A 72,089-nucleotide genomic window follows, 5' to 3' on the forward strand; every position below is an offset into this window, starting at 1 on the left:
TTAGCTCCAACAAGAGGAGAAGAGGAGAAGAAATAGGCAAAATGAAAAGAAACAAGAAGAAGAAGAAGAAGAAGAAGAGAAGAAGGATAAGGAGGAGGAGGAGGAGAAGGCCAAGGACCTTCTTGTCCTTCTCCTCCTCCTCCTTCTCCTTGATTTCTTCTTCTTCTCCTCCTCCTCCTCTTTCTTCTCCTCTTTCATATTATCCTTGCTTTAATTAACCCATTTAGCTCCAAAATGCCATAATAAGCTAAAAATGGCATAAGAACCTTGGTTAGCTCATGAATATTATATTCTTAGCTTGTTTTCCGCTAAAAATGACATAATTAGCTGAAAAACATCATATTTTGTTCTTCTTCTGACTTTCTTATTCACATTTTTGCAGATTGGATATACTACATGCATGGAAGCTGGCATTCATGGAGTTGAACAATGTCGATGGATGAACTTTATATGTATATTATCTTGTTTTTATTTGAGTTGATGAACAATGTCGAACTATATGTATATGTATATATGGATAAACAGTGCAATACTTTGTATGTTGGTTCTTCCGATATATGGGGATGTACATTGATTTATATGTATATCATATATGTGTGGTGAATTATATATATGTGTTGGCAAGTATATGTGTGGTGAACTATATATCATATATGTGTGGTGAATTATATAAATGTGTTGCCAAATATATATATATATATATATGTGCTGTGAAATAATATAAAACAAAAAAAACAGGTACTATATGGGCTCTTTGCCGTCTGCCAGCTGATGGCAAAGACTTGTGCCATCAGCTTGCAGATGGCAAAGTTGCCACATGGCACCCAGATGTGCATCCTGGGGTGTGTATATAGGATCTTTGCCGTCAGCCTCCAGGGTGGGCAGACGGCAAAGAAGAGGGCGCAGAGGGGGGGGAGGAGGCAGACGGCAAAGAGTGGAGGGGTGGAGAGGCAGACGGCAAAGAGTGGAGGGGGGAGAGGCAGACGACAAAGAGTGGAGGGGGGAGGGGAGGAGTAGGCAGACGACAAAGATGGAGGGGAAGGAATACGACAAAGAGTGGAGGGGGGGAGGAGGAGGCAGACGGCAAAGATAAAGGGGGAGGCAGACGGCAAAGATAAAGGAAGAGGCAGACGGCAAAGCCTCCGTTAACCCCTAACGGAGGCAACGCCTGTCGGCTGCCGTCTCGAGCACTTTGCCGACTGCTCCTAAGGAAAGCTGACGACAAAGAGCTTTGTCGTCCGCTTTGGGGGGGGGGCAGACGGCAAAGAAGGTCCTATGCCGTCGTAGGCTGACGCAGAAATTTTGCCGGCCGTGAGAATCTTTGTCGTCTGCTGTTTTGTCTTTGCCGTCCAGGATTTTGTCTTTGCCGTCTGTGATGGCAGACGGCAAAGAAGCTGATTCCTGTAGTGCCACCCAAAAATTATTATCTCTGTTTTCAAAGCTTGAGCTCTGGCACCTCTGCAAATCAATGCTTCCCTCTGCGAAGGGCCTGTCTATTTATTTTCTTGTTGAGTCATCCTCTTCTTATATAAGCACCAATTAGAGAGCACCTCTGTCATTTCTATGCCTTGCTTTTGATTGATATTGAGTATGACTATGACTGGATCTTCGTTGCTATGAATTACAATGTTTAGTCAGCCCTTGATATTTGAAAGTGCTCTGCATTTATGTTTTGCGGTCTCAGAAAGAGCTAGCGAGGTACCACCTATTCATATTGCTTCATGCTTGTTTTATTGAATTGTTGGTATCTGAAACTCATTATTATTTGCTCGCTAGCTGTTTATGCCATTGATATTAGTTTACCGTGAGACCTTTGTGTCACTTGCTTATGTGGTTAACTTGTGATCTTGCTGAAATTCTGGTTATGAGTTAGACATAGTTGCAACAACAAGATCAAACAGAGTTTGTCAAAGTTTTTCTTTCTCTTTCAGTTTGTCAACTGAGTTGCTTGAGGACAAGCAAGGTTTTAAGCTTGGGGGAGTTGATACGTCTCCATCGTATCTACTTTTCCAAACTCTTTTGCCCTTGTTTTGGACTCTAATTTGCATGATTTGAATGGAACTAACCCGGACTAACGTTGTTTTCAGCAGAATTGTCATGGTGTTGTTTTTGTGCAGAAATGAAAGTTCTCGGAACGTCTTGAAAATTTACGGAGAATATTTCTAGAAAATATGAAAAATACCTGCGCAAAGATTGTTGGAAATATGCCCTAGAGGCAATAATAAATTAGTTATTATTATATTTCTTAGTTCATGATAATGGTTTATTATCCATGCTATAATTCTATTGATTGGAAACACAATACTTGTGTGGATACGTAGACAAAACACTGTCCCTAGTAAGCCTCTAGTTGACTAGCTCGTTGATCAAAGATGGTCAAGGTTTCCTGGCCATAGGCAAGTGTTGTCACTTGATAACGGGATCACATCATTAGGAGAATCATGTGATGGACTAGACCCAAACTAATAGACGTAGCATGTTGATCGTGTCATTTTGTTGCTACTGTTTTCTGCGTGTCAAGTATTTGTTCCTATGACCATGAGATAATATAACTCACGAACACCGGAGGAATGCTTTGTGTGTATCAAACGTCGCAACGTAACTGGGTGACTATAAAGATGCTCTACAGGTATCTCCGAAGGTGTTCGTTGAGTTAGTATGGATCGAGACTGCGATTTGTCACTCCGTGTGACGGAGAGGTATCTCGGGGCCCACTCGGTAATACAACATCACACACAAGCCTTGCAAGCAATGTGACTTAGTGTAAGTTACGGGATCTTGTATTACGAAACGAGTAAAGAGACTTGCCGGTAAACGAGATTGAAATAGGTATGCGGATACTGACGATCGAATCTCGGGCAAGTAACATACCGAAGGACAAAGGGAATGACATACGGGATTATATGAATCCTTGGCACTGAGGTTCAAACGATAAGATCTTCGTAGAATATGTAGGATCCAATATGGGCATCCAGGTCCCGCTATTGGATATTGACCGAGGAGTCTCTCGGCTCAAGTCTACATAGTTCTCGAACCCGCAGGGTCTGCACACTTAAGGTTCGACGTTATTTTATGCGTATTTGAGTTATATGGTTGGTTACCGAATGTTGTTCGGAGTCCCGGATGAGATCACGGACGTCACGAGGGTTTCCGGAATGGTCCGGAAACGAAGATTGATATATAGGATGACCTCATTTGATTACCGGAAGATTTTCGGAGTTACCGGGAATGTACCGGGAATGACGAATGTTTCCCATGCGACGTTCCCCAACAAAGATCCACCAGAGGGGACGGGCTAGTGGGCCACAAGCCCTGTGGCCGCGGCCTCCCCCTGGCCGCGGCGACCAGGCTTGTGGGGCCCACGTGGCTCTGCCGCCCCCAATTCCAGCGCTATTTATTCCATTTCGTCCCGGAAAAAATCAAGAGAGAAGATTTCATCGCGTTTTACGATCCAGAGGCGCCGCCACATCCCGTTCTTGCCCTGGAGGGCAGATCTGGAGTCCGTTTTGGGCTCCAGATCAAGGAGATCGTGGCCATCGTCATCATCAACCTTCTTCCCTCTCCAATTCCATGAAGCTCTTCATCGTTCGTGAGTAATCTATTCGTAGGCTCGCTGGGTGGTGATGAGTAGGATGAGATCTATCATGTAATCGAGTTAGTTTTGACGGGGATTGATCCCTAGTATCCACTATGTTCTGAGATTGATGTTGCTACTACTTTGCCATGCTTAATGCTTGTCACTAGGGCCCGAGTGCCATGATTTCAGATCTGAAATTATTATGTTGTCACCAATATATGTGTGTTTTAGATCCGATCTTGCAAGTTGTAGTTACCTACTATGTGTTATGAACCGGCAACCCCGGAGTGACAATAACCGGAACCACTCCCGGTGATGACCATAGTTTGAGGAGTTCATGTGTTCACCAAGTGCTAATGCGTTGGTCCGGTTCTTTATTAAAAGGAGAACCTTAATGTGTTATCCCGTAGTATCCCTTTGGACCCCGCTGCCACGGGAGGGATGGACAATAGATGTCATGCAAGTTCTTTTCCCTAAGCACGTATGACTACACACGGAATGCATGCCTACATCACATCGACGAACGGGAGCTAGCCACATATCTCTTTGTGTTATAACTGTTGCATGATGAATGTCATCCAGCAAATCACCGATCCATTGCCTACGAGTTTGTCCCACTGCCACTGTTACTTGCTTTGTCCTGCTGCTGCTGCCACTACTGTTGCTTCTTGCTACTGCTGTTAGTCGCTACTGCTGCTACTTGCTACTGCTGTCACTACTGTTGTTCCTTGCCACTACTGTTACTCATTACACTGCTGCTACCTGCTACAATACTTTTCTGGCGCCATTGATACTTCAGTTAGGAATAGTCTGCCTTGTCAACAGATCGTTTCTGGCACCGTTGCTATCATACTACCTTTGCTGCTTATATCCTGCTTGCAGATACTAATCTTTCAGGTGTGGTTGAGCTGACACCTCAACTGCTAATACTGAAGAATATCCTTTCACTCCCATCGTGTCGAACCAACAAATTTGGGTTGAATACTCTACCCTCGAAAACTGCCGCGATCCCACACGCTGGTGGGCCATTGCAAGACAATTGCTAATTGTTGAGCAACTGGAAGCAGTTCTTTTCTGGTGTCATTGCCGGGGACTGCCAGCACCGCACACAAACTCCATGTCTTTGGTGTGACAATCTTGGTGCCACTTATGTGTTAGCAAATCCTGTTTTTCATGTTAGGACTAAGCATATAGAGATCGACTATCATTTTGTGAGAGAGAGAGTTGCAAGCAAATAATCGGCGATCAAGTCACCGATGGGTTTACAAAGGCTTTTCTACAAAGTTATTTGAAGTGTTTAAACGTAATCTCAACTTAGGAAAGTTTTGATTATGGGAGGGTGTTGAAACACATCTTATCTCTAGAGTCTTATCTCTAGATAGTTATACCCGAAGGCTTGCCTTGCAAGACAAGGTTGTATTCAGGAGGTAGTTTAAACTAGTTGTTATCTTGTTTATCTCGATCTCCCTCCTGTAGTATCTCCAACGGTCTCAAGTAGATCGATCTGTGTAACCTACCGAGAGTTGGCTCTCCTGATCAATATATAACATCGTCGCTCCCATGTATGGGGGTAGAGACGATTCATATACTTTTCACATACCCAACACCATTGTTCCACCCAATGTTGAACAGTACGGTCTGATCTCACTCTGTGCATTTTAAAATTGAACAAAAAAAAACGAAACCAAACGAATTTTATATTTTTTTTATGGTTTATGACTTTCGGCATGAAATTTCCTGACTGTTTTGAAGTTCCACTTTTGTTTTTTGCATATACCTAAAACCCGAATGTTTAACCGAATTAACCAAGATATATCAGTGACGTACTAGAGCTACGGAAAGACCACAACATATATGAGATTCCAATGGATACGTAAAGTGAGAAGTAAGGCCGAAATATATAAAAGAGATGGAGCAACACAGAAGCTATATCAAAAGGAGATTCCGAGCTTAATTAATCGCCAAAGAGCATCGAATCAAAGAGCGGCCAAAGTGCCAATGGCAAGACCGTATTGTATTGTACACACTTGGAAACACATGCATGATTCTCATACTGTCTAAAGCAAAGCTATTTCCTATCTTGCATATGCATGTTGCGTTGGAATAAGCCGCGGCGGCGAGCTAGCGCGTCTCGTGCGTGTGTGGGCGCGCACCGGGTAAGTCTGGTGCGTCGGGTCCGCGGAAGTGGCATGCGTGTGTGCGTGCGTCGTGTGCGCGGGCCGCCAGGGTAGGGTGGCGCCGTGTGCGTGCGTGTCTGTTACAGACTAGGTCTAGGGGAGCGTAGCGACCGGGAGGGTTCGGTGCGTCGCGGGAGTTGCGGGCGCGCGCGGAGGACGCGGCCAGAGCGTGCTAGGTCGTGGGCGCGAGCAGGCAGGAGTGCGGAGAGCATGTCCGTCGTGTGCCTGGGTATAAAATCCTAGTGTTGGACATTGTAACAGGTGGGGGTGGAGTACGAGCTCGCCGGAATACACAGGTAGCCGTTCGGGAGGCAAGATGTTCGTGCACCGGGAAAACTTGTGTGTTGTCTCTTCCTCTCTGCCTTCTTGTCTCCGGTGATCGCCGGCGGTAGGGGGTTCCATTTTTGCACTAACATCTCGTATCAGAGCGAGGTCACATCACGCGCCGGCGGCCATGTCGATAGTCCCGTACGGGGGCGGCGGGGCGGCGGTGCGTCGGGTTCGATGCATCTCCTGCCGCTGGTACCAACGGGCTACACCTCCTGGTCAATCAAGGTGGAGGCTATCCTTGATGTCGGGGGGCTGTGTGGCGTGGTGCAGCAGGCGGATGGAGCAGCAGTGGACACCAGGAAGTGCAAGACGGCGCGGGCGATGTTGCTCACGGCACTGCCGGAAGACTTGCTGATGCAGTTTGCGGCGAACGCGAGGGAGGTATGGGACTCTCTCAAGGTGCGGTTAGTCGGAGCCGATCGCGTGCGGGTGGAGCGGCTGGCCATGCTCCGAGGCGACTTCGAGCGGCTGCGCATGGACGACGGCGAGTCCCTGGACGCATTTGCGGGGAAGATCAGCGGGATGGCGGCGCGTTACGCGGGGCTCGGATCGACCCTGGACGACGCCGCGATGGTAAACAAATTGCTCAACGCCGTGCCGGATCGCATGTACGTGGCGGTGGCCGGAATCGAGCAATTCTGCGATGTCTCGCCCATGGTGTTTGAGGACGCCCTTGGTCGCTTGAAAGCCTTCGACGAGCGGCTGCGTCGGCGCGGGCAGGACGGTGCCGACCATGGCGTGGAGCAGCTAATGCTCACCGCGGAGCGGTGGCGTGCGCGGGAGCGCCGGCGAGGCAGTGTGCGGGACGACGACGACGACGGCAAGAGCGTGGCGTCAAGCGTCCGGTAGAACCGACGCGGGCGCTGCTACCACTACGACGAGCGGGGTCATTTCAAGAAGGATTCTCATCGGAGGAAGGGGCCGACGGCGGAGGAATATGCGTTGATGGGAGACGTCGACGTCGAGAACGCCGCGCTACTCTAAGCCACGGCTTAGGGGGTGAGTGTTGCGTTGGAATAAGCCGCGGCGGCGAGCTAGCGCGCTTCGTGCGTGTGTGGGCGCCCACCAGGTGCGTCTGGTGCGTCGGGTCCGCGGCAGTGGCGTGCGTGTGTGCGTGCACAGTGTGCGCGGGCCGTCAGGGTAGGGTGGCGCCGTGTGCGTGCGTGTCTGTTAGATACTACGTCTAGGGGAGCGTAGCGATCGGGAGGGTTCGGTGCGTCGTGGGCGTTGCAGGCGCGCGCGGAGGACGCCGCCAGAGCGTGCTAGGTCATGGGCGCGAGCAGGCAGGAGCGCGGAGAGCATGTCCTTCGTGTGCGTGGTATAAAATCCTAGTGTTGGACATTGTAACAAGTGGGGGTGAGTACGAGCTCGCCGGAATACACAAATAGCCGTTCGGGCGACAAGGTGTTCGTGCACCGGGAAATCTTGTGTGTTGTCTCTTCCTCTCTCCTTTCTTGTCTCCGATGATCTGTAGCAGGGGGTTCCATTTTTACACTAACAATGCACAGGACGCCACCTGATCCAGGCTAGGTAGGCAAAGGAGGAGACACATGCGCTAACCAGCCCTACAAGCCGTACGTCAGGAATCTGGAATTCCTTTTAAAGATGCTCACATCACATCACAGATACTATGTAACTTCAAATGCAAAGTTGATTTACACCAGCTAGGAGGGACAACATAAATGAAAAAACATGCTGTAAATGTATAGTGGGTGGTTCAAATCCGATCGTGAAATAGACATGTACTCCCCTTGCTTCGAAGCAATCGTTCTTGCTCATAGGTGAAACTTGTCTAATATAAGTTCGTTCTTGCTCCTAGAGAATTAATATGAGCCGGAGAGATCGAGCACCGACGTTTATACAGCACTGAATCAGCTACTACATTAGATGTGTATATGAGACAAAAGAGTGTATATTGTACAAGAGCTTTCCTTTTCAGCAAAGAACAAAGGAATAAAGAACCTGCCTAATAACAAAGTACGTAGTGGAAGACATGAAAGAGGGAAAATGACATGATTTATTAATTACGTCTGGCATGGTAAGGCTGCATCAGCAAATGTCTCCATGACCACTTAGTAGCACGCATGCTTGTACTCCAGCAGTCCGGATTGACGTCTCCAGCAGTCCGATTGCTACCCTTGTGTGAGGTAATTTCCTTTACTCCTAAATCTAATCTTGTTAGCACAACAACCAATCTATTTTTTTTTGTTTGAGCTGCTAGTACAGCAATTTAGTATGAGCTGATTGTTCTCGTATTGGTGGTTGATTATTAATTTAAATACGTATGATTGCAGTATACTAGTATCATACGTAGCACTGTACATATTATTTTTTGCATGCATATTTAATTATTTATCAACAAATTCAATATGTGTTGACGTTGGATTTGGCATGTGTGTTAAGCAGATCATGGGCACCGGAAACTGCTCTGATGAAGCAATCCGTGACTTCTCTAATCACATAGATGGGCAATTGGTGCGAGTGAATGCTCTTCTGGTGGCGAGCACCATCGTGATAGGAGTTATGGTCGGGATCGGTGCCTATGGTCAGCGCTTCCGTCACCATCCCCTGACCGGCTTCCTCTTCGTTGGTGCCAACACCTTGTTCCTGCCCATCCTCTCGTATGTTAACTCTACCATTGGTAATCAAGATGTCATCGCCATTTTCTCTGGTCCACACATCATATCAGGGAGTTGTCACACACAGGACCACATCATCTCTGTCTTCGTATGGGCTAGTCTTATTCAGATTGCTGGCCTCAACACCACTGCAATAGTTGCTGGTGATGATAAGGAAGGTCGCAACATCACCCCTCCTGCCACAGTACTGCTTGTTCAAGCAATATGGACTTCCTACCTTGCCGTTAATTTGCTAGGAAAGGATTTTTATTCACCGAGACAATGGTCGCTAAAGAATGTGGAGCCCGGAGAGGTATTGGTCCTTCTTCCATCCTTTGCTCTTATCGTTGCTAAACTCCTCAAATATTATGCATGGTACAGTGCAAGAAGTTCGTTAGCATTTGGGCGCAATCCACATCTCATTGTTGTATACATGGAGCAGCTAAAAGATGAAAAGCAGCATGTCGGGCCAGCAACTGAGCATTCCCTTCCTCCACTCATAGTTGCAGGAGAGGACATAAGATTGATAAATTATAAAAGGGTGCCTTGTGGTTGTTGGAAATATGCCCTAGAGGCAATAATAAATTAGTTATTATTATATTTCTTAGTTCATGATAATCGTTTATTATCCATGCTATAATTGTATTGATTGGAAACACAATACTTGTGTGGATACATAGACAAAACACTGTCCCTAGTAAGCCTCTAGTTGACTAGCTCGTTGATCAAAGATGGTCAAGGTTTCCTGGCCATAGGCAAGTGTTGTCACTTGATAACGGGATCACATCATTAGGAGAATCATGTGATGGACTAGAGCCAAACTAATAGACGTAGCATGTTGATCGTGTCATTTTCTTGCTACTGTTTTCTGCGTGTCAAGTATTTATTCCTATGACCATGAGATCATATAACTCACGGACACCGGAGGAATGCTTTGTGTGTATCAAACGTCGCAACGTAATTGGGTGACTAGAAAGATGCTCTACAGGTATCTCCGAAGGTGTTCGTTGAGTTAGTATGGATCGAGACTGGGATTTGTCACTCCGTGTGACGGAGAGGTATCTCGGGGCCCACTCGGTAATACAACATCACACACAAGCCTTGCAAGCAATGTAACTTAATGTAAGTTGCGGGATCTTGTATTATGGAACGAGTAAAGAGACTTGCCGGTAAACGAGATTGAAATAGGTACGCGGATACTAACGATCGAATCTCGGGCAAGTAACATACCGAAGGACAAAGGGAATGACATACGGGATTATATGAATCCTTGGCACTGAGGTTCAAACGATAAGATCTTCGTAGAATATGTAGGATCCAATATGGGCATCCAGGTCCCGCTATTGGATATTGACCAAGGAGTCTCTCAGGTCATGTCTACATAGTTCTCGAACCCGCAGGGTCTGCACACTTAAGGTTCGACGTTGTTTTATGCGTATTTGAGTTATATGGTTGGTTACCGAATGTTGTTCGGAGTCCCGGATGAGATCACGGACGTCACGAGGGTTTCCGGAATGGTCCGGAAACGAAGATTGATATATAGGATGACCTCATTTGGTTACCGGAAGGTTTTCGTGCATTACCGGAAAAGTTTCGGGCTCATCGGTAGTGTACCGGGAGTGCCGGCAGGGTTGCCGGGGACCATCGGGAGGGGTGTCACACCCCAAGGGGTCTCATGGGCTATGGGAAGAGATAAACCAGCCCCTCGTGGGCTGGAATAAGTTCCCACTAAGGCCCATAAGGTTTGAGAAGGAAAAAACACAAGGTGGAAAGAGTTTCCAAGTGGGAAGGTGGAATCCTACTCCAAGTAGGATTGGAGTAGGACTCCTCACCTCCAATTTCGGCCAAACCTTTAGGTTTTGAGGCTGCCTCCTCCCCTCCCTCCCACCTATATATACGGAGGTTTTAGGGCTGATTTGAGACGACTTTTCCACGACAGCCCGACCACATACCTCCACGGTTTTTCCTCTAGATCTCGTTTCTGCGGAGCTCGGGCGGAGCCCTGCTGAGACAAGGTCATCACCAACCTCCGGAGTGCCGTCACGCTGCCGGAGAACTCTTCTACCTCTCCGTCTCTCTTGCTGGATCAAGAAGGCCGAGATCATCGTCGAGCCGTACGTGTGCTGAACGCGGAGGTGCCGTCCGTTCGGTACTAGATCGTGGGACTGATCGCGGGATTGTTCGCGGGGCGGATCGAGGGACGTGAGGACGTTCCACTACATCAACCGCGTTCACTAACGCTTCTGCTGTACGATCTACAAGGGTACGTAGATCACTCATGCCCTCTCATAGATGGACATCACCATGATAGGTCTTCGTGCGCGTAGGAAAATTTTTGTTTCCCATGCGACGTTCCCCAACAGTGGTATCAGAGCTAGGTTCATGCGTAGATGTCTTCTCGAGTAGAACACAAAAGTTTTTGTGGGCGGTGATGTGCGCTTTGCTGCCCTCCTTAGTCTTTTCTTGATTCCGCGGTATTGTTGGATTGAAGCGGCTTGGACCGACATTACTCGTACGCTTACGAGAGACTGGTTTCATCGCTACGAGTAACCCCGTTGCTCAAAGATGACTGGCAAGTGTCGGTTTCTCCAAGTTTAGTTGAATCGGATTTGACCGAGGAGGTCCTTGGATGAGGTTAAATAGCAACTCATATATCTCCGTTGTGGTGTTTGCATAAGTAAGATGCGATCCTACTAGATACCCATGGTCACCACGTAAAACATGCAACAACAAAATTAGAGGACGTCTAACTTGTTTTTGCAGGGTATGCTTGTGATGTGATATGGCCAACGATGTGATGTGATATACTGGATGTATGAGATGATCATGTTGTAATAGATAATATCGACTTGCACGTCGATGGTACGGCAACCGGCAGGAGCCATAGGGTTGTCTTTATAACTAACGTTTGTGCTTGCAGATGCGTTTACTATTTTGCTAGGACGTAGCTTTAGTAGTAATAGCATGAGTAGCACGACAACCCCGATGGCGACACGTTGATGGAGATCATGATGATGGAGATCATGGTGTGACGCCGGTGACAAGAAGATCGTGCCGGTGCTTTGGTGATGGAGATCAAGAAGCACGTGATGATGGCCATATCATGTCACTTATAAATTGCATGTGATGTTAATCCTTTTATGCACCTTATTTTGCTTAGAACGACGGTAGCATTATGAGGTGATCTCTCACTAAAATTTCAAGACGAAATTGTGTTCTCCCCGACTGTGCACCGTTGCTACAGTTCGTCGTTTCGAGACACCACGTGATGATCGGGTGTGATAGACTCAACGTTCACATACAACGGGTGCAAAACAGTTGCGCACGCGGAACACTCGGGTTAAGCTTGACGAGCCTAGCATGTGCAGACATGGCCTCGGAACACATGAGACCGAAAGGTCGAGCATGAATCATATAGTTGATATGATTAGCATAGAGATGCTTACCACTGAAACTATTCTCGACTCACGTGATGATCGGACTTGAGATAGTGGATTTGGATCATGTACCACTCAAATGACTAGAGAGATGTACTTTTTGAGTGGGAGTTCTTAAGTAATATGATTAATTGAACTAATTGTCATGAACATAGTCTAATGGTCTTTGCGAATTACGATGTAGCTTGCGCTACAGCTCTACTATTTTATATGTTCCTAGAGAAAATTTAGTTGAAAGTTGATAGTAGCAAACTTTGCAGACTGAGTCTGTAAAACCGAGGATTGTCCTCGTTGCTGCACAGAAGGCTTATGTCCTTAATACACCACTCGGTGTGCTGCACCTCGAGCGTCGTCTGTGGATGCTATGAACATTCGACATACACGTTTCTGATGACTACACGATAGTTCAGTGCAAATACTTAATGGCTTAGAAGCAAGGCGCCGAAAACGTTGTAAAACGTCACGGAACATAAGTGATGTTCTAAAGAGATGAAATTGTGATTTCATGCTTGTGCCCTTGTTAAGAGGTACGAGACCTCCGACAAGATTCTTTGTCCACAAAGTAAAGGAGAAAGGCTCAATCGTTGAGCGTGTGCTCAGATTGTCTGAGTACGACAATCGCTTGAATCAAGTGGGAGTTAATCTGCCAGATGAGATAGTGATAGTTCTCCAAAGTCACTGCCACCAAGCTGTGAGAGCTTCGTGATGAACTATAACATATCAAGGATACATACAATGATCCTTGAGTGATTCGTGATGTTTGACACTACGAAAGTAGAAATCAAGAAGGAGCATCAATAGTTGATGGTTTGTAAAACCACTAAGTTTCAAGAAAGGCAAGGGATAGAAGGGATACTTCATGAAACAGCAAAACAGTTGCTGCACTAATGAAGAGACCCAAGATTAAACCCAAACCCGAGACTAAGTGCTTCTGTAATGAGGGGAACAGTCACTGAGGCGGAGCAACTCTAGATACTTGGTAGATAAGAACGCTGGCAAAAGTCAAGAGAAGTATATTAGATATACATGATGTTGATGTGTACTTTACTAGTACTCCTAGTAGCATGAGGGTATTGGATACCGGTTCGGTTGCTAAGTGATTAGTAACACGAAATGAAAGCTACGGCATAAACGGAGACTACCTAAAGGTGAGGTGACGATACGTGTTGGAAGTGTTTCCAAGGTTGATATGATCAAACGTCGCACGCTCCCTCTACCATCGGGATTGGTGTTAAACCTAAATAATTGTTATTTGGTGCTTGCGTTAAGCATGAACATGATTGGATCGTGTTTATTGCAATACGATTATTCATTTAAAGAGAATAATGGTTACTCTATTTTCTTGAATAATCACCTTCAATGGTTTATTGAATCTCGATTGTAGTGTTACACATGTTCATAATATTGGTGCCAAAAAGATACGAGTTAATGATGATAGTACCACTTACTTGTGGCACTGCCGCTTGAGTCATGTTAGTATAAATTGCATGAAGAGGCTCCATGCTGATGGATCTTTGTACTCACCTGATTTCGAATCACTAGTGACATGCAAACCATACCACATGAGAAAGGCCTTGTTTTCATTGAGATGAAATAAGATAGTAACTTGTTGGAAGTGATACATTTTGATGTATGCAGTCCAATGGGTACTGAGGCACGCAGTGGATATCATTATGTTCTTACTTCACTTACGATTTGAGTAGATACAGGAGTATTTACTTAATGAATCACAAGTCTGAAATATTGAAAAGTTCAAATCCGTTTCAGAGTGAAGTTCGTCGTAACAAGAGGATAAACTGTCTACGATATGATCATAGAAATGAATATCTGAGTTACGAGTTTTGGTACGCAGTTAAGACAATGTGGAAATTGTTTCGCAGTTCATGCCACCTGGAACATCATAGTGTGATGATGTGTCTGAACGTCATAGCCACGCACTATTTGGTATGGTGCATACTATGATGTCTCTTATCGAATTACCACTATCGTTTATGGGTTATGCATTAGAGACAACCGCACTCACTTTAAATAGGGCACCGCGTATTTCCGTTGAGATGACACAATATAGACCGAGGTTTAGAGAAATCTAAACTGTCGTTTCTTGAAAGTTTGGGGTTTCGACACTTATGTGAAAAAGTTTCAGTCTGATAAGCTCGAACCCAAAGCGGATAAATGCTTCTTCATAGGGTATCCAAAACAGTTGGGTACATCTCCTATCTCAGATCCGAAAGCAAAGTGTTTGTTTCTAGAAACGGATCCTTTCTTGAGGAAAGGTTTCTCTCGAAAGAATTGAGTGGGAGGGTAGTAGAACTTGATGAGGTTACTGAACCATCACTTCAACCAGTGTGTAGCAGGGCGCAGGAAGTTGTTCCTGTGGCGCCTACACCAATTGAAGTGGAAGCTGATGATGGTGATCATTGAGCTTCGAATCAAGTTACTACAAACCTTGTAGGTCGACAAGGTCGCGTACTGCTGCAGAGTAGTACGGTAACCCTGTCTTGGAGGTCATGTTGTTGAGCAACAGTGAACCTACGAGTTATGGAGAAAGCAATGGTGGGCGCAGATTCCGACGAATGGCTGGAAGCCATGAAATTCGAGAGAGGATCCATGGATGAAAACAAAGTGTACACTTTGGAAGAATTACTTGATGGTCATAGGACTATTGAGTAAAGATGGATCTTTAAAGGAAAACAGACGATGATGGTGATAGGTCACTATTAAGAAAAGCTCGACTTGTCGCAAAGATGTTTTCGACGAGATCAAACAGTTGACTATGATGAGACTTTCTCACTCGTAGCGATGCTAAAGGTATGTTAGAATTATGTTAGTTGTTGATGCATTATTTATGAAATATTGCACGTAGGATGTCAAAACATTGTTTGCTCGACGGTTTCCTTGAGCAAACATTGTATGTGATACAACCAGGAGGTTTTGTCGATCCTAAAGATACTAGCAAGTATGCAAGCTCCAGCGATCCTTCAATGGACTGGTGCAAGCATCTCGGAGTTGGAATATATATACTTTGATGAGATGATCAAAGATTTTGGGTTTGTACAAGGTTTATGAGAAACTTGTATTTCCAAAGAAGTGAGTGGGAGCACTATAGAATTTCTGATAAGTATATGTGGTTGACATATTGTGGATCAGAAGTAATGTAGAATTTCTGTAAAGCATACAAGGTTGTTTGAAAGGAGTTTTTCAAAGGAATACCTAGATTGCGCTACTTGAACGTTGAGCATCAAAGATCTATGGAGATAGATCGAAAGCGCTTAATAGAAGTTTCAACAAGATGCATGCCTTGACAAGTTTTTGAAGGAGTTCAAAAAAGATCAGTAAAGAAGGAGTTCTTGGTTGCGTTGTAAGGTGTGAATTTGAGTAAGACTCAAAACCCGACCACGGCAGAATAAAGAGAATAGACAAAGGTCGTCTTCTATGCCTTAGCCGTAGAATCTAAAGTATGCCATGCTGTGTACCACACCTGATGTGTGCCTTGACTCAAAGTCTGTTGAGAGGTACAAAGAGTGATCCATGATTGAATCACTAGCAGCGGTCAAAATTTATCCTTAGTAACAAATGGACTAAGGAATTTTTCTCGATTATGGAGGTGGTTAAAGAGTTTGTCGTAAAGGGTTACGTCGATGCAAGCTTTGACACTAATCCGAATAACTATGAGTAGTGAAACGGATTCATATAGTAGAGTAGATATTTGGAGCATTTCCGAATAGCACGTAGTAGCAGCATCTATAAGATGACATAAAGATTTGTAAAGAACGCACGGATCTGAAAGTTGCAGAACCGTTGACTAAAACCTCTCTCACGAGCAAGACGTGATCAGACCCCATAACTATATGGGTGTTGGATTCGTTGGAATCACATGGTGATGTGAACTAGATTATTGACTCTAGTGCAAGTGGGAGACTGTTGGAAATATGCCCTAGAGGCAATAATAAATTAGTTATTATTATATTTCTTAGTTCATGATAATCGTTTATTATCCATGCTATAATTGTATTGATTGGAAACACAATACTTGTGTGGATACATAGACAAAACACTGTCCCTAGTAAGCCTCTAGTTGACTAGCTCGTTGATCAAAGATGGTCAAGGTTTCCTGGCCATAGGCAAGTGTTGTCACTTGATAACGGGATCACATCATTAGGAGAATCATGTGATGCACTAGACCCAAACTAATAGACGTAGCATGTTGATCGTGTCATTTTGTTGCTACTGTTTTCTGCGTGTCAAGTATTTATTCCTATGACCATGAGATCATATAACTCACGGACACCGGAGGAATCCTTTGTGTGTATCAAACGTCGCAACGTAATTGGGTGACTATAAAGATGCTCTACAGGTATCTCCGAAGGTGTTCGTTGAGTTAGTATGGATCGAGACTGGGATTTGTCACTCCGTGTGACGGAGAGGTATCTCAGGGCCCACTCGGTAATACAACATCACACACAAGCCTTGCAAGCAATGTAACTTAATGTAAGTTGCGGGATCTTGTATTACGGAACGAGAAAAAAGACTTGCCGGTAAACGAGATTGAAATAGGTACGCGGATACTAACGATCGAATCTCGGGCAAGTAACATACCGAAGGACAAAGGGAATGACATACGGGATTATATGAATCCTTGGCACTGAGGTTCAAACGATAAGATCTTCGTAGAATATGTAGGATCCAATATGGGCATCCAGGTCCCGTTATTGGATATTGACCAAGGAGTCTCTCAGGTCATGTCTACATAGTTCTCGAACCCGCAGGGTCTGCACACTTAAGGTTCGACGTTGTTTTATGCGTATTTGAGTTATATGGTTGGTTACCGAATGTTGTTCGGAGTCCCGGATGAGATCACAGACGTCACGAGGGTTTCCGGAATGGTCCGGAAACAAAGATTGATATATAGGATGACCTCATTTGGTTACCGGAAGGTTTTCGTGCATTACCGGAAAAGTTTCGGGCTCATCGGTAGTGTACCGGGAGTGCCGGGAGGGGTGCCGGGGACCATCGGGAGGGGTGTCACGCCCCAAGGGGTCTCATGGGCTATGGGAAGAGATAAACCAGCCCCTAGTGGGCTGGAATAAGTTCCCACTAAGGCCCATAAGGTTTGAGAAGGAAAAAACACAAGGTGGAAAGAGTTTCCAAGTGGGAAGGTGGAATCCTACTCCAAGTAGGATTGGAGTAGGACTCCTCCACCTCCAATTTCGGCCAAACCTTTAGGTTTTGAGGCTGCCTCCTCCCCTCCCTCCCACCTATATATACGGAGGTTTTAGGGCTGATTTGAGACGACTTTTCCACGGCAGCCCGACCACATACCTCCACGGTTTTTCCTCTAGATCGCGTTTCTGCGGAGCTCGGGCGGAGCCCTGCTGAGACAAGGTCATCACCAACCTCCGGAGCACCGTCACGCTGCCGGAGAACTCTTCTACCTCTCCGTCTCTCTTGCTGGATCAAGAAGGCCGAGATCATCGTCGAGCCGTACGTGTGCTGAACGCGGAGGTGCCGTCCGTTCGGTACTAGATCGTGGGACTGATCGCGGGATTGTTCGCGGGGCGGATCGAGGGACGTGAGGACGTTCCACTACATCAACCGCGTTCACTAACGCTTCTGCTGTACGATCTACAAGGGTACGTAGATCACTCATCCCCTCTCGTAGATGGACATCACCATGATAGATCTTCGTGCGCGTAGGAATTTTTTTGTTTCCCATGCGACGTTCCCCAACAGTGGTTACAGTCTCAAATTGTTATCCAACCAAGCTGATGGGGCAAGGATTGAAAACAACAGCTTAGTGATCATTGAAAAAGTTTGGCAGTTGCAGGATGACATGTTTCCGATGTCTTCAAGGGAACAGTTTAAAGATTTATGCTTTTCATTCGCGTTGTTCAAGCTGCTAAGATGCCGATTTGCAAGGCATACAATTGTTGAGACTTGTTTCATGAAGGCCTATAACTTATTTCCACACATGTTGCTCCAGGATAGTGATGATGAAAGAGCATTTGGTGTGATTACACTTGAGCTTTCTTTCCTTCACGATTATTATTGTTCATCTTTCACAACCTCATATTCGAGGAGTTGCTGCCCATTTTGAGCATATTTATATCTCTCTTAAGCATGGGTTGGAGCTTGTTCTATATGTTGGATGAAACTCTTCATATGCCGGGGGAAGCTTCATGGAATGATTCACAGATTGAATGTAGCATTGAATGTGATACATTGACCTGGAAACATTATGGAAAGTGGTACTTGGATGATGTACCCGTATTTTTACTTGCGTCACTAGTTGTGCTTTCCGAGCTACGGGAGATTGCTTCTTACATCTGCTCTAACTGGACTAAAGTATCCCTCATCCACCACTATGTTAGGCATGCTTCTTCTTGGCAGCAATCACCTTGGAAGAACAAGTTACTAGGCCTTGTGCTACGCAGAAAATGCAAGCTGCTAAATCATTGGGTGGACAAAATGAACCAGTGCTCAGTATTGACCCTCAACCCAAGAACAACTCCACTGGCTCTTCTTCATCGCCTCATCCCTGTGCTTGACCGGAAGAAGGTACCGACAGTTGTGAAGACTGCCGTCCTCAAGCCACTGAGGAACCGAAGCAATGGCGTGGCATCCCTATGCACAAGGCTACAACTACAGGCCGACAACAACCCTTTTCTCACAGTCCAATGGCGTCAAAGGTATTGCTAATACAATGCTGGTGGCTCACATTGCCACGAGCATCCTGGAAGTGAGTAGATCGGGGAAGGCTGACTTTGATCATAAGATCGCCGCCACACACTTGTCACACTACTGCGCCTACTTTGATCATAAGAATGGCGCAGAGCTCGGCAAGAAGCTGATTGAGCTGTTGGAGGATAAAGGAGAAGAGGAGGCATGGGAGGTCCTCATGGACTTCTGGTCCGAGATGATCCTCTATGCCGCCCCGTCGGACGCTCACGCCGATGCCATTGCGCGAGGCGGCGAGCTGATAACACTCCTGTGGGCCTTGCTCACCCACGTCTGGATGATCAGCCGGCCAGAGCCCGCCACGCCTAAGAACACCCTGGTGATGTCTAATTAGTACTCAAGTACTACTAGTCATGTGTTTCGATTCACTACTTTTCTGTTCTGTCGTTCATCTTGATTGGTGCTGTGTGGTTTGGTGTGGTGTGCTACTAAAAAACTGCCCGTGTCATGTGTTTCGATTCACTACTTTTTTGTTCTTTCGATTCATCTTGATTGGTGTGGTGTGGTGTGGTGTGCTACTAAAAGAACTGTTTTTGTCATGTGTTTCGCTTCATTACAATTTCTGATTGTTTGATTTGATCTTGATTGGTGTTGTGTTGCTGCTTAAGGGCATATAATTAACTTACTGCTTCCCAACATTTGGTTACATATATATGGATTTGTACGTCGTAAATGGACGCTCTTCAATCTCTAAACACCAAAGTCGTGGTATATTATTTACCAGGATCATCACAGCAGTAGTAGATTAATTTGTCGAGTCGTTCAATTCCTGCTACGCATCAACATTAATACACATAATTAACTAGGTTTTCCCGAAACTAATTAATAACTAACTCTATGATAAACATCCTCTAGCTAACGACCACACTAGGGATATATATCTAGCCAAAGGAGATCAATCATCAAAACTATGATGGACTGAGGCAGTCCATCGATGTTGGTCATACGGCGTTGGATGACGTCAAGTGGAGATTTCAAGTCTGCCATTGCCCTTAACAAAGCGCTTCACTATCTCTAGTACCAATGCGTGGCGCAGATCCGGTCCATCTCCTTGATGGGGATGCCCTTGGTCTCCGGCAGGAAGAACTAGATGAAGGCGGTCATGAGGAGCTCGCGGACGCCAAAGAAGTAGAAGGGGCCGAACTTGAAGTGGTAGAGCATCATGATGAAGATCTGGGCGATGATGAAGGTGAAGGCCATGTTGAAGACCACCACCATGCTCTGTGCCGCCGACCGGATCTCTAGCGGGATTACATATATTTACTAGTATTTAAAGTCTGTTGCAAGATTACATATATTTACTAGTAGTATAGATGGTGTTTCTAAAGCTACCACAAATTAAATTACAGTAGCTTAATTATCTTGTTAAAAGCGGTCGGAAGGCCTATATCACAAGTCACATCACACGCCCTTGAGTCGATTCTCTCTTTGTTTCACAAGGGCAAGGAAGATTATCTTGGAGTTATATTGGTTATGTTCTAAAGCCCATGGCTGTTAAACATGTCATGTACGAAAGAGGAGCCGGTTCGGTTCAAAAACGCGTGTAGGCGCAACTACTTCGGACCACACTCCAAACAAGTATTATTCATTCCCATCCCCGCGTGTGGCACGGAGCATATCTTCTCACATACATGACGCAGCTAAGTTAGTTACCCGCGAGATGAAACTTTAGTTACCCCTCGGGAATGAAAATTTTAGTAACCCGAGATGGCAAATGTAGTTGAGAAAACATGACAACTCTCTCTGTTTTAGTTAACTATAGTGACCTGCGGGATGACACTTTAGTTATCCGGAGATAGTTGTCATATGTGTTTAACTAGTTGTCACATGTGGTCCAACCATAATTGCTATGTATGTTAATCATAGTTGTCACGTATGCTTATCCGGTTGGCACGTACGCGCAATTGCACTTGCCATCTAGCAATGAATCATAGTTGCCCATCATAGTTGCGACGTACGCACAACTACAGTTGCCATCTAGCAACAGACGAGCATCAAGTGGGCGAAGCACAGTTCGCCCACACACGCGTGGACTAGGTGGTGACTGTGTGGACAGAAACTGGTTTGCCCACACATCGTAGATGTCTACCACGCGCTGCCGGGTCGTGTGGTCGAACTCTCCAACGCCCACAAACACGATGATGCCTACGTTGCACTGAAATTTCAACAAATTCCTTTAGGATTCGTGCAAAACAGAATCAACGTGGATCGACGCGTGTGGGCAAAGTACAAACATGTCACACGTGTGGACATTATCATTTGGGTTAAATATATGTAATCTTGGTAGTAATACCAGGGTGGTGAAGATTCCCCTCCCCCCCCTCGCGTCGTCTCACGTAGGCGACTCGGGGGCGATTAGAGCATGTCTAGTAGAACCCTCAAACCCTTAAAACAAAAACCAGTTTTAAGGGTTGAGAATTGCACATTTTTGACACTTTTAAGGGTTGAAAAACAGGGGCAAAGACTAGAACCCTCAAAATCGGAATACAGCCAGGACCGCGCGCGCCGGCTGCTGGCGCTCGCGCGCTGCTGCTGCTGCGGCGCCGCCGCGGCGAGCTCCTTCTGCGGCAGGAGAGGGAAGGGGAGGGGCGGCTAACGCGGTGGCCGGGGCGGGCGCGGTGGGCGCGGCAGCGGCCGGGGCGGGCGGGGCGGCTGGCGCGGCGGACGGGGCGGGCGTGGGGGCGGGGCGCGACGGCGGCCTGGGCGGGCGGGGCGCGATGGCGGACGGGGCGGGAGGGGCGCGACGGCGGCCTGGGCGGGCGCGGGGGCGCGACGGCCGGGGCGCGGAGGGAGCGCGGGGGCGGGGCGCGACGGCGGCCTGGGCGGGCGGGGCGCGACGGCGGCCTGGGCGGGCGCGGAGGGAGCGCGGGGCACAAGGGAGTACGTCAGGGACCGAAGACAGCATCGATCAAAGGGAGGCCAAAGTGCCAAATACCGTATTGTTCACACTTTGGAGTTTGGAACACATGATTCTCCTACTGTCTAAAGCTTCTACTCCCTCCATTCCATAATATAGTGCGTCCTCGGTTTTTAATTTTTAAGTTAAACAATGAATTTAATCAATGTGGATGATTGCAACGGAAGGAAAAACTGTACCATCAAAAACTTTATTCATATACGGATTCAATAATATAACTTTTGCTTCCATCACAATCGGCCTCATTGGTTAAATTTATGGTGAAATTTAGATCTCGCAAAACGCATGCGCACTACATTGTGGAATGGAGGGAGTATCACAAATTTAGCTCACTTGACAGTCACACTCACACAGCCGGACATAAAGCTAGGTGTGAGTATATTAGCAGTACACGAAAGAGAAAGCTAGGTGCTCGCTGCAATAACTTTAATCAAGGCTTATATATCACAAACGAGAGAGGCATCTTGCCCACGCGCGGAATCATTGCAATTGAAATTGATGTGCTAACAAATGAGAGACGATGTGCGTCAAGTACCAACATTTATAACATCGAATTCAGATCAATCATGAAACATATGTTCACAATCTCTTCATTTCATCTTGTACACGTTGATGCATTGTTCTGAGAACTTGGTCAAACCCTTTTTTCCTTTTTCTATTTGCGGGTCAAAACTTGGTCTAACTCAAAAAGGTAATACATTTGGACAATCATAACTAGAACCATATTTATCTGGAAACAGCAGAAAAATAGTTTATTTATTGTACATTTTGATTTTATTTTATCTTCACATGCATGAGGAAAAAGGAAGATCAGGGAGGATTCATATATCAATTGAGGCTACACTAAAAAATTTCACTTCTTAAATTAGGCGTCGATCTCCTTAGCCATGTTGAATTGCATGCTTAAATGCTCAGCTGTTTTCAGCTCAAAAAAATCCGGGCTGGTCACTCCGTGCCGTTTTGATTAAATTGCATTAACCGACCAACACATTTATTTATAAGCGTAAGCGAATGAGAAAGATGTGCAGCGTATTTCAACAAGGGCTGACTCTTATGGAGCTCCTGTGCATAGCAACATGTAGTCCAAGCCACCGGGTGAAGGTAATCTTGAGTACATGAAAAAGTGTGAGTGAGACGAACAGATACGTACCAAAGCTATTTTGCTCTTTTGTTTTTACAAAGAACCATGGAATAAAGAACATGTCTAGCATCCAGATCCAAGGAATAAAGGGAACAAAGGAAAAGTGGAAAAAATGAAAAAGACAAAAAGGAAAAAAAAGGCATATATTAGTTATATCAGGAGAATGGTGCATTTGCAAATGTCAGGATGGACTGCTAGTAGCAATAGATAACACACATATTTCCATGACCTCGTAGCACGCATGGTTGAAAACCGACGCTCAAGGAAACAATACTCTGGTACTCCAGCAGTCCGATTGCCACCCTTGTGTAAGCTTATCATTTCCTTTAGTACAAGAATCTATGAGCTAGTTTGGTCTTAATGTTGTTCTATCAGTGAATCAATTGAATGCTTACATTGCAGCATAGCATCATTGGACGAATGGTTGTATTCTTTTTGCGTGTTTGTCAACATCTTCAACTTGTACTGATGTTTGAATTTGATATGTGTGTTAAGCAGATTATGGGCGTCGGAAACTGCTCCGACCAAGCAATCACTGACTTCTCTAAGCACATAGATGGGCAGTTGATGAGAGTGAACGCTCTGCTGGTGGCCAGCACCATCGTGATAGGAGTTATTGTTGGGATCGGTGCCTATGGTCAGCGCTACCGTCACCATCCACTTACCAGCTTCCTCTTCCTTGGTGCCACCACCTTGTTCGTGCCCATCCTCTCCTATGTTGTCTCTACCGTCGATAGTAATCTAGGTGTTGTCACTATTTCCTCCGATGCACACATAATACCAGGGTGGTGCAGTACACGTAGCCACATTTACACTGTGTTCGTATGGGCTAGTCTTGTTCAGATTGCTGGCGCCAACACCACTACAATAGTTGCTGGTGATGACAACAAAGGACTAAACATTACCCTTCCTGGCACTGTACTGCTTGTTCAAGCAATATGGACCTCGTACATTGTCGTGTACTACCTAGGAGGGGGATATTATTCAACGAGACAATGGTCCATAAAGCATATGGATCTTGCAAATGGATTACCGGTTCTTCCATTGTTTTCTCTTCTCATTGCCAAGCTACTTCTCAAATATTATGCTTGGTATGGGGCAAGCAGGTCATTAGCATTTGGGCGCAATCCTCATTTCATTGTTGGATACATGGAGCAACTAAAAGCCAAGCTAACAAGTGAGCATTCCCTTCCTCCACTCATAGTTACGGGAGAGGACACAACATTGGTACAGAAGGAGCCTCATGGTTATAGTATCAAATGGTTATTTAACCAAGCTGATGGGACAGGGATAGACAACAACAATTTAGTGACCACTGATAAAGTTTGGAGGTTAGAGGATGATATATTTCCGAGGTATTCAACCAAGCAGCTAAAAGATATATGCTTTTCGTTTGCATTGTTCAAGTTGTTAAGATGTCGATTTACAAGGCATACAATTGCTGAGTTTGGTTTCATCAAGGCCCATAACTTATTGTCACACGTGTTGCTCCAGGATGTTGATGATGAAAGACCACTTGGGATGATTGCACATGAGCTTTCTTTCCTTCATGATTATTATTATTCATCTCTCCCAACCTCATATTCAAGCAGTTGGCTACCCATTTTGAGCATATCTATTTCACTTCTAACCATGGGTTTGAGCTTATTATATCTATTGCTCATAACAGTTGTGATTTTGCTGTATGCTTTTATGGGATGGCCACATCATGGACAGATGCAGTGTTTTCTGAATTTCCATCCTTCGTTCCAGAATGAACATGAAGATTTTTTCTATAGTTCTTCGAACCAGATACAATATGGAAATATTTTCTTCGATCTTGCCCCAGTGGGTTTGCTTGCGGCACTAGTTGTGCTTTCGGAGGTGCGGGAGATTGCTTGTTACATCTGCTCTAACTGGACTAAAGTATTCCTGATCTGCTCCTATGTTAGGCATGCTTCTTTGTGGCAGAAATCACATTGGAAGAAGAAGATGCTTAGCCTTGTGCTGCGTAGAAAATGCAAGCTGCTAAATCATTGGGTGGACAAAATGAACCAATGCTCAGTCTTGGCACTCCACCCAAGCACAACCCCAGTGCCTCTTCTCGGACGCCTCATCCCACTGCTTCACAGGAAGAAGGTACCAAGAGCAGTGAAGGCAGCTCTCCTCAAGCCACTTAGAAGCCCCAATTGGAAGAACAGAAGCAATGGCGTGGCATCCCTTTGTACAAGGCTACAACTGCAGGCCGACAACAATCCGCTCTCAACATCGAATGGCGTCAAAGGTGTAGCTGATACCATGCTTGTGGCCCACATTGCCACGAGCATCCTTGAAGTGAGAACATCGGAGCCACTCCGCCAGGCTGACTCTGCTAATGAGATTGCCGCCACACACTTGTCACGCTATTGTGCCTACTTGGTAGCCTATGTCCCAGATCTACTCCCCGACAACAACGAGTGGTGCAAAAGCTTGTACAAGGGCATCAAGAAAAAAGCCAAGCGCGCACTCGCGGCATCCGGCAACACCGGGCAGGCGTCATTGAGTCCTGAAGCGCTGGTCCAGGCGCTGAGTGCCGGGTCTGAAGAGGCACACGACCTGCTCAAGAATGGTGCGGAGCTCGGGAAGAAGCTGGTGGAGCTGGCGGGAAATGAAGGAGAAGAGGTGGCATGGGAGCTCCTCGCAGAATTCTGGTCTGAGATGATACTCTATGCCGCCCCGTCGGACAATGTCGCCGCCCATGCCGAGGCCATTGCGCGGGGTGGCGAGCTGATAACACTTCTGTGGGCGTTACTCACCCACCTCGGGTTCATTAGCCGGCCAGAGGCTGCCATGCCTAACACCCCTGGTGATGTTTAAGTCGTATGAGTCCTAGCTAGTTATGTGTTTCAATTCACTACCTTTTGTGTTGTTTCATGTTGATTGGTGTGGTGTGGTGTGGTGTGCTACTAAGAAGTTTGTCATGTGTTTCATTTCAGTACATACACTTTCAATTCCTTGATTTGAAAATGACATACAATAATATATATATATATATATATATATATATATATATATATATATATATATATATATATATATATATATATATTCCAATGTCGTGTGCTTCATTAACAATTTATTAACTCGGTTCTCACGAGCATGCCAATGTGTTCCTTCTTTCCTTCTTCTTTCTTGTACCAGTCAGGGTACGAAAAAGATTAGACTTTTATAGATCTCGGTTCTTCTCGCAAAGTGACTAAATTAAGAAAAAATACCGACTTACTAGGTGGGATATTATTTGCAGGCCTAAAGATCAGGGAGGGTTGGGAATTGAAAATTTAGAGGTAAAGAATAGATGTCTGCTAAGCAAATGGCTGTTCAGACTTTCTATGGAGACGGAGGTTATGTGGGTATAAATTTTGCGTAATAAGTACCTACAAACTAAAACTCTAGCTCAGGTGCTACTAAATCCCAATGATTCAGCATTTTGGAAAGGCTTGATGTCAGTGAGAACAACCTTCTTTCAAAAATCAAGATTTGTTGTAGGTGATGGGAAGTCAACTAGATTCTGGGAGGATACATGGATGGGGGACTTGCCTCTAGCCATACACTATCCATCTATCTATAATATTGTTCAACGTAAGGACCCATACGTTGCCATAATATTACAGTCTAATCCTCTGAATATTCAGTTCCGGAGAGCATTGATAGGACATAGATGGGATGCATGGCTGCATTTAGTTACAAGACTCATGGATCTCTGCTTATCGGAGGAGGCGGACAAGTTTCATTGGAAGCTAATGCCCAATGGAGTGTTTTCTGTGAAGTCCATGTATTTAAGCTTCATAAATACATCTACTATTCCCAAGTCCAATAATATCTGGAAAGTTAAAGTCCCTTTACGGATCAAAATTTTCATGTGGTTTGTCCATAAGAAGGTGATTCTAACCAGAGATAATTTGGCTAAGAGAAATTGGGGGGCGGGGATAAACGTTGTTCCTTCTCTGATCATGAGAAGACTATCAAACACCTTTTTCTTCATTGCCCACTTGCTAAAATTCTATGGCAAACAGTCCATATAGCTTTCAACATTACACCACCGGATAGCATTGATACGTTGTTTGGGACGTGGCTAAATGGGGTAAACATGTATATTGCCACACATATTCGTATAGGAGCATGTGCATTGATCTGGGCTATTTGGAATTGCAGAAATGATGTGAACTTTAACAGATTATCAAATGTCAATTTCTTGCAGGTACTCCACACGGCATCGGCGTGGATCCGTATATGGTCGTTACTCACACCTGTGAAAATCAGGGAGCCTTTGGTTACCTGGTCTATCCGATGAGAGATGGTAGCACGAGATATATACAACCGGTTTGGATGGCGGTCCACTAATAGGATAGATGATTAGGCATCTAGGCCTATATTTGTAGCCGGTTGTGGCTTTTTATTATCCATTTATGTAATTTTCTGTTATTTTGGACCTGGTTCGGAACCGCTGAATGTTTGCTTCGTTTCATTAAATAAAATGGTTGGATGCATCGCCCTGATGCAGAGGCCGGAGGCAAACCTCCTTTTCTAAAAAAAATATATTCATGGGTTTAAAAAATATGTTCATGAGATGTTTGAAAAATTCTTACACAATTTAATATACTACTTCGTACCATTGAGAAAAATGTTCATGGCGTTTTAAAAAATGTCTAAACATTAAAAAAATGCTTTTCACATTAATAAATAAAAGTTTTGTGTTACATATTTTCATCAATGTGAATTGATAAATGTTCAACACGTATTTTAGAAAAGTATTCAACATGTTTTAAGAAAATATTCAACATGTATAAAAAACATTAACATGTATTTGAAAAATGAAGAACAAAGAGAAAAGACATACAGAGAAAAAGAAACCAATTTGAGAAAAAGATGAGATCGTTACGGAAATCACATTGAAACATGGAAGAAGAATAAACCGCAGAGAAGGTTTTAAAACCGATCAAAACCTGTCCATGCAACCTTTCCAAAACTGCTCTAAGGAGCTACAATGTTGGGCCAGGCCATTAGCGGAGAGCTAGAGGCGAGACGAGGGCATGCCAAGCAATGTAGTACAATAGTTACTTCACCATACACCAAAAAAAAGTATGCACTAGCAGAAAAAAGGGCTTCCGTCCCAGCTCAATTTACACATTAGTCCCGGTTCCATTACGAACCGGGACTAATGTTAGCATTTGTCCCGGTTCGAACGACAAGGGCGCCGGTCGGTCTTTATTCCCGGTTCAAAAGGGACCTTTAGTCCCGGTTCGTGTCTCGAACCGGGACTAAAGGGTTTGGAGGCTTTAGTACCGGGACTAAAGGGTAGACCTTTAGTCCCGGTTCGAGACACGAACCGGGACTAAAGGGGTTTTGTATTTTTATTTTTTCCTGTTTTTAAATTTTATTTCTGTTTGTAGTTTCTGTTTTAAATTGCTTATATCTTTTAGGATATTTAATTTTTTTGAGTGATTCTTTTTGCATTAGATTCAAAATTTTGTCTAGTTTTTGTTTGTGCAATTAGTTTTTAAATTTGAATGGTTTACATTTGAATTTGTTCAAATTTTCTTCAAACCCAAATTGTGAATAACTTGAGTTTACAAATAGTTTTTAATTTAATTCTTTTTTCTCCTAGTCATCTGTTAGATTGTTATCACAGTAAGATTTATTTGGTTATTTTTAGAATAATTTAAATTTAGATTTTAATTAAAACAATATTGTTTTGCTTATATAGTTGTTTTAGCCATTTAATTGTTGTTCTTTATTATTTTTTGTTAGTACTTTCTGTAGATTTTAACATGTTATAGTATGGTGCATATTGAATGCATAAAAAGTATGGAATTAAAATCATTTTAATAAAATGCCTTTGTAGCAGATGGGTTTTCGTCTCAAACCTTGATACTTCGAAGGATGATCCAGTTTGTACACGAAGTGCATCTAGTTTTTATCGTAACTCTCTCAACTTTTTAGCACATGCCATGTGGGTGAAACTATGATACCATGCTAACTTTCAACCTTTTCAGAGTTCACTTGTGGTGCTTTTCAATTTCAGGGTCAATTAGCTCAAAAAAGTAAGTAAATGCATGAAAAATACCAAATGAAGTCAGAAAATATTGAAAATTTATGATGTGGCTTTAAATGGTGTATTTTAAACACACAAAAAGTATGGAGTTCAAATAAGTTCGAAAAAATGAAATCCCTTTGCAATAGATGAGTTTTCGTTCGAAACCCTGATACTTCGAAAGAGATTGTTCATTTTGTACACGAAGTGCATCCAGTTTTTGACGTAACCCTCTCAACTTTTTAGCACATGCTATGTGGGAGAGATGATGATACGATGCCAAGTTTCAACCTTTTCAGAGTTCATTTGTCGGGCTTTTCAATTTCAAGGTCATTTAGGTCAAAAAATCATTAAATGCATGAAAAATAGCAAATGAAGTTATAAAGGGTCGAAATTTAGGATGTGGTTTTGAATGGTTTATATTGAATGCACAAAATGCATACAATGTCTAAAGTTGAAATAAGTAAAAAATAATATATCTTTCTAGCAGATGGGTTTTCGTCCGAAACCGTGATACTTCGAAGGAGATGGTCCAGTTTGTACACGAAGTGCATCCAGTTTTTGTCGTAACCCTCTCAACTTTTTAACACAAGCTATGTTGATGAAATGATGATACCATGCCAAGTTTCAACATTTTCAGAGTTCATTATAGTTCTTTTCAATTTCAGGGTCATTTGGCTCAACATAGCAAATAAAGTTAGAAAGGGTTAAATCTGGCTTGGTTAACCTTAGTTGTGATTCTGGCGGGGACGGTGCTAGCAAATGTAGTCGACGGGTATGATTGGACTCTTGGCTGAAGGGGATTCTGAAATTTTCAAACTCTACCCTCCCTGGACCGTCTTTTTTAGTTTTGTAGAAAATAAACAAAAATGCTAAAATCTTCAAAAAATAAAATCCTTTGAGATGTAGTTAGGTTTTAGTGCCTAGTTGGTATACAAATTTTGAGATATGAATTTTGACCGTTTCTTCAAAAAAGGGAAAAATGTAAAACGGCCATAACTTTTGCATACGATGTAAAAAAAGTTTAATATATAAAAAAAACTAGAGAAAATTGGGAATCGATTTCACCGGGGCTTGCCCGGTGAAGTTTTCTCAGATGCTCAAAATTCCAAATGTAAAAAAAGTTATGGCAAAAAGAAGTTTTTTCCATAAAAATAAGAAAAAATAATTTTATTTAAAATCTTTAGGTTGTTCTCATTGAAATTCACTATTATTATTACTTATTTTGTTTATTTTAATAATTGTTTGAATTCAAAAAATTAAATCATGTGACATGACATCAAACCTAGGTTGTTTAGGATTGATAGCTTACTATTGTCAGGAGGACAACAAGTGCAAACTTGGCAACTAGGGGCGATAGAACTAGGAAGTTAAGCGTGCTCGGGCTGAAGCACTGAAAGGAGGGGTGACCGGCCGAGAAGTTAGACGATTTGAAATGAGTAATCTACGCTAGAGCAGTGAGGATGGGTGATTAGAGATTAAATTGTCAAATAAATCAAAGATTTAAAAATTGAAATAAAACTTAAAAACAAATCAAAGAATATTCAAAAATAAAATTTGAAATATAAATAAATAAGGTACCTTTTGGGGTCAAACAAACAAAATAAATAGACGGATCCTTTAGTCCCGGTCCCCTGAGGGCGCTCCGAGGCGCCCACGTCGAGCACCTTTGGTCCCGGCTTGGAATAGGGCCGGGACTAAAGGTTAGGCCTTTAGTCCCGCCTCTTTGGTCCCGGTTGGTGAACCGGGACTAAAGCCCCTTACGGGCCGGGTCTATAGGCCCTGTCCCCACTAGTGATGTAAGCATTGGGCATGAATGGATTCTTCAAGTACGACGATGGGCTGGCCCACTACGAGAATTTGGGTACGTCCTTAATGTAAAACTGCAGTTGTGTCATTCTTATCTGAATAGTAGCGGTTTTTGTTTTGAATTTTTTATTTATTGAGGGAAAGTATATGAAAAAGGAACCCTTTCTCACAAAACAAACAACTTTTTGTTATTTCCTTTCCCCTATAAAAAAACAATTGCTCTTTGAACCTATAAAACTGAGTTCATATTTGACTATTTATCCAAGTGCATCTGCACTTTTATGATATTGAACTTATGTACTGCTATGGTGAACCTATGGATCTTCTCCTTATGATCTTGAAATTATGTTGAACCTATGGATATTCTCCTTATGCTCTTGAAATTATGTTGAACCTATGGATCTTCTCCATATAATTACTGATACATATAAAATACTGATACCAAGTAAATGCAAAACCTTCGCATTGTGTCATTATATGTGACAAAGTTATCAGGTAAAATAATAAACTTGTAATATAGCAATTATTTTTAAAAAGTGTTCTTAGAAATGAGCTATCATGTGTGAAGATTCATTGCTTTCAAACCAAATGATCAATCTTATCGCTAAATTCATGGCATAGTTTGTTCAAATGATCTCATATTGTGCACAGGGGTGCGTATTGGAATGGAAAACAATGTTTGCTAAGGAAGTTCTCATTTTCTTTGGACGCAAAATTCATTTTTCATTTTTCGAGTACCCAAAATGAGTTTTTTGTGAAGAAACTACCATATATTTGTTGCGAAATTGGACCAAATCATTTTTCTAAAATACTAGGACATATTTAATATACAATTGACCAAATGGTTGGGTGTCAAAAGCTTTTATCCACCTCTTGTAAAAAAGACAAATTTTCGCCGGTTCATGTGGAAGCGGATCAAATTTGAACTGCAGCTATCTTATAGTTTGCTCTTTATGTTTTCCAAAATGAATTTTTAGGTATAGAAGTATCTATTTAATCAGAGAAACACCGAAAGTTTTCCATAATTCAACCACTAGGTAGGAACGGTTATACCCGCCGTTTTTACCGCATATTGAAATGGGCATGAAAAATTCAAAACAAATCAAAAAAATGGAAAACTTTCACATTGTGTCATTATATGTGACAAAGTTATCAGGTAAAATAATAAACTTGTAATATGACAATTATTTTAAAAAAATATTCTTAGAAATGAGTTATCATGTGTGAAGATTCATGGCTTTCAAGCCAAATGATCAATCTTATGACCACATTCATTGCATAGTTTGTTCAAATAATCTCATATTATGCACAATGGTGCATATTGGAATGGAAAACAATGTTGCCTAAGGAAGTTTTCATTTTCTTTGGACGAAAAATGCATTTTCCATTTTTCTAATGCCCAATTTTTTTGTGAAGGATCTACCATATTTTGTTGCAAAATTGTACAAAATCAGTTTTCTAAAATACTAGTCCATATTTAATGCACAATTGACCTAATTGTTGGGTCTCAAAATCTTTTATCCACCGCTCCTGAAAAAGACAAATTTCCACCGATTGAGATGGAAGCACGTCAAATTTGAACTGCAGCTGCATTATACTTTACTCTTTATTTTTCCCAAAATTCATGTTTAGGTACATAAGTATCCATTTAATCATAGATACATGGTGTGGTGGCAAGACATCGAGGTTTGGATGGTGTCTGAGGGCCCCAACTCCAGAGCGTGTAAACGAGCATGCCAACCGCGTGGTCACCGCGTGACTGTGACATTGTCGCGCGTTCTGGGAAGTCTAGGCATGTCTGGTGGGTTTATCACTCCCCCGTTAGGTGTTAGTAAGAATAATACAATAGAAAAATCTCACGAGAAGACTGAAATAAGCTCAAACATGAATTAACAGCCAAGTGTTTGATTAGCGGTGGGGGAAATTCACAAGGCCAATGGGCCTGATTTTTGAGTGAGGATGATCGTCTACTAAGGAGACTGTCTTGGCAAATTTTTAGCTCAAATGAAGGAGTCTAGGTGGCACTTGGTTTGCAAAGTACCACACTTGGCAAAAATACGGATGTTGAATCTAGGCTCAAATGAATGCTTGGATTGATCTACAATTTGGTGGAGGATGGTGATTTGGGCATAGGAAAGTACTGTACATTTTTATACCATTTGGACATGCCAAAGTGGCACTTCCTTCACAATGCTCTTCTATGGACAGAAACTTGTAAAAATTATTGAGAGGAATTGGATAAATGAAATGAGCTCACATTTGATGTAGATAAGTTACACATATAAGAACATGCCCTAGTAAATTATCAGTAGTATTCTCTGGATGGTGTGTGCATGGAAGGTTCCCATGCCCCCAATGCAAGGCAGCTCTTCAGTTTCATTGGTTGCAGGAGGGTCGGAAGTATTCTTGCTTTGACTTGCATAGACAATTCCTGAATCCTGACCATCAGTTTAGAAAAGACAAGAAGAACTTTACCAAAGGTAAAGTTGTCAAAAACTTGGCACCACCTCCGTTCACAGGCCAACTGATCCTGGATCAGTTAAACGCCCTCGAGCCTGATCCAGAGCGTCCAGGGTATTTCAAGGGGTATAATTCAAAACACGCCTGGACTCACAAGCCATGCTTCTGGGATCTGCCTTACTTTAAACACCTCCTTCTTCCACACAATATCGACATGATGCACACTGAAAAGAATATCGGAGAGGCTATTTTTGGTACATTGTTCGACATAGATGGGAAGACATTAGGTAATTTAGCTCCAACAAGAGGAGAAGAGGAGAAGAAATAGGCAAAATGAAAAGAAACAAGAAGAAGAAGAAGAAGAAGAAGAAGAAGAGAAGAAGGATAAGGAGGAGGAGGAGGAGGAGAAGGCCAAGGACCTTCTTGTCCTTCTCCTCCTCCTCCTTCTCCTCCTTCTGCTTGATTTCTTCTTCTTCTCCTCCTCCTCCTCTTTCTTCTCCTCTTTCATATTATCCTTGCTTTAATTAACCCATTTAGCTCCAAAATGCCATAATAAGCTAAAAATGGCATAAGAACCTTGGTTAGCTCATGAATATTATATTCTTAGCTTGTTTTCCGCTAAAAATGACATAATTAGCTGAAAAACATCATATTTTGTTCTTCTTCTGACTTTCTTATTCACATTTTTGCAGATTGGATATACTACATGCATGGAAGCTGGCATTCATGGAGTTGAACAATGTCGATGGATGAACTTTATATGTATATTATCTTGTTTTTATTTGAGTTGATGAACAATGTCGAACTATATGTATATGTATATATGGATAAACAGTGCAATACTTTGTATGTTGGTTCTTCCGATATATGGGGATGTACATTGATTTATATGTATATCATATATGTGTGGTGAATTATATATATGTGTTGGCAAGTATATGTGTGGTGAACTATATATCATATATGTGTGGTGAATTATATAAATGTGTTGCCAAATATATATATATATATATATGTGCTGTGAAATAATATAAAACAAAAAAAACAGGTACTATATGGGCTCTTTGCCGTCTGCCAGCTGATGGCAAAGACTTGTGCCATCAGCTTGCAGATGGCAAAGTTGCCACATGGCACCCAGATGTGCATCCTGGGGTGTGTATATAGGATCTTTGCCGTCAGCCTCCAGGGTGGGCAGACGGCAAAGAAGAGGGCGCAGAGGGGGGGAGGAGGCAGACGGCAAAGAGTGGAGGGGTGGAGAGGCAGACGGCAAAGAGTGGAGGGGGGGAGAGGCAGACGACAAAGAGTGGAGGGGGGAGGGGAGGAGTAGGCAGACGACAAAGATGGAGGGGAAGGAAGACGACAAAGAGTGGAGGGGGGGAGGAGGAGGCAGACGGCAAAGATAAAGGGGGAGGCAGACGGCAAAGATAAAGGAAGAGGCAGACGGCAAAGCCTCCGTTAACCCCTAACGGAGGCAACGCCTGTCGGCTGCCGTCTCGAGCACTTTGCCGACTGCTCCTAAGGAAAGCTGACGACAAAGAGCTTTGTCGTCCGCTTTGGGGGGGGGGGGCAGACGGCAAAGAAGGTCCTATGCCGTCGTAGGCTGACGCAGAAATTTTGCCGGCCGTGAGAATCTTTGTCGTCTGCTGTTTTGTCTTTGCCGTCCAGGATTTTGTCTTTGCCGTCTGTGATGGCAGACGGCAAAGAAGCTGATTCCTGTAGTGCCACCCAAAAATTATTATCTCTGTTTTCAAAGCTTGAGCTCTGGCACCTCTGCAAATCAATGCTTCCCTCTGCGAAGGGCCTGTCTATTTATTTTCTTGTTGAGTCATCCTCTTCTTATATAAGCACCAATTAGAGAGCACCTCTGTCATTTCTATGCCTTGCTTTTGATTGATATTGAGTATGACTATGACTGGATCTTCGTTGCTATGAATTACAATGTTTAGTCAGCCCTTGATATTTGAAAGTGCTCTGCATTTATGTTTTGCGGTCTCAGAAAGAGCTAGCGAGGTACCACCTATTCATATTGCTTCATGCTTGTTTTATTGAATTGTTGGTATCTGAAACTCATTATTATTTGCTCGCTAGCTGTTTATGCCATTGATATTAGTTTACCGTGAGACCTTTGTGTCACTTGCTTATGTGGTTAACTTGTGATCTTGCTGAAATTCTGGTTATGAGTTAGACATAGTTGCAACAACAAGATCAAACAGAGTTTGTCAAAGTTTTTCTTTCTCTTTCAGTTTGTCAACTGAGTTGCTTGAGGACAAGCAAGGTTTTAAGCTTGGGGGAGTTGATACGTCTCCATCGTATCTACTTTTCCAAACTCTTTTGCCCTTGTTTTGGACTCTAATTTGCATGATTTGAATGGAACTAACCCGGACTAACGTTGTTTTCAGCAGAATTGTCATGGTGTTGTTTTTGTGCAGAAATGAAAGTTCTCGGAACGTCTTGAAAATTTACGGAGAATATTTCTAGAAAATATGAAAAATACCTGCGCAAAGATTGTTGGAAATATGCCCTAGAGGCAATAATAAATTAGTTATTATTATATTTCTTAGTTCATGATAATGGTTTATTATCCATGCTATAATTCTATTGATTGGAAACACAATACTTGTGTGGATACGTAGACAAAACACTGTCCCTAGTAAGCCTCTAGTTGACTAGCTCGTTGATCAAAGATGGTCAAGGTTTCCTGGCCATAGGCAAGTGTTGTCACTTGATAACGGGATCACATCATTAGGAGAATCATGTGATGGACTAGACCCAAACTAATAGACGTAGCATGTTGATCGTGTCATTTTGTTGCTACTGTTTTCTGCGTGTCAAGTATTTGTTCCTATGACCATGAGATAATATAACTCACGAACACCGGAGGAATGCTTTGTGTGTATCAAACGTCGCAATGTAACTGGGTGACTATAAAGATGCTCTACAGGTATCTCCGAAGGTGTTCGTTGAGTTAGTATGGATCGAGACTGGGATTTGTCACTCCGTGTGACGGAGAGGTATCTCGGGGCCCACTCGGTAATACAATATCACACACAAGCCTTGCAAGCAATGTGACTTAGTGTAAGTTACGGGATCTTGTATTACGGAACGAGTAAAGAGACTTGCCGGTAAACGAGATTGAAATAGGTATGCGGATACTGACGATCGAATCTCGGGCAAGTAACATACCGAAGGACAAAGTGAATGACATACGGGATTATATGAATCCTTGGCACTGAGGTTCAAACGATAAGATCTTCGTAGAATATGTAGGATCCAATATGGGCATCCAGGTCCCGCTATTGGATATTGACCGAGGAGTCTCTCGGCTCAAGTCTACATAGTTCTCGAACCCGCAGGGTCTGCACACTTAAGGTTCGACGTTATTTTATGCGTATTTGAGTTATATGGTTGGTTACCGAATGTTGTTCGGAGTCCCGGATGAGATCACGGACGTCACGAGGGTTTCCGGAATGGTCCGGAAACGAAGATTGATATATAGGATGACCTCATTTGATTACCGGAAGATTTTCAGAGTTACCGGGAATGTACCGGGAATGACGAATGTTTCCCATGCGACGTTCCCCAACAAAGATCCACCAGAGGGTACGGGCCAGTGGGCCACAAGCCCTGTGGCCGCGGCCTCCCCCTGGCCGCGGCGACCAGGCTTGTGTGGCCCACGTGGCTCTGCCGCCCCCAATTCCAGCGCTATTTATTCCATTTCGTCCCGGAAAAAATCAAGAGAGAAGATTTCATCGCGTTTTACGATCCAGAGGCGCCGCCACATCCCGTTCTTGCCCTGGAGGGCAGATCTGGAGTCCGTTTTGGGCTCCAGATCAAGGAGATCGTGGCCATCGTCATCATCAACCTTCTTCCCTCTCCAATTCCATGAAGCTCTTCATCGTTCGTGAGTAATCTATTCGTAGGCTCGCTGGGTGGTGATGAGTAGGATGAGATCTATCATGTAATCGAGTTAGTTTTGACGGGGATTGATCCCTAGTATCCACTATGTTCTGAGATTGATGTTGCTACTACTTTGCCATGCTTAATGCTTGTCACTAGGGCCCGAGTGCCATGATTTCAGATCTGAAATTATTATGTTGTCACCAATATATGTGTGTTTTAGATCCGATCTTGCAAGTTGTAGTTACCTACTATGTGTTATGAACCGGCAACCCCGGAGTGACAATAACCGGAACCACTCCCGGTGATGACCATAGTTTGAGGAGTTCATGTGTTCACCAAGTGCTAATGCGTTGGTCCGGTTCTTTATTAAAAGGAGAACCTTAATGTGTTATCCCGTAGTATCCCTTTGGACCCCGCTGCCACGGGAGGGATGGACAATAAATGTCATGCAAGTTCTTTTCCCTAAGCACGTATGACTACACACGGAATGCATGCCTACATCACATCGACGAACGGGAGCTAGCCACATATCTCTCCGTGTTATAACTGTTGCATGATGAATGTCATCCAGCAAATCACCGATCCATTGCCTACGAGTTTGTCCCACTGCCACTGTTACTTGCTTTGTCCTGCTGCTGCTGCCACTACTGTTGCTTCTTGCTACTGCTGTTAGTCGCTACTGCTGCTACTTGCTACTGCTGTCACTACTGTTGCTCCTTGCCACTGCTGTTACTCATTACACTGCTGCTACCTGCTACAATACTTTTCTGGCGCCATTGATACTTCAGTTAGGAATAGTCTGCCTTGTCAACAGATCGTTTCTGGCACCGTTGCTATCATACTACCTTTGCTGCTTATATCCTGCTTGCAGATACTAATCTTTCAGGTGTGGTTGAGCTGACACCTCAACTGCTAATACTGAAGAATATCCTTTCACTCCCATCGTGTCGAACCAACAAATTTGGGTTGAATACTCTACCCTCGAAAACTGCCGCGATCCCACACGCTGGTGGGCCATTGCAAGACAATTGCTAATTGTTGAGCAACTGGAAGCAGTTCTTTTCTGGTGTCATTGCCGGGGACTGCCAGCACCGCACACAAACTCCATGTCTTTGGTGTGACAATCTTGGTGCCACTTATGTGTTAGCAAATCCTGTTTTTCATGTTAGGACTAAGCATATAGAGATCGACTATCATTTTGTGAGAGAGAGTTGCAAGCAAATAATCGGCGATCAAGTCACCGATGGGTTTACAAAGGCTTTTCTACAAAGTTATTTGAAGTGTTTAAACGTAATCTCAACTTAGGAAAGTTTTGATTATGGGAGGGTGTTGAAACACATCTTATCTCTAGAGTCTTATCTCTAGATAGTTATACCCGAAGGCTTGCCTTGCAAGACAAGGTTGTATTCAGGAGGTAGTTTAAACTAGTTGTTATCTTGTTTATCTCGATCTCCCTCCTGTAGTATCTCCAACGGTCTCAAGTAGATCGATCTGTGTAACCTACCGAGAGTTGGCTCTCCTGATCAATATATAACATCGTCGCTCCCATGTATGGGGGTAGAGACGATTCATATACTTTTCACATACCCAACACCATTGTTCCACCCAATGTTGAACAGTACGGTCTGATCTCACTCTGTGCATTTTAAAATTGAACAAAAAAAACGAAACCAAACGAATTTTATATTTTTTTTATGGTTTATGACTTTCGGCATGAAATTTCCTGACTGTTTTGAAGTTCCACTTTTGTTTTTTGCATATACCTAAAACCCGAATGTTTAACCGAATTAACCAAGATATATCAGTGACGTACTAGAGCTACGGAAAGACCACAACATATATGAGATTCCAATGGATACGTAAAGTGAGAAGTAAGGCCGAAATATATAAAAGAGATGGAGCAACACAGAAGCTATATCAAAAGGAGATTCCGAGCTTAATTAATCGCCAAAGAGCATCGAATCAAAGAGCGGCCAAAGTGCCAATGGCAAGACCGTATTGTATTGTACACACTTGGAAACACATGCATGATTCTCATACTGTCTAAAGCAAAGCTATTTCCTATCTTGCATATGCATGTTGCGTTGGAATAAGCCGCGGCGGCGAGCTAGCGCGCCTCGTGCGTGTGTGGGCGCGCACCGGGTATGTCTGGTGCGTCGGGTCCGCGGAAGTGGCATGCCTGTGTGTGCGTGCGTGGTGTGCGCGGGCCGCCAGGGTAGGGTGGCGCCGTGTGCGTGCGTGTCTGTTACAGACTAGGTCTAGGGGAGCGTAGCGACCGGGAGGGTTCGGTGCGTCGCGGGAGTTGCGGGCGCGCGCGGAGGACGCGGCCAGAGCGTGCTAGGTCGTGGGCGTGAGCAGGCAGGAGTGCGGAGAGCATGTCCGTCGTGTGCCTGGGTATAAAACCCTAGTGTTGGACATTGTAACAGGTGGGGGTGGAGTACGAGCTCGCCGGAATACACAGGTAGCCGTTCGGGAGGCAAGATGTTCGTGCACCGGGAAAACTTGTGTGTTGTCTCTTCCTCTCTGCCTTCTTGTCTCCGGTGACCGCCGGCGGTAGGGGGTTCCATTTTTGCACTAACATCTCGTATCAGAGCGAGGTCACATCACGCGCCGGCGGCCATGTCGATAGTCCCGTACGGGGGCGGCGGGGCGGCGGTGCGTCGGGTTCGATGCATCTCCTGCCGCTGGTACCAACGGGCTACACCTCCTGGTCAATCAAGGTGGAGGCTATCCTTGATGTCGGGGGGCTGTGTGGCGTGGTGCAGCAGGCGGATGGAGCAGCAGTGGACACCAGGAAGTGCAAGACGGCGCGGGCGATGTTGCTCACGGCACTGCCGGAAGACTTGCTGATGCAGTTTGCAGCGAACGCGAGGGAGGTATGGGACTCTCTCAAGGTGCGGTTAGTCGGAGCCGATCGCGTGCGGGTGGAGCGGCTGGCCACGCTCCGAGGCGACTTCGAGCGGCTGCGCATGGACGACGGCGAGTCCCTGGACGCATTTGCGGGGAAGATCAGCGGGATGGCGGCGCGTTACGCGGGGCTCGGATCGACCCTGGACGACGCCGCGATGGTAAACAAATTGCTCAACGCCGTGCCGGATCGCATGTACGTGGCGGTGGCCGGAATCGAGCAATTCTGCGATGTCTCGCCCATGGTGTTCGAGGACGCCCTTGGTCGCTTGAAAGCCTTCGACGAGCGGCTGCGTCGGCGCGGGCAGGACGGTGCCGACCATGGCGTGGAGCAGCTGATGCTCACCGCGGAGCGGTGGCGTGCGGGGGAGCGCCGGCGAGGCAGTGTGCGGGACGACGACGACGACGGCAAGAGCGTGGCGTCAAGCGTCCGGTAGAACCGACGCGGGCGCTACTACCACTACGACGAGCGGGGTCATTTCAAGAAGGATTCTCATCGGAGGAAGGGGCCGACGGTGGAGGAACATGCGTTGATGGGAGACGTCGACGTCGAGAACGCCACGCTACTCTAAGCCACGGCTTAGGGGGTGAGTGTTGCGTTGGAATAAGCCGCGGCGGCGAGCTAGCGCGCCTCGTGCGTGTGTGGGCGCCCACCAGGTGCGTCTGGTGCGTCGGGTCCGCGGCAGTGGCGTGCGTGTGTGCGTGCACAGTGTGCGCGGGCCGCCAGGGTAGGGTGGCGCCGTGTGCGTGCGTGTCTGTTAGATACTACGTCTAGGGGAGCGTAGCGATCGGGAGGGTTCGGTGCGTCGTGGGCGTTGCAGGCGCGCGCGGAGGACGCCGCCAGAGCGTGCTAGGTCGTGGGCGCGAGCAGGCAGGAGCGCGGAGAGCATGTCCTTCGTGTGCGTGGTATAAAATCCTAGTGTTGGACATTGTAACAAGTGGGGGTGAGTACGAGCTCGCCGGAATACACAAATAGCCGTTCGGGCGACAAGGTGTTCGTGCACCGGGAAATCTTGTGTGTTGTCTCTTCCTCTCTCCTTTCTTGTCTCCGATGATCTGTAGCAGGGGGTTCCATTTTTACACTAACAATGCACAGGACGCCACCTGATCCAGGCTAGGTAGGCAAAGGAGGAGACACATGCGCTAACCAGCCCTACAAGCCGTACGTCAGGAATCTGGAATTCCTTTTAAAGATGCTCACATCACATCACAGATACTATGTAACTTCAAATGCAAAGTTGATTTACACCAGCTAGGAGGGACAACATAAATGAAAAAACATGCTGTAAATGTATAGTGGGTGGTTCAAATCCGATCGTGAAATAGACATGTACTCCCCTTGCTTCGAAGCAATCGTTCTTGCTCATAGGTGAAACTTGTCTAATATAAGTTCGTTCTTGCTCCTAGAGAATTAATATGAGCCGGAGAGATCGAGCACCGACGTTTATACAGCACTGAATCAGCTACTACATTAGATGTGTATATGAGACAAAAGAGTGTATATTGTACAAGAGCTTTCCTTTTCAGCAAAGAACAAAGGAATAAAGAACCTGCCTAATAACAAAGTACGTAGTGGAAGACATGAAAGAGGGAAAATCACATGATTTATTAATTACGTCTGGCATGGTAAGGCTGCATCAGCAAATGTCTCCATGACCACTTAGTAGCACGCATGCTTGTACTCCAGCAGTCCGGATTGACGTCTCCAGCAGTCCGATTGCTACCCTTGTGTGAGGTAATTTCCTTTACTCCTAAATCTAATCTTGTTAGCACAACAACCAATCTATTTTTTTTTGTTTGAGCTGCTAGTACAGCAATTTAGTATGAGCTGATTGTTCTCGTATTGGTGGTTGATTATTAATTTAAATACGTATGATTGCAGTATACTAGTATCATACGTAGCACTGTACATATTATTTTTTGCATGCATATTTAATTATTTATCAACAAATTCAATATGTGTTGACGTTGGATTTGGCATGTGTGTTAAGCAGATCATGGGCACCGGAAACTGCTCTGATGAAGCAATCCGTGACTTCTCTAATCACATAGATGGGCAATTGGTGCGAGTGAATGCTCTTCTGGTGGCGAGCACCATCGTGATAGGAGTTATGGTCGGGATCGGTGCCTATGGTCAGCGCTTCCGTCACCATCCCCTGACCGGCTTCCTCTTCGTTGGTGCCAACACTGGTGGAAAAAAGGCCTTTGGTCGCGGTTCGCAACTGCCATTAGTCGCGGTTGCGCAACCGCGACCAACTAAACGTGACTAAAGCCCCCCACCTTTAGTCGCGGTTTCTTAAGAACCGCGACTAAAGGCCCGTCCACGTGGGCGCCAGGCGGCCGTCGGGGCGGAGGACCTTTAGTCGCGGTTCTTCTGGCCAACCGCGACTAAAGGCCGCCACAGGTTTAGGGTTTTAGCGCGCGCGCCCCCCCCCCCCCTAAACCTGTTTTCTTTTTAATTTGTATTGTTTTATTTCTTTTGTGCTTTATTTTAATTTTGAAGGAATTTCATATATTCTACGGTACTACATACATGCATATGAATGTACAATTTCAAACAAATTTGAAATTAGAACCAAAAAGAATTCAAGAGGAATATACAATATATATTCAATATCATCGGATGACCATATACAATTTTGAACAAGTTTCCATACATAATTTAATGCATATAAAGTTCTACGTCCTCGTAATGGTGTTCTCCTTTAGGATGGAGGACTTCCCTGCTGAACCATCCAGCTAGTTCCTCTTGAAGTGGTCGAAAGCGAGCTTCTGGACTAAGCATCATCCGGAGGTTATTCCTCCCCGCATTGGTATCACTCGGAACCCGCTCAGAGGTGTATCTCCGGATCATCTCACAGACATAGTATCCACATAGATTGGTCCCCGCTGGCTGAATATCCCCAGCATTCTTAGGCTTTGACCTTTTGAATTCTAGCTCTTTTTTGAATTCACCGACCTTTGTATCTACGAACCGTCTCCAAACCCTACGAGGCAAAGAAAATTAAATGAACAAGAGAGTTATTAGTTACTTGATATTAGGAAATGAACGAAATAGGCCGATCGATATAGAGCGCAAATGAATGAAAATAATTACTTCTGCAGCATTCTTCTCATGCCGCCCCAAAGCTTTGGATCCATATTCAGAGAGTCGTGGACGAGACATTCTGAGGTGTTAACTTTAATTACTAGCAGAATCCAGTGGAACCTGCGGACACGATACATGCACAGTACGTCATGCATAACTCATCGATTAGCCGGCCACATACCATGCATGGAGTAAACAAAAGAGAATGTGCTCAAGACAGAAACACTCACCCAAAATGGTAAGGAAATAGAATATCACTTTTGAGTTCCTGCTTTGTAAGAAACTGCCACAGGTCTGCCTCCATGTCGGCGGGGTGATGCTCCAACACATGTCCATTAACGATGTGTGGGTCAATGAACCCAACATCATGGATGTTCCTTACTCTGCATTCCTTAATCTTCATTCTGCATGTATAATAGCGGACACAACAATATAGTTAGGACATATATATAGTGCAGGCAATATGAACGAGATGGGGTAGAAATAAATCACTTACAGAACGTAGCAACTGATGATAGATTTGTCGAGATCGCGCAGATTGAAAAGCTGGAACAATTCACTCAGTTCAATTTGTACATAGTAATGTTTGAAGTGATGCTCATGTCTAACTTCCGCATAAATATAATCTTTGGCGTTTTTATTTTTTATGTAACCCTTGTACCATTTCAGCAGACCTTTCATTTGTGGAGGTAGATCCTTTTCCTGCGCAGGCTCGACGAGAGGCCCATTCTTGACATATGTAATTACTACCTCCTTCACTGGCGCCTCATCAAGGCCTAACAGTTCACGAAGAGTAATACCTAAGTTGGCCGCTTGTTCTCTGGCACTCGTTGCAGTCAATCCCTGTGCTGCCGCAGCTTGTATGATCTCGGGGGCATCCGGACCGGCGGCTTCCACTATAAGCGGGGCAATCGATTGTTTACTTTGTTCCCCGAGCTGGGCAACTTGTTTCCCGCTTTTTTTACTTTCGGCCTTCTCCCGCTCTTTGTTCTCCTTGAACATGAGTGCCTGCCTGCGAAGTTCACGTGCATAGTCGTCAGGCAGATTCTTCGCGGCTTGGGACGGTGTGCTCAAAAATGACTTAGCCCACTTCTTTTGCTCATCAGAAAATACTGGCTTGGGCTCGGGCTCTCTTTTCTTCTTGCAGTCCGCCTTCCATTTCTCCAAATCAGCAGCCGCGGCCGCGTCGACTTCCTCGGCACTACGTTCCCAAGGCCTTGTGGGGAGAGGCTTCAGTGATGGCTCCGGTACCTTTGTGGTCTTAGGTACATAAGGGTCCGGGTTAATAATCCAGGACTGCTTCTGCTTCTGCTTCTTTGCCGGAGGTGGATTGGGGGGCGGCGTCTGATCACCCGCCGGACGAGGACTGGGGGGCGGCGTCTGATCACCCGCCGGACGTTGTGGACTGGGGGGCGTCGGCTGACGTGACGGAGGTGTAGGTGAACCGCCACCACCACCACCACCACCACCACCACCGCCACCGCCACCACCACCACCGTAGGGGGGTGGACTTGTTGTCCTTGGCGCCTCGCCTGGAAACTTGATAAACTTCTTTTGCCATAGAATGAAATGGCGCTTGACATCTCCAAGTCTTTTCTCCCCTTCAGGTGTAGCAATGTCAATCTCCAGGTCCTCAAACCCTTGGACTATGTCCTCCACCGTGACACGAGCATAGCCATCTTGAATGGGGTTGTTGTGGTGGAGTGCTCCAGGTAAACATGGTAAAGCACTGTCGATGGCTACCTTCATGGACATGTTCCCGATAGGATAATACAGATGACATTCTTTCATCTCCTTTATATCGTCCACGGGGTAGCGAGGAGGCTCCGGTGCAGTAATTTCGACCACCAGAGGCTCCGGTGCAGTAATTTCGACCACCAGAGGCTCCGGTGCATTAATTTCGATCGTCGGTGCATCTGCACCAGCCGGTGGGGCCTCCGTGGAAGCCACGCTGCTTCTCCGCTGCTGGCTTCCGAGATCCGCTGGATGATCTTCATGCTGCACCCGAGCTGCATCTCTTTCGGCTACTAGTACACTCATGGTTTTCTTCATCACATCCATTTCCGATGCCAACCGCGCCACAACATCTGCTTCCCGATCCATCTTTCTCTTACGGCTTCTGTAACCGTACGGGTCATCGTTCTGGGGGAACCCTATTTTCCACGGAATGTGCCCCATGCCTCGTACACGTCCTCCGTGTTCAGGATTCCCGAGGGCTTTTGTCAGCGCGTCGTTCTCTCTGTTGAACTTGATCTTCCCCTCTTGAGCATCCCTCATTGCGTCAATAAGGGCTTGGGTGGGTTTAATTAATTTGCCCCGGTAAACACACTCCCCTGTCTCCGGGTTCAGCGTTCCCCCATGCCCGTACCACCAGCTTTTGGCCCTTGGGTCCCATCCCTCCGTACCTGGACGGATTCCTCGCGCCCTCAGCTCGTTCTCCATCTTCTCCAACCTAGGCAACAAAATGCGATACCCTCCTGGCCCCATAATATGATTGTACTCCTTCTTAGCCGCATTTTCCTTATTTTTTTCGATATTTGAATGAACTGCTCCGATTTCTTTTGCTTCACAAATTCTGGCCAATCATGTTTCAGTTTCTCATATTGTCCTTTGAAATCCGGAGTCTTGTTCTGCTTGACAAAGTCATGGGCTAGATTTTGCTTGAATTTCCGGAATGCGTCGGCCATCTTATGAAGAGCGAACTGTTTGACTAGCCTCCTCCTCTCCTTGTTTTCCTCAATCTTGTTACCCTCCTCATCGAATTTGTTGTATTCCGGAGGTAGAACGAAATGTTCCATAAGCTTCTTGAAGCAATCTTTTTTTGTTCTCTTATCGACAAAAGTGAAACCTGCAGCAATTCGTGCCTTCTTTGGCTCATTCCACTCCTGGACGGTGATCGAGACGTTGTCTCTAACAACGGCTCCGCATTGGCTGACAAACTTGGTGGCGTTCTTGCGGGGCTCCAGCGGCCTGCCGGTTGCACTGTCGACAACCTCGATGGTGCATGTTTCTCCTTGTTTCATCGTCTTGGTTGCGCCACGCTTTGACGACGTACTCGATTGTTTCGACGATCCGGCCGAGGGCTAAAATAAGAAAGAGAGTCGCGCGCGTTAGTACACACATATTTATTCAAATCAGTTAGTTTGTATCACCAGAGGCTCAATGTATATATATACCTCGGCGCCGGAGGTGGTTGCTACTTCCATTTGAAGATCGTCGTTTATCGACGTTTGTTCGGCATCATCTTGCTGACGGCGCCCTTCATCTTCACCGTCAAGGTTCAGATAAGAAGAGATATCATCTTCTTCTTCTCCGGTCGGCACATATAGAATATCGCCGTTTATGATGCCGAACATATGTGCTTCACCGTCCGGATCATAGTTGTCCATAATCGGGTCAGCTCTATCGTCCGCCATTATGTCAGTCCTGAAAACACGTAGTAAAAACAAATTAATTAAGTGAAGAAGGGGGGCGGTGGCGGTGGCGGTGGCGAAAGGGCGGTGGCAAAAGGAGGGGGCGAGGAAGGGGTGGGAGAGGGTGTCGCGGTAGAGCGCGAGACGGGGCGGCAGACGACGGCGTCACGGAGAGGGAGACCCGGGACCATACTTTTTTTCTCATCACTGCCGTGTGTACTAACCACACGAGTATGAGACCCGGGACTGTGCAGGTGCATCGATAAAATACTTTCTTTGTTCCTAAATAATTGTAGTTAAAAAAACTAGACTATCTTTTTTTGACTATAATTATTTAAAAACGGAGGGAGTAAATATTATGTAAGTATCTCATTATTAAAAGAGGAGTTGGTTCCGTTGCCTCTCCTACTCCCTTTGTTTTTTCGTCCCATGACTCCCTCTCTTCTTGGTTTTCTGTTGATTTTTTGATACTCACAATTGATCCCACACATAATTTAAACTACACAAATAAAGTAACTTGAAATAATCTAAAAGATAATTGATACATTCCCAAAATCATGTCCTGCAATAACTCAACCAAAATAGATAGTCTTAAACTCAACCAAAAATGGTGAACTTTTCCAAATTCGCTAATTTTTTTCAATTTAGATTGATTAATTATTTAAATTGATGATTTTTTAACTCGATGATCTTTTTATATTCGATGAAACTTTTTCATATTTGATAGTCTCTGTTCTTTTTCATATTCGATGAAACTTTTTATATTCGATGAAACTTTTAAATAGATAGTCTCTGTTCTTTTTCTTCCAAGACGTTCTTCCAAGACGTTCTTTTTCTTCCAAGACGTTCTTCCAAGACGTTCTTTTTCTTCCAAGACGTTCTTCCAAGACGTTCTTTTTCTTCCAAGACGTTCTTCCAAGACGTTCTTCCAAGACGTTCTTTTTCTTCCAAGACGTTCTTCCAAGACGTTCTTCCAAGACGTTCTTTTTCTGCGAGCCCTGTCGGCATCGATGGGCGCGGGGACGAGGGCGGCTATGAGCGCAGCGACGAGCGCAATGCTTCGAGCGGAGGAAGCGAGGAAGGCGGCGACAGGAAGCGAGGAAGGCGGGCGCGGCGCGGGAAAGATGAAAGGATAGGGGTGAACCCTTTAGTCGCGGGCGAGGGCGACGGCGGGCGGCGACGACGGCGAGGGCGACGGCGGGCGGCGTCGACGAGGGCGAGGGCGACGGCGGCGGCAGGCCTTCGGCGCGCGCGGCAGAGAATCGGAGAAGACGAGAGAGATGGAGAAGACGGCGGCAGGGGAGGCGACCCGCACTTGTATTTATAGCCCCCCCCTTTAGTCGCGGTTGGGGACGAGACCCGCGACTAAAGGTACCCTTTAGTCGCGGGTCGCCTCCCCAACCGCGACTAAAGGGTTTTTGGCGGGTTTTTTGCGTTCCCGCGCCCCCCCCCCCTTTAGTCGCGGTTGGGGAGGCGACCCGCGACTAAAGGGTAACCTTTAGTCGCGGTTTGCCAGACCAACCGCGACTAAAGGCCCCCCCCCAAATCTTCTTTTATTTTCAGAACCTTTTATCTTTTTCTTTTCAGAAAAATCATCATTGCTTTTATAGAAACTTCAAACATTTTATTTTCTGTTTTCTAAGCATATTTTCGTAGGAAAAATATGCATAGAGACAATACATTGAATCTGCCTAAAACGGGACAGAAAAAAGAGAATCCATTTAAAGGGAACATTGGCCACAGCCTCTCTCCCCCCCGGCCTGGGCCGGCCTTCGGCCTCGACCCATCTTGCTCACGCCTGCCTGGTGCGGTGGCTGTGATGCCCCGCTGAGAGGCCTCTCGCCCGAGCCGTGAGCGCGCCGTCCCTTTCTTCTCCTATCCGCCCGCTGAGAGGTCGTTTTTGCGTTCCCCGCGCGCAACGACCTTTAGTCGCGGTTGGTCTGGCCTTTAGTCCCGGTTGCACCAACCAGCCGGGACTAAAGGTTAGATGACCAGCTCTGGATTCCTCTTCTTCCCGCCATTTCTTCCCTGTCTTCCCGCCTCTTTCTTCCCGCCACTTTCTTCCCGCCTCCTGTCTTCCCGCCTCCTGTCTTCCCGCTCCCATTTTTCCCGCCATTTCTCACTACATATATGTAGCCCGGCTTGGCCAGCATTATCACATCTCTACAATCTCTCATCACTCTCTCATGGCTTCCACCGCACCCACTCTAACCTACCAGCAGGTGGAGGAGCTTTGCGCCTCGAACTACCCTTGTCCACCGGGCTACCGCGTCCCCACCGGCTGGAGCCTAAGCGCCGGCGGCGTGCCGGTCCCTCCCGTCCCTCAGGGTACTGCGCGCCGGGCGGCCATCACGAACCACTACTACCTCGACCTCACGCCGGAGCAGCGGATGAATCCCCGCTGGCATCCCGATAACCAGCATACTTGGGACGCCTTCTTCATCAATCGGCGTGAGAGGGCGCTCGCCAGGTATGAGGAGGACGGTCTGCCTCCTGGGAACTTCCACGAGGCCGGCCGTCGGCTATGGTGGTACGGCCGGACTCTGCAGAGCGTCATGGACTACATCACGGCCGGCGATATCCCCCGCCTGCGCTACCCTCAGTTCGAGCCACGAGCGCCGCCCGACGACAGCGACGACAGCAGCGACGACGACGGCGGCAACTTAGAAGGCGACGACTACCACTACAACGACGACGGCGGCTATGAAGACTACGAGTATGCATATTATACGCCTAGGAAGGAGTATGACTAAATCACTCCAAATTTCATGTATCATCAGTGGTATCTCGAATCATTCGAAAATGGACACCAAACACATCACGGGTAATATAATTCACATGATCCATTCAACAAAGTTTGGTACAATAAATTATTACACATCATTTCTTCCCTTGTGTCCCTGCTTGCTTACGATTGTGCCGTATCCATGGAGCATCCTCATCATTTAACTTAATGCTTGGGTCGGTGTTCACTTTGAAGGGCGGAATTTCAGCAAACATATTATAATCTTCTGACATGTCTGTCTTGTCCTCCACTCCCACGATGTTTCTTTTCCCTGAAAGAACAATGTGGCGCTTTGGATCATCGCATGATGTACTGATCGTTTTCTTATCTTTCCGTTTCCTCGGTTTGCTACTCATGTCCTTCACATAGAAAACCTGAGCGACATCTTTCGCTAGGACGAATGGTTCGTCAAGGTAACCAAGATTGTTGAAATCCACCATTGTCATTCCGTATTGCTGGTCCACCTTTACCCCACCTCCTGTTAGCTTGAACCATTTGCACCGGAACAAAGGGACCTTAAAGGAGGGTCCATAGTCAAGTTCCCATATCTCCTCTATGTAACCATAATATGTGACCTCTTGCCCATTCTCGGTTGCTGCATCAAAGCGGACACCACTGTTTTGGTTGGTGCTCTTTTTATCTTGGGCGATCGTGTAAAATGTATTCCCATTTATCTCGTACCCTTGGAAAGTCGTTATAGTCGAAGATGGTGTCTTGGCCAACATGTACAGCTGATCTACAACATCATTGTCATTCATTAAATGTTTTCTCAACCAACTGCCGAAAGTCTCCATGTGGGCCTTCCTAATCCAGGATTCAGGCTTCCCCGGGTTGTCAGAGCGTAAAATATTCTTGTGTTTCTCAAAGTACGGAGCCACCAAGCTGGAATTGGTCAGTACAGTGTGGTGTGCTTCAGTCAGAGAATGGCCGTCCATACATATCGTTGATTTCCTTCCGATCGTGCCTTTTCCACTTAGTCTCCCCTCGTGCCGCGATCGAGGAAGACCAATCGGCTTAAGGTCAGGAACAAAGTCAACACAAAACTCAATTACCTCCTCATTTCCATAGCCCTTGGCGATGCTTCCTTCTGGCCTAGCACGGTTACGAACATATTTCTTTAATACTCCCATGAACCTCTCGAAGGGGAACATATTGTGTAGAAATACAGGACCGAGAACGAAAATCTCTTCGACTAGGTGAACCAGGAGGTGCGTCATAATATTGAAGAAGGATGGCGGGAACACCAACTCGAAACTGACAAGACATTGGATCACATCGTTCTGTAACCGTGGTAGAACTTCTGGATTGATTACCTTCTGAGAGATTGCATTGAGGAATGCACATAGCTTCACAATGGCTACTCGAACATTTTCCGGCAGGAGCCCCCTCAAAGCAATCGGAAGCAATTGCGTCATAATCACGTGGCAGTCGTGAGACTTCAGGTTTTGGAACTTTTTCTCCGCCATGTTTATTATTCCCTTTATATTGGACGAGAATCCAGAAGGGACCTTCATACTGCTCAGGCATTCAAAAAAGATGACCTTCTCTTCTTTGGTCAGAGCGTAGCTGGCACGACCTTGAAACCATTCCGGATGCCGGTCATCAGGGTCTTTCAAACGTTGCTGGTCCTGCCGTGCTTCCTTTGTATCATTTGTCTTCCCATACACGCCCAAGAAGCTTAGGAGGTTCACGCAAATATTCTTCGTAACGTGCATCACGTCGATTGCAGAGCGGACATCTAGGACTTTCCAATATTCTAGCTCCCAGAATATAGATTTCTTCTTCCACATGGCTGCGTGCCCGTCAGCTCCCTTCGGAACTGATTGTCCGCCAGGACCCTTTCCAAAGATGACTTTCAAATCCTTGACCATATCAAATACCTCAGCACCAGTGCGTTCCGCAGGCTTCGGCCGGTGATCTTCCTTGCCGTTGTAATGCTTGCCTTTCTTTCTTACTGGATGAATTTTCGAAAGAAATCGACGATGCCCAAGGTACACGTTCTTCTTACAATTTGGCAAATGTACACTTTCAGTCTCATGTAAGCAGTGCGTGCATGCATTGTATCCCTTATTTGACAGTCCCGAAAGGTTACTAAGAGCAGGCCAATCGTTGATGGTTACGAAAAGCAACGCTCGTAGGTCAAATTCCTCTTGTTTGTGCTCATCCCACACACGGACACCACCCCACAGCTGTAAAAGTTCATCAACTAATGGCCTTAGGTACACATCGATGTCGTTGCCGGGTTGCTTCGGACCTTGGATGAGCACTGGCATCATAATGAACTTTCGCTTCATGCACAACCAAGGAGGAAGGTTGTAGATGCATAGAGTCACGGGCCAGGTGCTATGGCTGGAGCTCTGCTCGCCAAAAGGATTCATGCCATCCGTACTTAGAGCAAATCTTATGTTCCTTGCGTCAGCTGCAAAATCTTTGAACCATCTGTCGATCTTTCTCCATTGCGTTCCATCTGCGGTGTGTCTCAACTCCCCGTCCGACTTACGGTCCTCTTTGTGCCATCGCAACAACTTGGCATGCTCTTTGTTCCTGAACAGACGTTTCAACCGTGGTATTATAGGAGCATACCACATCACCTTGGCGGGAACCCTCTTCCTGGGTTTCTGGCCCTCAACATCGTCACCAGGGTCATCGCCTCTGATCTTATAACGCAATGCAGTGCATACCGGGCATTCATTCAAATTCTCGTATTCACCGCGGTAGAGGATGCAGTCGTTGATGCATGCATGTATCTTCAGAACCTCTAAACCTAGAGGGCAGACAACCTTCTTTGCTTCGTACGTACTGGTGGGCAACTCGTTATCCTTTGGAAACATATTCTTCAACATTTTCAGCAAGTTTTCAAATGCCGAGTCAGCTACACCTGCCTCTGCCTTCCATTTCAGCAAATCCAGTGTGCAGCCCAGCTTTTTCAGACCATCATCGCATCCGGGGTACAGCGCCTTTCTGTGATCCTCTAACATGCGATCCAAATTCTCCCTCTCCTTTTCAGTTTCGCAGCATCTCCGTGCATCAGCAATGGTCCGACCAAGATCATCAACGGGATCATCACGTGCCTCTTCTTCACCTTCCCCTTCACCTTCAGCATCCTCCATGAAAGTATCACCGAAATGAGCAAGATAGCTTTCATCGATGAAATCATCCCCTTCTTCATCTTCTTCCATTATAACCCCTCTTTCTCCATGCTTGGTCCAACAATTATAGCTTGGCATGAAACCGTGCCGAAGCAGATGCATGTGAACATCTCTTGAGGAAGAGTAACCCTTCTGATTCTTACAGTTAACACATGGACAGATAACAAAACCCCCCCGCTTGTTCGCATTAGCCACTACGAGGAAATCTTTCAAACCCGTAGTGAACTCGCCGGAGAGTCGGTTAACGTACATCCATTGCCGATTCATCTGCATTATTATAATATAAAATATATAATTAACCATCATGCATTTGTTAAACTAACTAGCTACAAACAATATAAATTAAACAATGAACTACACACATGCATATTTTATCAATGACACATCAAAGGTTCATCAAGTTGCTAACCGCGATCGAGGAGTGTGGCTCCAACACTTCATGTCATGTTTGTTTCATGCTCTTGGGGCATTTCATCAAACACCTTATGTGCATAAGAGGAACCAAAAGCAAACCTAAACCCTAAGTGTGAAGAGAATGGCTCTAAATGGCTAAGTGTTGGCTGCTGGATGGGTATATATAGGGGAGGGGCTTTAGTTGCGGTTGGCCTGGCAAACCGTGACTAAAGGTGCCCGAAGGCCTTTAGTCGCGGTTGTCCTGGCCAACCGCGACTAAAGCCCCTCACGTGCACCAGCTGGCCACCGAGCGCCCTGGGCCTAGGCCTTTGGTCGCGGTTCACCTCCAGAAGCGCGACTAAACGTCCCATTAGTCGCGGTTCCTACAGCTTCGCGACTTATGGGGCTGGACGGAAGCCTGTTTTTCCACCAGTGCAACACCTTGTTCCTGCCCATCCTCTCGTATGTTAACTCTACCATTGGTAATCAAGATGTCATCGCCATTTTCTCTGGTCCACACATCATATCAGGGAGTTGTCACACACAGGACCACATCATCTCTGTCTTCGTATGGGCTAGTCTTATTCAGATTGCTGGCCTCAACACCACTGCAATAGTTGCTGGTGATGATAAGGAAGGTCGCAACATCACCCCTCCTGCCACAGTACTGCTTGTTCAAGCAATATGGACTTCCTACCTTGCCGTTAATTTGCTAGGAAAGGATTTTTATTCACCGAGACAATGGTCGCTAAAGAATGTGGAGCCCGGAGACGTATTGGTCCTTCTTCCATCCTTTGCTCTTATCGTTGCTAAACTCCTTCTCAAATATTATGCATGGTACAGTGCAAGAAGTTCGTTAGCATTTGGGCGCAATCCACATCTCATTGTTGGATACATGGAGCAGCTAAAAGATGAAAAGCAGCATGTCGGGCCAACAACTGAGCATTCCCTTCCTCCACTCATAGTTGCAGGAGAGGACATAAGATTGATAAATCTTAAAAGGGTGCCTTGTGGTTACAGTCTCAAATTGTTATCCAACCAAGCTGATGGGGCAAGGATTGAAAACAACAGCTTAGTGACCATTGACAAAGTTTGGCAGTTGCAGGATGACATGCTTCCGAGGTCTTCAAGGGAACAGTTTAAAGATTTATGCTTTTCATTCGCGTTGTTCAAGCTGCTAAGATGCCGATTTGCAAGGCATACAATTGTTGAGACTTGTTTCATGAAGGCCTATAACTTATTGCCACACATGTTGCTCCAGGATAGTGATGATGAAAGAGCATTTGATGTGATTACACTTGAGCTTTCTTTCCTTCACGATTATTATTGTTCATCTCTCACAACCTCATATTCGAGGAGTTGGCTGCCCATTTTGAGCATATTTATATCTCTCTTAAGCATGGGTTAGAGCTTGTTCTATATGTTGGATGAAACTCTTTATATGCCGGGGGAAGCTTCATGGAATGATTCACAGATTGAATGTATCATGGAATGTGATACATTGACCTGGAAACATTATGGAAAGTGGTACTTGGATGATGTACCCGTATTTTTACTTGCGTCACTAGTTGTGCTTTCCGAGCTGCGGGAGATTGCTTCTTACATCTGCTCTAAGTGGACTAAAGTATCCCTCATCTGCCACTATGTTAGGCATGCTTCTTCTTGGCAGCAATCACCTTGGAAGAACAAGTTACTAGGCCTTGTGCTACGCAGAAAATGCAAGCTGCTAAATCATTGGGTGGACAAAATGAACCAGTGCTCAGTATTGACCCTCAACCCAAGAACAACTCCACTGGCTCTTCTTCATCGCCTCATCCTTGTGCTTGACCGGAAGAAGGTACCGACAGCTGTGAAGACTGCCGTCCTCAAGCCACTGAGGAACCGAAGCAATGGCGTGGCATCCCTATGCACAAGGCTACAACTGCAGGCCGACAACAACCCTTTCTCACAGTCCAATGGCGTCAAAGGTATTGCTAATACAATGCTGGTGGCTCACATTGCCACGAGCATCCTGGAAGTGAGTAGATCGGGGAAGGATGACTTTGATCATAAGATCGCCGCCACACACTTGTCACGCTACTGCGCCTACTTTGATCATAAGAATGGCGCAGAGCTCGGCAAGAAGCTGATTGAGCTGTTGGAGGATAAAGGAGAAGAGGAGGCATGGGAGGTCCTCATGGACTTCTGGTCCGAGATGATCCTCTATGCCGCCCCCTCGGACGCTCACGCCGAGGCCATTGCGCGGGGCGGGGAGCTGATAACGCTCCTGTGGGCCTTGCTCACCCACGTCGGGATCATCAGCCGGCCAGAGCCCGCCACGCCTAACAACGCTCGTTGTGATGTTTAAGTCGTACACAAGTACTACTAGTCATGTGTTTCGATTCACTACTTTTCTGTTCTGTCGTTCATCTTGATTGGTGCTGTGTGGTCTGGTGTGATGTGCTACTAAAAAACTGCCCGTGTCATGTGTTTCGATTCACTACTTTTTTGTTCTTTCGATTCATCTTGATTGGTGTGGTGTGGTGTGGTGTGCTACTAAAAGAACTGTTGTTGTCATGTGTTTCGCTTCATTACAATTTCTGATTGTTTGATTTGATCTTGATTGGTGTTGTGTTGCTGCTTAAGGGCATATAATTATAACTTACTGCTTCCCAACATTTGGTTACATATATATGGATTTGTACGTCGTAAATGGACGCTCTTCAATCTCTAAACACCAAAGTCGTGGTATATTATTTACCAGGATCGGCACAGTAGTAGTAGATTAATTTGTCGAGTCGTTCAATTCCTGCTACGCATCAACATTAATCCACATAATTAACTAGGTTTTCCCCAAACTAATTAATAACTAACTCTATGATAAACATCCTCTAGCTAACGACCACACTAGGGATATATATCTAGCCAAAGGAGATCAATCATCAAAACTATGATGGACTGAGCCAGTCCATCGATGTTGGTCATACGGCGTTGGATGACGTCAAGTGGACATTTCGGAGTCTGCCATTGCCCTCAACAAAGCACGGAAGCGCTTCTAGTACCAATGCGTGGCCTAGATCCGGCCCATCTCCTCGATGGGGATGCCCTTGGTCTCCGGCAGGAAGAACTAGATGAAGGCGGTCATGAGGAGCTCGCAGACGCCAAAGAAGTAGAAGGGGCCGAACTTGAAGTGGTAGAGCATCATGATGAAGATATGGGCGATGATGAAGGTGAAGGCCATGTTGAAGACCACCACCATGCTTTGTGCCGCTGACCGGATCTCTAGCGGGATTACATATATTTACTAGTATTTACAGTCTGTTGCAAGATTACATATATTTACTAGTAGTATAGATGGTGTTTCTAAAGCTACCACAAATTAAATTACAGTAGCTTAATTATCTTGTTAAAAGCGGTTGGAAGGCCTATATCACAAGTCACATCATATGCCCTTGAGCCGATTCTCTCTTTGTTTGCCAAGGGCAAGGAAGATTGTCTTGGAGTTATATTGGTTATGTTCTAAGCCGATGGCTGTTAAACATGTCATGTAAGAAAGAGGAACCTGTTCGGTTCTAAAACGCGTGTAGGCGCAACTACTTTGGACCACACTCCCAACAAGTATTATTCATTCCCATCCCTGCGTGTGGTGCAACTACGTTTGTTACCCGCGGGATGACACTTTAGTTATCCCTCAAGAATGACAACTTTAGTAATCCGAGGTGGCAAATGTAGTTGAGAAAACATGACAACTCGCTCTGTTTTGGTTAACTATAGTGACCTCCGGGATGACACTTTAGTTATCCGGAGATAGTTTTCATATGTGTTTAACTAGTTGTCACATGTGGTCCAACCATAATTGTTATGTATGTTAATCATAGTTGCCACATATGTTTATCAGGTTGGCACGTACGCGCAACTGCAGTTGTCATCTAGCAATCAATCATAGTTGCCATGTGAGTTTACCTAGTTGCCACATACGCACAAACACAGTTGCCATCTAGCAACAGACGAGCGTTGTGTGGGCGAAAAACAGTTCGCCCACACACGCGTGGACTAGGTGGTGACTATGTGGACAGAAACTGGTTTGCCCACAGATCGTAGCTGTCTACCACACGATGCGGGTCGTGTGGGCGAACTCTCAAACGCCCACAAACACGATGATGCCTACGTTGCACTGAAATTTCAACAGATTCCTTGAAGATTCATGCAAAACAGAATGGATATTATCATTTGGGTAAAATAAGAGTTGGCATGAGGGCAAAGTAGAAACATGTCACACGTGTGGGCATTATCATTTGGGTTAAATATATGTAATATTGGTAGTAATACCAGGGTGGTGAAGATTCCCCACCCCCCCTCGCGTCGTCTCACGTAGGCGACTCGGGGGCGACTCGGGGGCGATTAGGCCTCTCCTTGCCGCCGTTGACGGCGGCCTTCAGCCGGCCTGTGGCAACGGCGGGACTTCTTCTACCTCCTCTCCAGCCTTCCCGTGTTTTTTTTGAACTCAAACCGCATAACAATCATTCTACGGTATTTCACCCTTCCCGTGTTAGCTCTTCTCCCTGCTCGCCCGCTTCGTCTTCGATGGCGCGGCGCGGGAGCTGCATCTAGGTTGCAGCCGCGGGATCCCATCGCGGTGGCCTCCCCGCGAGTTTTGGCATTGCTTGATGTGAGGCTGCACCATATCATGCTATAAGTGAGACAAGTCGCACCCACTAGTCATCATCACATATATATAGGTCTAATTGTTTATTTTATTTTATCAAGGGAGAATGCCCGTTCATATTGTCCAAATGGACGGTTATGTATAAATGAGCTCAGTTTTCAGAAAAGATACCATCAAAAACTTTTTCAACAAGCAAGCAAAAGCCAGCCTGAACTGGTTTTCATTTTCTAGAAGTCAATAAATAGATAAGAAATGCATTTTGTCGATGCTTGTTCTTATTGAAAAAGTCAACCAGATATTTTGAAGTTTTTAAAAAATCTGAAAAAAGGCACACAATGCCATGCAAATGTATACTGTACATGGGTGCAAATTTTCATGAGAAAATACATTGACATCGTGAGCTAGACAAAGATGAAAAATTGCTAATTTTGAAAATAGTGAACAGCATGGTGCACTGTGCACCGTTCCCTATATAAAACCAATGATTTTCATTTTTTTGTGTATCTTACGAATCAATGTATTTTATCCTCAAAATTTACATGCATATAGTATACACCCATATGTTAATGTATGGTTTATTTTTTATTTTTCAAAGCTTCAGAATGTGATTTTTGAACGTTTCTAATAAAGGGCTCCATGAAGCCCGGCAACTAGATACAAGGGAGTACGTCAGGGATCGAAGACAACATCGATCAAAGGGAGGCCAAAGTGCCAAATACCGTATTGTTCACACTTTGGAGTTTGGAACACATGATTCTCCTACTGTCTAAAGCTTCTACTCCCTCCATTCCATAATATAGTGCGTCCTCGGTTTTTAAGTTTTAAGTTTAACAATGGATTTAATCAATGTGGATGATTGCAACGGAAGGAAAAACTGTACCATCAAAAACTTCATTCATATACGAATTCAATAATATAACTTTTGCTCCCATCGCAATCTGTCTCATTGGTTAAATTTATGGTGAAATTTAGACCTCGCAAAGCGCATGCGCACTACATTGTGGAATGGAGGAAGTATCACAAATTTAGCTCAGTTGACAGTCACACTCACACAGCCGGACATAAAGCGATAGGACATCTTGCCAGCGCGCGGAATCATCGCAATTGAATTTGATGTGCTAACAAACGAGAGACGGTGTGCATATGATTCAACTACCAAAATTTATAACATCCAATCAGTTCCATCAGATTCAGATCAATCATGAAATATATGTTCACAATCTCTTCATTTGATCTTGTACATGTTGATGCATTCTTCTGAGAACTTGGTCTATTTTCTATTAATTTGTGAAACCTTTTTTTTCCTTTTTCTATTTACGGTGAAAACTTGGTCTAACTCAAAAAGGTATACATTTGGACAATCATAACTAGAACCATATTTATCTGGAAACAGCAGAAAAATAGTTTATTTATTGTACATTTCGATTTTATTTTATCTTCACATGCATGAGGAAAAAGGAAGATCAGGGAGGATTCATATATCAATTGAGGCTACACTAAAAAATTTCACTTCTTAAATTAGGCGCCGATCTCCTTAGCCATGTTGAATTGCATGCTTAAATGCTCAGCTGTTTTCAGCTCAAAAAATCCGGGGCTGGTCACTCCGTGCCGTTTTGATTGAATTGCATTAACCGACCAACACATTTATTTATAAGCGTAAGCGAATGAGAAAGATGTGCAGCGTATTTCAACAAGGGCTGAATCTTATGGAGCTCCTGTGCATAGCAACATGTAGTCCAAGCCACCGGGTGAAGGTAATCTTGAGTACATGAAAAAGTGTGAGTGAGACGAACAGATACGTACCAAAGCTATTTTGCTCTTTTGTTTTTACAAAGAACCATGGAATAAAGAACATGTCTAGCATCCAGATCCAAGGAATAAAGGGAACAAAGGAAAAGTGGAAAAAATGAAAAAGACAAAAAGGAAAAAAAAGGCATATATTAGTTATATCAGGAGAATGGTGCATTTGCAAATGTCAGGATGGACTGCTAGTAGCAATAGATAACACACATATTTCCATGACCTCGTAGCACGCATGGTTGAAAACCGACGCTCAAGGAAACAATACTCTGGTACTCCAGCAGTCCGATTGCCACCCTTGTGTAAGCTTATCATTTCCTTTAGTACAAGAATCTATGAGCTAGTTTGGTCTTAATGTTGTTCTATCAGTGAATCAATTGAATGCTTACATTGCAGCATAGCATCATTGGACGAATGGTTGTATTCTTTTTGCGTGTTTGTCAACATCTTCAACTTGTACTGATGTTTGAATTTGATATGTGTGTTAAGCAGATTATGGGCGTCGGAAACTGCTCCGACCAAGCAACCACTGACTTCTCTAAGCACATAGATGGGCAGTTGATGAGAGTGAACGCTCTGCTGGTGGCCAGCACCATCGTGATAGGAGTTATTGTTGGGATCGGTGCCTATGGTCAGCGCTACCGTCACCATCCACTTACCAGCTTCCTCTTCCTTGGTGCCACCACCTTGTTCGTGCCCATCCTCTCCTATGTTGTCTCTACCGTCGATAGTAATCTAGGTGTTGTCACTATTTCCTCCGATGCACACATAATACCAGGGTGGTGCAGTACACGTAGCCACATTTACACTGTGTTCGTATGGGCTAGTCTTGTTCAGATTGCTGGCGCCAACACCACTACAATAGTTGCTGGTGATGACAACAAAGGACGAAACATTACCCTTCCTGGCACTGTACTGCTTGTTCAAGCAATATGGACCTCGTACATTGTCGTGTACTACCTAGGAGGGGGATATTATTCAACGAGACAATGGTCCATAAAGCATATGGATCTTGCAAATGGATTACCGGTTCTTCCATTGTTTTCTCTTCTCATTGCCAAGCTACTTCTCAAATATTATGCTTGGTATGGGGCAAGCAGGTCATTAGCATTTGGGCGCAATCCTCATTTCATTGTTGGATACATGGAGCAACTAAAAGCCAAGCTAACAAGTGAGCATTCCCTTCCTCCACTCATAGTTACGGGAGAGGACACAACATTGGTACAGAAGGAGCCTCATGGTTATAGTATCAAATGGTTATTTAACCAAGCTGATGGGACAGGGATAGACAACAACAATTTAGTGACCACTGATAAAGTTTGGAGGTTAGAGGATGATATATTTCCGAGGTATTCAACCAAGCAGCTAAAAGATATATGCTTTTCGTTTGCATTGTTCAAGTTGTTAAGATGTCGATTTACAAGGCATACAATTGCTGAGTTTGGTTTCATCAAGGCCCATAACTTATTGTCACACGTGTTGCTCCAGGATGTTGATGATGAAAGATCACTTGGGATGATTGCACATGAGCTTTCTTTCCTTCATGATTATTATTATTCATCTCTCCCAACCTCATATTCAAGCAGTTGGCTACCCATTTTGAGCATATCTATTTCACTTCTAACCATGGGTTTGAGCTTATTATATCTATTGCTCATAACAGTTGTGATTTTGCTGTATGCTTTTATGGGATGGCCACATCATGGACAGATGCAGTGTTTTCTGAATTTCCATCCTTCGTTCCAGAATGAACATGAAGATTTTTTCTATAGTTCTTCGAACCAGATACAATATGGAAATATTTTCTTCGATCTTGCCCCAGTGGGTTTGCTTGCGGCACTAGTTGTGCTTTCGGAGGTGCGGGAGATTGCTTGTTACATCTGCTCTAACTGGACTAAAGTATTCCTGATCTGCTCCTATGTTAGGCATGCTTCTTCGTGGCAGAAATCACATTGGAAGAAGAAGATGCTTAGCCTTGTGCTGCGTAGAAAATGCAAGCTGCTAAATCATTGGGTGGACAAAATGAACCAATGCTCAGTCTTGGCACTCCACCCAAGCACAACCCCAGTGCCTCTTCTCGGACGCCTCATCCCACTGCTTCACAGGAAGAAGGTACCAAGAGCAGTGAAGGCAGCTCTCCTCAAGCCACTTAGAAGCCCCAATTGGAAGAACAGAAGCAATGGCGTGGCATCCCTTTGTACAAGGCTACAACTGCAGGCCGACAACAATCCGCTCTCAACATCGAATGGCGTCAAAGGTGTAGCTGATACCATGCTTGTGGCCCACATTGCCACGAGCATCCTTGAAGTGAGAACATCGGAGCCACTCCGCCAGGCTGACTCTGCTAATGAGATTGCCGCCACACACTTGTCACGCTATTGTGCCTACTTGGTAGCCTATGTCCCAGATCTACTCCCCGACAACAACGAGTGGTGCAAAAGCTTGTACAAGGGCATCAAGAAAAAAGCCAAGCGCGCACTCGCGGCATCCGGCAACACCGGGCAGGCGTCATTGAGTCCTGAAGCGCTGGTCCAGGCGCTGAGTGCCGGGTCTGAAGAGGCACACGACCTGCTCAAGAATGGTGCGGAGCTCGGGAAGAAGCTGGTGGAGCTGGCGGGAAATGAAGGAGAAGAGGTGGCATGGGAGCTCCTCGCAGAATTCTGGTCTGAGATGATACTCTATGCCGCCCCGTCGGACAATGTCGCCGCCCATGCCGAGGCCATTGCGCGGGGTGGCGAGCTGATAACACTTCTGTGGGCGTTACTCACCCACCTCGGGTTCATCAGCCGGCCAGAGGCTGCCATGCCTAACACCCCTGGTGATGTTTAAGTCGTATGAGTCCTAGCTAGTTATGTGTTTCAATTCACTACCTTTTGTGTTGTTTCATGTTGATTGGTGTGGTGTGGTGTGGTGTGCTACTAAGAAGTTTGTCATGTGTTTCATTTCAGTACATACACTTTCAATTCCTTGATTTGAAAATGACATACAATAATATATATATATATATATATATATATATATATATATATATATATATATATATATATTCCAATGTCGTGTGCTTCATTAACAATTTATTAACTCGGTTCTCACGAGCATGCCAATGTGTTCCTTCTTTCCTTCTTCTTTCTTGTACCAGTCAGGGTACGAAAAAGATTAGACTTTTATAGATCTCGGTTCTTCTCGCAAAGTGACTAAATTAAGAAAAAATACCGACTTACTAGGTGGGATATTATTTGCAGGCCTAAAGATCAGGGAGGGTTGGGAATTGAAAATTTAGAGGTAAAGAATATATGTCTGCTAAGCAAATGGCTGTTCAGACTTTCTATGGAGACGGAGGTTATGTGGGTATAAATTTTGCGTAATAAGTACCTACAAACTAAAACTCTAGCTCAGGTGCTACTAAATCCCAATGATTCAGCATTTTGGAAAGGCTTGATGTCAGTGAGAACAACCTTCTTTCAAAAATCAAGATTTGTTGTAGGTGATGGGAAGTCAACTAGATTCTGGGAGGATACATGGATGGGGGACTTGCCTCTAGCCATACACTATCCATCTATCTATAATATTGTTCAACGTAAGGACCCATACGTTGCCACAATATTACAGTCTAATCCTCTGAATATTCAGTTCCGGAGAGCATTGATAGGACATAGATGGGATGCATGGCTGCATTTAGTTACAAGACTCATGGATGTCTGCTTATCGGAGGAGGCGGACAAGTTTCATTGGAAGCTAACGCCCAATGGAGTGTTTTCTGTGAAGTCCATGTATTTAAGCATCATAAATACATCTACTATTCCCAAGTCCAATAATATCTGGAAAGTTAAAGTCCCTTTACGGATCAAAATTTTCATGTGGTTTGTCCATAAGAAGGTGATTCTAACCAGAGATAATTTGGCTAAGAGAAATTGGGGGGCGGGGATAAACGTTGTTCCTTCTCTGATCATGAGAAGACTATCAAACACCTTTTTCTTCATTGCCCACTTGCTAAAATTCTATGGCAAACAGTCCATATAGCTTTCAACATTACACCACCGGATAGCATTGATACGTTGTTTGGGACGTGGCTAAATGGGGTAAACATGTATATTGCCACACATATTCGTATAGGAGCATGTGCATTGATCTGGGCTATTTGGAATTGCAGAAATGATGTGAACTTTAACAGATTATCAAATGTCAATTTCTTGCAGGTACTCCACACGGCATCGGCGTGGATCCGTATATGGTCGTTACTCACACCTGTGAAAATCAGGGAGCCTTTGGTTACCTGGTCTATCCGATGAGAGATGGTAGCACGAGATATATACAACCGGTTTGGATGGCGGTCCACTAATAGGATAGATGATTAGGCATCTAGGCCTATATTTGTAGCCGGTTGTGGCTTTTTATTATCCATTTATGTAATTTTCTGTTATTTTGGACCTGGTTCGGAACCGCTGAATGTTTGCTTCGTTTCATTAAATAAAATGGTTGGATGCATCGCCCTGATGCAGAGGCCGGAGGCAAACCTCCTTTTCTAAAAAAAATATATTCATGGGTTTAAAAAATATGTTCATGAGATGTTTGAAAAATTCTTACACAATTTAATATACTACTTCGTACCATTGAGAAAAATGTTCATGGCGTTTTAAAAAATGTCTAAACATTAAAAAAATGCTTTTCACATTAATAAATAAAAGTTTTGTGTTACATATTTTCATCAATGTGAATTGATAAATGTTCAACACGTATTTTAGAAAAGTATTCAACATGTTTTAAGAAAATATTCAACATGTATAAAAAACATTAACATGTATTTGAAAAATGAAGAACAAAGAGAAAAGACATACAGAGAAAAAGAAACCAATTTGAGAAAAAGATGAGATCGTTACGGAAATCACATTGAAACATGGAAGAAGAATAAACCGCAGAGAAGGTTTTAAAACCGATCAAAACCTGTCCATGCAACCTTTCCAAAACTGCTCTAAGGAGCTACAATGTTGGGCCAGGCCATTAGCGGAGAGCTAGAGGCGAGACGAGGGCATGCCAAGCAATGTAGTACAATAGTTACTTCACTATACACCCAAAAAAAAGTATGCACTAGTAGAAAAAAGGGCTTCCGTACCAGCTCAATTCACACATTAGTCCCGGTTCCATTACGAACCGGGACTAATGTTAGCATTTGTCCCGGTTCGAACGACAAGGGCGCCGGTCGGTCTTTATTCCCGGTTCAAAAGGGACCTTTAGTCCCGGTTCGTGTCTCGAACCGGGACTAAAGGGTTTGGAGGCTTTAGTACCGGGACTAAAGGGTAGACCTTTAGTCCCGGTTCGAGACACGAACCGGGACTAAAGGGGTTTTGTATTTTTATTTTTTCCTGTTTTTAAATTTTATTTCTGTTTGTAGTTTCTGTTTTAAATTGCTTATATCTTTTAGGATATTTAATTTTTTTGAGTGATTCTTTTTTCATTAGATTCAAAATTTTGTCTAGTTTTTGTTTGTGCAATTAGTTTTTAAATTTGAATGGTTTAAATTTGAATTTGTTCAAATTTGCTTCAAACCCAAATTGTGAATAACTTGAGTTTACAAATAGTTTTTAATTTAATTCTTTTTTCTCCTAGTCATCTGTTAGATTGTTATCACAGTAAGATTTATTTGGTTATTTTTAGAATAATTTAAATTTAGATTTTAATTAAAACAATATTGTTTTGCTTATATAGTTGTTTTAGCCATTTAATTGTTGTTCTTTATTATTTTTTGTTAGTACTTTCTGTAGATTTTAACATGTTATAGTATGGTGCATATTGAATGCATAAAAAGTATGGAATTAAAATCATTTTAATAAAATGCCTTTGTAGCAGATGGGTTTTCGTCTCAAACCTTGATACTTCGAAGGATGATCCAGTTTGTACACGAAGTGCATCTAGTTTTTATCGTAACTCTCTCAACTTTTTAGCACATGCCATGTGGGTGAAACTATGATACCATGCCAACTTTCAACCTTTTCAGAGTTCACTTGTAGTGCTTTTCAATTTCAGGGTCAATTAGCTCAAAAAAGTAAGTAAATGCATGAAAAATACCAAATGAAGTCAGAAAATATTGAAAATTTATGATGTGGCTTTAAATGGTGTATTTTAAACACACAAAAAGTATGGAGTTCAAATAAGTTCGAAAAAATGAAATCCCTTTGCAATAGATGAGTTTTCGTTCGAAACCCTGATACTTCGAAAGAGATTGTTCATTTTGTACACGAAGTGCATCCAGTTTTTGACGTAACCCTCTCAACTTTTTAGCACATGCTATGTGGGAGAGATGATGATACGATGCCAAGTTTCAACCTTTTCAGAGTTCATTTGTCGGGCTTTTCAATTTCAAGGTCATTTAGGTCAAAAAATCATTAAATGCATGAAAAATAGCAAATGAAGTTATAAAGGGTCGAAATTTAGGATGTGGTTTTGAATGGTTTATATTGAATGCACAAAATGCATACAATGTCTAAAGTTGAAATAAGTAAAAAATAATATATCTTTCTAGCAGATGGGTTTTCGTCCGAAACCGTGATACTTCGAAGGAGATGGTCCAGTTTGTACACGAAGTGCATCCAGTTTTTGTCGTAACCCTCTCAACTTTTTAACACAAGCTATGTTGATGAAATGATGATACCATGCCAAGTTTCAACATTTTCAGAGTTCATTATAGTTCTTTTCAATTTCAGGGTCATTTGGCTCAACATAGCAAATAAAGTTAGAAAGGGTTAAATCTGGCTTGGTTAACCTTAGTTGTGATTCTGGCGGGGACGGTGCTAGCAAATGTAGTCGACGGGTATGATTGGACTCTTGGCTGAAGGGGATTCTGAAATTTTCAAACTCTACCCTCCCTGGACCGTCTTTTTTAGTTTTGTAGAAAATAAACAAAAATGCTAAAATCTTCAAAAAATAAAATCCTTTGAGATGTAGTTAGGTTTTAGTGCCTAGTTGGTATACAAATTTTGAGATATGAATTTTGACCGTTTTTTCAAAAAAGGGAAAAATGTAAAACGGCCATAACTTTTGCATACGACATAAAAAAAGTTTAATATATAAAAAAAACTAGAGAAAATTGGGAATCGATTTCACCGGGGCTTGCCCGGTGAAGTTTTCTCAGATGCTCAAAATTCCAAATGTAAAAAAAGTTATGGCAAAAAGAAGTTTTTTCCATAAAAATAAGAAAAAATAATTTTATTTAAAATCTTTAGGTTGTTCTCATTGAAATTCACTATTATTATTACTTATTTTGTTTATTTTAATAATTGTTTGAATTCAAAAAATTAAATCATGTGACATGACATCAAACCTAGGTTGTTTAGGATTGATAGCTTACTATTGTCAGGAGAACAACAAGTGCAAACTTGGCAACTAGGGGCGATAGAACTAGGAAGTTAAGCGTGCTCGGGCTGAAGCACTGAAAGGAGGGGTGACCGGCCGAGAAGTTAGACGATTTGAAATGAGTAATCTACGCTAGAGCAGTGAGGATGGGTGATTAGAGATTAAATTGTCAAATAAATCAAAGATTTAAAAATTGAAATAAAACTTAAAAACAAATCAAAGAATATTCAAAAATAAAATTTGAAAAATAAATAAATAAGGTACCTTTTGGGGTCAAACAAACAAAATAAATAGACGGATCCTTTAGTCCCGGTCCGTGTTAAGACCCGGGACACCAACCGGGACTAAAGCCCCTTACGGGCCGGGTCTATAGGCCCTGTCCCCACTAGTGATGTAAGCATTGGGCATGAATGGATTCTTCAAGTACGACGATGGGCTGGCCCACTACGAGAATTTGGGTACGTCCTTAATGTAAAACTGCAGTTGTGTCATTCTTATCTGAATAGTAGCGGTTTTTGTTTTGAATTTTTTATTTATTGAGGGAAAGTATATGAAAAAGGAACCCTTTCTCACAAAACAAACAACTTTTTGTTATTTCCTTTCCCCTATAAAAAAACAATTGCTCTTTGAACCTATAAAACTGAGTTCATATTTGACTATTTATCCAAGTGCATCTGCACTTTTATGATATTGAACTTATGTACTGCTATGGTGAACCTATGGATCTTCTCCTTATGATCTTGAAATTATGTTGAACTTATGGATATTCTCCTTATGCTCTTGAAATTATGTTGAACCTATGGATCTTCTCCATATAATTACTGATACATATAAAATACTGATACCAAGTAAATGCAAAACCTTCGCATTGTGTCATTATATGTGACAAAGTTATCAGGTAAAATAATAAACTTGTAATATAGCAATTATTTTTAAAAAGTGTTCTTAGAAATGACCTATCATGTGTGAAGATTCATTGCTTTCAAACCAAATGATCAATCTTATCGCTAAATTCATGGCATAGTTTGTTCAAATGATCTCATATTGTGCACAGGGGTGCGTATTGGAATGGAAAACAATGTTTGCTAAGGAAGTTCTCATTTTCTTTGGACGCAAAATTCATTTTTCATTTTTCGAGTACCCAAAATGAGTTTTTTGTGAAGAAACTACCATATATTTGTTGCGAAATTGGACCAAATCATTTTTCTAAAATACTAGGACATATTTAATATACAATTGACCAAATGGTTGGGTGTCAAAAGCTTTTATCCACCTCTTGTAAAAAAGACAAATTTTCGCCGGTTCATGTGGAAGCGGATCAAATTTGAACTGCAGCTATCTTATAGTTTGCTCTTTATGTTTTCCAAAATGAATTTTTAGGTATAGAAGTATCTATTTAATCAGAGAAACACCGAAAGTTTTCCATAATTCAACCACTAGGTAGGAACGGTTATACCCGCCGTTTTTACCGCATATTGAAATGGGCATGAAAAATTCAAAACAAATCAAAAAAATGGAAAACTTTCACATTGTGTCATTATATGTGACAAAGTTATCAGGTAAAATAATAAACTTGTAATATGACAATTATTTTAAAAAAATATTCTTAGAAATGAGTTATCATGTGTGAAGATTCATGGCTTTCAAGCCAAATGATCAATCTTATGACCACATTCATTGCATATTTTGTTCAAATAATCTCATATTATGCACAATGGTGCATATTGGAATGGAAAACAATGTTGCCTAAGGAAGTTTTCATTTTCTTTGGACGAAAAATGCATTTTCCATTTTTCTAATGCCCAATTTTTTTGTGAAGGATCTACCATATTTTGTTGCAAAATTGTACAAAATCAGTTTTCTAAAATACTAGTCCATATTTAATGCACAATTGACCTAATTGTTGGGTCTCAAAATCTTTTATCCACCGCTCCTGAAAAAGACAAATTTCCACCGATTGAGATGGAAGCACGTCAAATTTGAACTGCAGCTGCATTATACTTTACTCTTTATTTTTCCCAAAATTCATGTTTAGGTACATAAGTATCCATTTAATCATAGATACATGGTGTGGTGGCAAGACATCGAGGTTTGGATGGTGTCTGAGGGCCCCAACTCTAGAGCGTGTAAACGAGCATGCCAACCGCGTGGTCACCGCGTGACTGTGACATTGTCGCGCGTTCTGGGAAGTCTAGGCATGTCTGGTGGGTTTATCACTCCCCCGTTAGGTGTTAGTAAGAATAATACAATAGAAAAATCTCACGAGAAGACTGAAATAAGCTCAAACATGAATTAACAGCCAAGTGTTTGATTAGCGGTGGGGGAAATTCACAAGGCCAATGGGCCTGATTTTTGAGTGAGGATGATCGTCTACTAAGGAGACTGTCTTGGCAAATTTTTAGCTCAAATGAAGGAGTCTAGGTGGCACTTGGTTTGCAAAGTACCACACTTGGCAAAAATACGGATGTTGAATCTGGGCTCAAATGAATGCTTGGATTGATCTACAATTTGGTGGAGGATGGTGATTTGGGCATAGGAAAGTATTGTACGTTTTTATACCATTTGGACATGCCAAAGTGGCACTTCCTTCACAATGCTCTTCTATGGACAGAAACTTGTAAAAATTATTGAGAGGAATTGGATAAATGAAATGAGCTCACATTTGATGTAGATAAGTTACACATATAAGAACATGCCCTAGTAAATTATCAGTAGTATTCTCTGGATGGTGTGTGCATGGAAGGTTCCCATGCCCCCAATGCAAGGCAGCTCTTCAGTTTCATTGGTTGCAGGAGGGTCGGAAGTATTCTTGCTTTGACTTGCATAGACAATTCCTGAATCCTGACCATCAGTTTAGAAAAGACAAGAAGAACTTTACCAAAGGTAAAGTTGTCAAAAACTTGGCACCACCTCCGTTCACAGGCCAACTGATCCTGGATCAGTTAAACGCCCTCGAGCCTGATCCAGAGCGTCCAGGGTATTTCAAGGGGTATAATTCAAAACACGCCTGGACTCACAAGCCATGCTTCTGGGATCTGCCTTACTTTAAACACCTCCTTCTTCCACACAATATCGACATGATGCACACTGAAAAGAATATCGGAGAGGCTATTTTTGGTACATTGTTCGACATAGATGGGAAGACATTAGGTAATTTAGCTCCAACAAGAGGAGAAGAGGAGAAGAAATAGGCAAAATGAAAAGAAACAAGAAGAAGAAGAAGAAGAAGAAGAGAAGAAGGATAAGGAGGAGGAGGAGGAGAAGGCCAAGGACCTTCTTGTCCTTCTCCTCCTCCTCCTTCTCCTTGATTTCTTCTTCTTCTCCTCCTCCTCCTCTTTCTTCTCCTCTTTCATATTATCCTTGCTTTAATTAACCCATTTAGCTCCAAAATGCCATAATAAGCTAAAAATGGCATAAGAACCTTGGTTAGCTCATGAATATTATATTCTTAGCTTGTTTTCCGCTAAAAATGACATAATTAGCTGAAAAACATCATATTTTGTTCTTCTTCTGACTTTCTTATTCACATTTTTGCAGATTGGATATACTACATGCATGGAAGCTGGCATTCATGGAGTTGAACAATGTCGATGGATGAACTTTATATGTATATTATCTTGTTTTTATTTGAGTTGATGAACAATGTTGAACTATATGTATATGTATATATGGATAAACAGTGCAATACTTTGTATGTTGGTTCTTCCGATATATGGGGATGTACATTGATTTATATGTATATCATATATGTGTGGTGAATTATATATATGTGTTGGCAAGTATATGTGTGGTGAACTATATATCATATATGTGTGGTGAATTATATAAATGTGTTGCCAAATATATATATATATATATATATATGTGCTGTGAAATAATATAAAACAAAAAAAACAGGTACTATATGGGCTCTTTGCCGTCTGCCAGCTGATGGCAAAGACTTGTGCCATCAGCTTGCAGATGGCAAAGTTGCCACGTGGCACCCAGATGTGCATCCTGGGGTGTGTATATAGGATCTTTGCCGTCAGCCTCCAGGGTGGGCAGACGGCAAAGAAGAGGGCGCAGAGGGGGGGGAGGAGGCAGACGGCAAAGAGTGGAGGGGTGGAGAGGCAGACGGCAAAGAGTGGAGGGGGGAGAGGCAGACGACAAAGAGTGGAGGGGGGAGGGGAGGAGTAGGCAGACGACAAAGATGGAGGGGAAGGAATACGACAAAGAGTGGAGGGGGGGGAGGAGGAGGCAGACGGCAAAGATAAAGGGGGAGGCAGACGGCAAAGATAAAGGAAGAGGCAGACGGCAAAGCCTCCGTTAACCCCTAACGGAGGCAACGCCTGTCGGCTGCCGTCTCGAGCACTTTGCCGACTGCTCCTAAGGAAAGCTGACGACAAAGAGCTTTGTCGTCCGCTTTGGGCGGGGGGGGGCAGACGGCAAAGAAGGTCCTATGCCGTCGTAGGCTGACGCAGAAATTTTGCTGGCCGTGAGAATCTTTGTCGTCTGCTGTTTTGTCTTTGCCGTCCAGGATTTTGTCTTTGCCGTCTGTGATGGCAGACGGCAAAGAAGCTGATTCCTGTAGTGCCACCCAAAAATTATTATCTCTGTTTTCAAAGCTTGAGCTCTGGCACCTCTGCAAATCAATGCTTCCCTCTGCGAAGGGCCTGTCTATTTATTTTCTTGTTGAGTCATCCTCTTCTTATATAAGCACCAATTAGAGAGCACCTCTGTCATTTCTATGCCTTGCTTTTGATTGATATTGAGTATGACTATGACTGGATCTTCGTTGCTATGAATTACAATGTTTAGTCAGCCCTTGATATTTGAAAGTGCTCTGCATTTATGTTTTGCGGTCTCAGAAAGAGCTAGCGAGGTACCACCTATTCATATTGCTTCATGCTTGTTTTATTGAATTGTTGGTATCTGAAACTCATTATTATTTGCTCGCTAGCTGTTTATGCCATTGATATTAGTTTACCGTGAGACCTTTGTGTCACTTGCTTATGTGGTTAACTTGTGATCTTGCTGAAATTCTGGTTATGAGTTAGACATAGTTGCAACAACAAGATCAAACAGAGTTTGTCAAAGTTTTTCTTTCTCTTTCAGTTTGTCAACTGAGTTGCTTGAGGACAAGCAAGGTTTTAAGCTTGGGGGAGTTGATACGTCTCCATCGTATCTACTTTTCCAAACTCTTTTGCCCTTGTTTTGGACTCTAATTTGCATGATTTGAATGGAACTAACCCGGACTAACGTTGTTTTCAGCAGAATTGTCATGGTGTTGTTTTTGTGCAGAAATGAAAGTTCTCGGAACGTCTTGAAAATTTACGGAGAATATTTCTAGAAAATATGAAAAATACCTGCGCAAAGATTGTTGGAAATATGCCCTAGAGGCAATAATAAATTAGTTATTATTATATTTCTTAG

At 44.0% G+C, this 72,089-nt stretch overlaps 2 protein-coding genes and 1 pseudogene across 2 annotated transcripts; all 3 read left to right on the forward strand.

Moving 5' to 3' along the window:
* Positions 1-8,475: 8,475 nt before the first annotated feature.
* On the forward strand, positions 8,476-19,208 carry LOC123452353 (annotated as a pseudogene).
* A 4,111-nt stretch (positions 19,209-23,319) lies between these two features.
* Positions 23,320-25,880, forward strand: LOC123399098. The gene has a single exon (XM_045093518.1). It carries the CDS (start codon positions 23,320-23,322, stop codon positions 25,765-25,767), a length of 2,448 nt encoding a protein of 815 aa, XP_044949453.1. The 3' UTR covers positions 25,768-25,880.
* Positions 25,881-59,711: 33,831 nt separating this feature from the next.
* LOC123399037 lies at positions 59,712-62,272 on the forward strand. The gene has a single exon (XM_045093467.1). The coding sequence runs from the start codon at positions 59,712-59,714 to the stop codon at positions 62,157-62,159; it is 2,448 nt and encodes an 815-aa protein (XP_044949402.1). The 3' UTR covers positions 62,160-62,272.
* The last annotated feature ends 9,817 nt before the right edge of the window (positions 62,273-72,089 follow it).

The sequence above is a fragment of the Hordeum vulgare genome, chromosome 5H (assembly GCF_904849725.1).
Source record: "Hordeum vulgare subsp. vulgare chromosome 5H, MorexV3_pseudomolecules_assembly, whole genome shotgun sequence".
Taxonomy (NCBI): domain Eukaryota; kingdom Viridiplantae; phylum Streptophyta; class Magnoliopsida; order Poales; family Poaceae; genus Hordeum; species Hordeum vulgare.

What these genes read in the sequence shown, in the direction of transcription:
- LOC123399098 (XM_045093518.1), top strand. Translation starts at nt 23,320, where the DNA reads ATGCTTACATTGCAGCATAGCATCATTGGACGAATGGTTGTATTCTTT.
- LOC123399037 (XM_045093467.1), top strand. Translation starts at nt 59,712, where the DNA reads ATGCTTACATTGCAGCATAGCATCATTGGACGAATGGTTGTATTCTTT.